Raw genomic sequence first — 72,089 nt, forward strand, 5'->3', positions numbered from 1 at the left:
TATTAACTCTGTTCTTGTTCTGTTTTACGGTTTCCTCTTGATCACTTAATTTAACATGTTTGAATTCGTGTTTATCTCTTGTTCAGGGTAAGAATTACGTTTATTTTAGAGAGAGCCTGCAGTATTGATTTCATGCAAAGGCTGTTGCCTGCAGCCATAGAAGTAATGTTCTTGGAATTTTTCAATGTTCATTAGATGATACTAATGCTCAAATGAGCCTCTACAATAAAGTTTAATAGTAATGCTTCATTAGATGATACGTGTATAATTAATCTGTAAATGATTGAACGGAATCTCAAATAAATTAATTATGCATTATAAGGAAAATCAGATTCTCTATGATCAATTAATCATAGGCGCACTAAACAGAAAAATAGACTTTTACCAGTAATGTTGATGCAAGTATAACATAGATATCTAATATATTTTACACATAACTAGTGGGGATTATATATGTAAAGGCGACTTCAAGATATGTGTAAAGTGTGTAACCGAACATGACTAAAAATTTTGAACGGTCCCTAAATTTTGAAAGACTTACATATAATCCATTCACTTTTTATGTCTCCACCGGGACTTCTAAAGGCGGGATATATTGATCTAATGATCTACATTCAACGTCAGACCCATGTGTGTATTATACAGGCCTAACTAAACCAACCAAGTAATACAATTACTCTCAAATCAACTATTTTACCTCCAATCATAAAGTTAAGTCCATTTTCATTTAGAATTCCCTCGTTTCAAAAATTCAATATCAAAAGATTTTGATATAGATATCTCTAATTAGTCTCTTTTTTTCAAAGGACAACTCAAACAACTCATTTAACCATAATTATACTTAACCAATCATAGTTCTAACATATAGTCACATGATAGCTTGTGATAGGGAAAGAAGCCCAGAAACTTATATCTTTCAAGACATAATAGCTTGTCACATCAGAAGGCAAGTTCTAAGAACTCAAGAAAGGGAGCTTGTGAGAGACGTTTGATGATTAATGCTTCTACACGTCATGATTATGAAATATAAAAACGTCACCACAATGTGTAGTAGAGGATTGAAGTGCATCTCTATGTATGAACCGAATATATAACCCCTGATAAATCTATTAGATAGGGTGCAATATATGCAAATATCTTTTAATCATCATTTTCTTTATACATATTAAAAAAACAAATGCAATAGTATAATATATTAATATACTAACATTTTTTTGAATAACTATATATTGGATTTGAATGGATCTCTAACCCATTTTTTATATTTTCATTCATTCACATGTTTATTTATTATAAAATATCTATCATTTTATATATTATTATCATTTTATTAGAGGAATAATGATTCTTTTTACCAATATATCGAATATTTCCGTTATAGTATTATTTTATACTTAATATTCACTAGATGATATTTTCGTATAGCATTTTTTTTTAACGCAAATACACACACATTAAATAGTTTATGATAGCACATGAACTCATAACCACAACGTTGATGAGTTAGCTCGATACCGCTAGGTCATAATATTGGTGCATTAATGATACGCATATCCGCAAGATTGTGCGGATGCCCATCCGAAGCCCTAAAACCGCACACAAAGGCATATGTCACGGGTATAGTCGTACCTTGTGCGCCTATACCATCTGATGCGAGTTTCATATACTTGCATAAGGATCCAGTACATTCTAGAAGAATGTACGGTATAATCAATTCGGATTCTTTTCCTTAAATAACGAAAGTTAGTTGGGACAAGATCACATTTAATTAGGGAAGAGATTCTACCAAAACCCTAATTCGTGAGCCTATAAATACATAGCTCATGAACCCTAATAGAGATATTCATTCGGTAACTCATACGTAAATATATATATATATATATATATATATATATATATATATATATATATATATATATATATATATATTTTCACAACATACAAATCTCCATCGTACGAATAAAGCTTCTTACGATCTTAAAGACTTCCAGGTATGTCTCGAACTATAAAATCTTCATGTCTTTGGGCCACTCAACCTCGTATGCTAGGTTGTTGGTGGACTCTCAAATCGGCCACCCTGTCGGAATCGAAACGATACCGATATGGGTTATCCACGACTAAGTGTCGGAGGGTCGAATATTGTTAGTCCTTAAACCCTTTTATGCACTCAAGCGTAGGTTCACCTTGACCCCGTGAAAATATGTTTGATCATTTGGCGCCATCCGTGGGACCGGTTATATGAAACAAAGAAGATTGGAATTTATGTTGTATATGATTTATTGTACGTATCTTTTTTCCATAAAACTTTTTTGTTTAACTAATCGGTCACTTTCAGGTTTTTAATTGTTAGCAAGAATGGGTGGAGGAAATAAGAGTGCAAAGAACCAAGGGCGATCGGACTCTCCAGTAAGTCCAGGGTTTCAAACACCTACGGCGACTGTTACGAACACACCGTCGACGCCACCAGCACCAACCAAGGGCACATCAAAGCCCCCATCGACACCAAGTATTAAAACAGGGCCGGTTACATCAGAAAATGTCCCGAATGAATCATCTAAGGGATTGTGGCACACTCCCGATGGAAGTTTACTGGAAACAGGAACTAGCTTTAAACCATTCGAGGATCTGTCACCAAAAATTCTGAGCTTAAGTTCTCCAAGTGAAACGGTTCCACCAAGCTTTAAAGTTAAAACTACCTGTGTGGGTAAAATACCAATTATCACCTCGGTTGAACCCGAAACATCGATTGAAAGGGTCACTACCGAGAAAGCTCAGGAAAGAATCAGGCAGATGGGTCTGAGAAATCCAGATGGTTCATACATCATGCTGACACCACAACAAGGGTCAACGGTGTGTGCGTCTTCGCAACCAATCCATACTGTTGCAAGCAATCAATATAGCGGGGCGCACTATGCCGCAGCCCAGTCAAATAGCTTCATATCTCAATTACAGCAAGTCGCGCCACCACACTTGGCAACCGCTTTTAATGAGCCAGCGCGGGTACAAGAATTTATGAGCAATTGGTTCACAGTGATGCAAGGGCAAAAAGCAAAGCAAAGCCTTGATTTAGCTCCCACAACAGAAAAGTTTGTGCCACACATCGCCAATCATCCCTTCACAGTCGCACCGGTGTTGCCTCTAACACTCGGAAGTTATGATGGGTTATCAGATCCGGATGACTTTTTACAAAAATTTTAAGGAACTGCAAGAACACACAGCTGGGGTGATGCAGTAGCATGCCATATTCTACCAATAGTGCTGCAAGGAGTAGCAAGGGAATGGTTCAATAATTTGCCAGCCCAAAGCATTACAGATTTTGCGGATTTGCGCTCAAGATTTTTATTAAACTTTCACAATTTGCGCGCACGCAAAAGAACACATGTCGAATGTCACGATATAAAGCAGAAATCGAAAGAGAGCTTGGGAGAAATAATAGGCAGATATACCAAGGAGGTGGCTAAAATACAAGACTTGCCAGAAAGCCAGAAGGTGTCCGACTTTATACATTGTATAGATACCGACAGACACCTGTCTTTATGGCAACGGTTAAGGAGAAGAGTGCCAGAAACTTTCGCGAAAGCCGTAAAATAAACGCATGATTACATGCGGGCACAAGAAGATATAAAGCAGAATCGCGGAAATATCTCTTCAAATATGGACATCGACGATGATTATTATCGAGTGCAGGGAAGAGGTTCAGAGTCTGGCAAACGTTATGGTGGTAATGGCCAACCTAGGAGTGGTAACTATCATAATGATAAGTATCGCAAATATAACAACAATAAAGGGGTTGGAAGTCAGAGGTTCAAAAGCAGCCACACTGAAAATGTTGCGTCAATAAAAGACCTCACAAAACACCAAAAGAAATTTTGGCTACAGAGGCAATGTACAAAAGCTTCGACCCCCCAGTACCTTTGTCAAAGTATGGAAACAGAGACAAAAGCAAATTTTGTGATTTTCACGATGATTACGGTCATGAGACCAATGAATGTCGGCACATAATTGAAAGGGTAGTTGCTGAACTCAAAAGAGGAAGATTGCAACACTTGAAGAAAAGTGCAAGAGCACGAGCCGATAAGCCAAATGGAGAAAAAGAATATCCGTAGCAAAAGAAGAATGAGGGAAAGGAAACGGATACAACCATAAACATGGTAACCAGCGGACGGGCAAATCAGAGGCGCAAGTTAGAGGTATTTTACCTCCAATCATAAAGTTAAGTCCATTTTCATTTAGAATTCCCTCGTTTCAAAAATTCAATATCAAAAGATTTTGATATAGAGATCTCTAATTAGTCTCTTTTTTTCAAAGGACAACTCAAACAACTCATCATTTAACCATAATTATACTTAACCAATCATAGTTCTAACATATAGTCACATGATAGCTAGAGCTAGTGATAGGGAAAGAAGCCCAGAAACTTATATCTTTCAAGACATAATAGCTTGTCACATCAGAAGGCAAGTTCTAAGAACTCAAGAAAGGGAGCTTGTAAGAGACGTTTGATGATTAATTAATGCTTCTACACGTCATGATTATGAAATATAAAAACGTCACCACAATGTGTAGTAGAGGATTGAAGTGCATCTCTATGTATGAACCGAATATATAACCCATGATAAATCTATTAGATAGGGTGCAATATATGCAAATATCTTTTAATCATCATTTTCTTTATACATATTAAAAAACAAATGCAATAGTATAATATACACTTTAACATTTTTATGAATAACTATATATTGGATTTGAATGGATCTCTAACCCATTTTTTATATTTTCATTCATTCACATGTTTATTATAAAATATCTATCATTTTATATATTATTATCATTTTATTAGAGGAATAATGATTCTTTTTACCAATATATCGAATATTTCCGTTATAGTATTATTTTATACTTAATATTCACTAGATGATATTTTCGTATAGCATTTTTTTAACGCAAATACACACATTAAATAGTTTATGATAGCACTTGAACTCATAACCACAAGGTTGATGAGTTAGCTCGATACCGCTAGGTCATAAGCCCTTGATTTAAGTATAGCAATAGAATTAATCAACAAAATAGGTGAAAAGAGTTGCATTTGTTCTTCCCTCAAAAACTTGAAAATTTGGTTTATAAACGAGTTTTCATGGTCAGACGACTACCTGGTAAAGGGAAAAATTTTCTCCGATGTGCACTGTCTAATTGACTTATCTCGTAACCGTTTTCAACCCTTGGCCACCCCAAGATATGTTCGTGTGAGTTTTGAACCTGATAACTATTGTGAACCAAATCAGCACATATATTTGCCCTTAGGTCTTCCAACTTGTTAAGTTAATTGGGTTGCAGAGTTCAGAACTTTCAGTCAATCAAAAGTTGCGTGTTTTTGAAGTTGGTGCACTTTATACATGTATGTTATGTTCTATGAATATTTGTGTCTGGACAGACCAATATAGTGCATCATTTTAGTAACTATCTGACCCAACAGAATATAATCATGTTATGTGGTAAAAATCCACATAAACTATTGCTTTCTCTTGTGTGAAAAGAATGAGCAAAAACGTGATTCCACACTCAAACAAAAGAATAAACATCCATTAACAGTTGAACAATATATATTTAACTTAAAAAGAGTAAAGAGGAATATTATTAACACTGATCAGTTGCATATACCATTTTGTATATAAAGGCGTATGGTCTCCGGTAACATGCACCATAACCAATACGACAACACAAAAGAAAGTAGTTCCTTTTCTCTCAATCACTATATTAAAAAATGTCGTATTACTCAAAAAGCAAAACCGAGCTTTCGATGATTGGGGCAGAAGCATTTGCACTCCTTGATGATAACTTTACAAGTAGGCCAACCGCTCCACCACGTAGACCTCCGCCTCAGATATTTCCATATCAGTATCGAGCCCAACAGACTTATGTTTTTCAACAAATACCAGCCGAAAGGAATGAAACAGTGATAAATTGCTATGAAGCGGTTCACAAGTACGGAGGGAGTCTAGTTGTGGAATATCCTAAAAGGAAGCCTGCTCGTAAGGGCTTCTTTTTTTAACGATTTTAGGTAGCTAGAAATATACGCTTATATATCTTATGTTTTCGATGTTTGTGTTTGTAACTTGGAAACCATCTCTTGCCAAAAACTGGTTTTATGTGGGTGTGCCAAGACTATCCGACTCAATTTCCGTGTGATAAGTCTACTTAGTGGTTATTTTTGCTTCGTTAAACTTATTTCACGCTTTGTTTTCGTGCATCAGTTAGTTGGTTATAAGTCATAACTAAGGCAACATCCGGAATAAAAAGACATAATGAATAGTGTAGAGCATTATGTACAAAAAGATATCAGTTAGGTTCTAAATATACAGAGTGTTGAGTTCATTTTCCTATCACATACGCTATGCGGTTGAAATTATTTTGGGTCGAAAGCGTTGAAACGGAAACTTTTAAACATTTTCCGTCACTTGGGTGCAACCGCATAGGCGAAATGTGCAAGATACTTAAATCTGAAGCACTTGATCATTACAAATAATTATTTTTAACTGAATCAAAACGGATTAGGTTAAGCTGGGTTAGCCAACGTGCCTTTCAACCTGTTTGATCCATTTGACTTTTTGACTACTCATCAGGCAAGGCACAACCTTTTACATGTCTCTTCAAGTTCTTTTCTACCTTTTTTTTTCTTTCTAAAGGCAATATGCCAATAAACTCATTCACACTAACCCTTATATCTAACGTCTTTTTCTCTCTCTCTGACTTGCTTCACCCCAAAAAAGCAAACAACCTCCTCATACATTTGAACACATTTTGCTCTTAGATCCGATCGAATTGGAAGTCGAAATCGTCATCATTATACTCGCAGCAATTTTCCGAACCTGAGAGTACAACTTTCGCCGACAAACCTCTCTCCACGCGCCGCCACGCGCTGCCTGTCAGGTCGCCGGAATAGTACTCCGGTCACTTTTTTTTTTTTTTTTTTTTTTTTTTTTTTTTTTTTCAGGTTTTTTTTGCAGGGAATATTACCGAGCTTGGAGCAAAAGTCCTTGCGAACCAGAAACCTCGCTAATTTGCTATCTGCTCTGCTACCTCTGTGCCGCCGGTAGCCGCCGGTTGCCGGAACTCCCTTGTTCTTACAAGGCCGTGTTTGTTTTCTCTGACCCTTAACTTTTCTGTTCTACTACCTTTTTTGCACCTAACGGTGCTGTTTACACTTCTATTTGATTCTTCATTACATATAACTACTTATTATTTTTAGTTACAATTTTTTCTCATATACCTACTGTTTTTTTTTTTTTTTTTTTTTTTTTTTTTTTTTTTTTTTATAATTTATAATATAGATTCCTTTAAAAAAATTTTGAGACCCCACTTACCCTGTATTTGTTTTTAACGGGTTAAGGGTACTACTTACCTTTGTTTGTAACTAGCTGCTTCGTTTGGTTAGAAGGTTAGTGTTAAATAGCTTTGATTTTCAACCTGTAGGAATCCTGTTATTCCTGTTACTACTTATTACGGTATTTGTTTTTTTTTTTTTTTTTTTTTTGCACTCTTGCTATCGTTAGCGTTTTTGCTAGTTGTTTCTACTTTGTCTTTAGCAACTCTTTTCTACTTAGTGCGCTGTTTATAGGGTAAGATTAACTCGTCACATACGCATGGTTACTTGAGGTCATGTCCTATTAGTTTAGGGGCGGGTAGGTCTAGAGGGAGTAGAGATACTCGCGTTAGGATTAGAGTAGGTAGTTGGAATGTAGGAACTTTGTCTAGCAAAGCCCGTGAACTTGTAAATACGCTACGTAAGAGTAAAGTGGACATATTGTGTGTTCAAGAGACCAGATGGAGGGGTGAAGAGGCGGTTGACGTGGACGACTACAGGTTGTGGTTCTCGGGTTCTAGAGTAGCTAGAAACGGGGTAGGGATCCTTATAGGACCCCGTTATAAGGATAATATTGTGGGTGTGGATAGGTGTAGCGATAGGATTATGTCGGTTAGGGTAGTTATCCAGGAGGAGACTTACATGGTCATTTGCGCTTACGCACCCCATGCTGGTTTAGGAGATGATGAAAAAGTTCGCTTTTGGGAAGCGTTAGATGAAGTTGTGAGGAGTTGCCCCGCCGACCATCGATTGGTTATTGGGGGAGACCTTAATGGTCATATAGGAACGATCTCGGACGGATATACGGGTGTCCATGGGGGCTTTGGGTACGGAGTTCGGAATGAAGAAGGACGATCTATTCTCGAATTCGCTGTTGCCCACGAACTGGTTGTTGCAAACTCCTTCTTTAGGAAGACGGAAGCACAACTAGCTACTTTCCACAGTGGGGGACATAGTACCCAGATTGACTATTTGCTGCTTCGCAAAGGGGACCTTAGAGCTTGCAGAGACTGTAGAGCCCTGACTACCTGGACTTGTTCCACCCAACACAGATTATTGGTCATGGACTTGGTTCTGCAGAGGCGGGTTACTAAAAGAGTGAGACCCGTCCAACCTAGGATCCTTTGGAAGAATCTGATTGAAGGGAAAGCCGAAACTTTTAAAACTTCAGTGTTGGAAAGAGTAGAGGCAGGAATGGATACCGTTACTCAAGTGGACGCAGATCAGATGTGGAATAGGATGGCATCTGCTATTAGGGATGTTGCCAAGGAAACCTTAGGTGTGGCAGTAGGGACATCGAGAGGACATAAGTCTAATAGAGAATCATGGTGGATTAGTGATGAGGTTCAAACCAAAGTCGCACTTAAGCAACAGAGGTTTAAGGAGCTCATTACATGCCGGGACGGGACACGTGAAGATAGAACTAGGGCAGAAGAGAGGTATAAAGAAGCCAACAGAGAAGCTAAGAAGGCCGTTGCCCGTGCAAAAGATAAAGCGTATGAAGACTTGTATAGGAAACTAGACTCCAAAGAAGGAGCAAATGATATTTACAGGATTGCAAAAGCTAGGGAGCGTAGGAGGAGGGATATAGATAACATCAAGTTTATCAAGGATGAAGCCGGTCAAACCTTAGTGAAGGAAGAAGAAATTAGGAAAAGATGGGAAGGGTATTTCTCAACTCTTTTCGTGGGTGAAGGACCTGGGCGTCAAGAAGTTCCGCAGGACTTGGGAATAGGACAATTCCGGAACAACAGTTTCTGTAGGAGAATCAGGAAGGAAGAAGTAAGTTCGGCACTACGAAAGATGGGTAGAAACAAAGCTGTAGGACCAGACCAGATCCCAATAGAGGCGTGGCGGTGCCTGGGCGAGGATGGTGTCAGGTGGTTGACGTGTCTTTTCAATAAGACGCTTAGAAGTTATAAAATGCCTACGGAATGGAGACTCAGCGAGATTATCCCTATTTACAAAAATAAAGGGGATGCCCAAATCTGCGGTAATTATAGAGGCATAAAATTACTTAGTCATACTATGAAGCTTTGGGAGAGAGTGATTGAGACTAGACTTCGACGCGAGACTACGGTTTCAGAAAACCAATTTGGTTTCATGCCAGGGCGCTCTTCGATGGAGGCAATTCATATTTTAAGAAGCGTTATGGAGAAGTATAGGGAGAAACAAAAGGGCCTAGAGATGGTCTTCTTAGACTTAGAAAAGGCCTATGATAGCGTACCGCGAAAGCTGATTTGGAAGACACTTAATGTTAGGGGTATCCCAAGTAGATATATTAGAGCTATTATGGATATGTATGATGGGGCGAAGTCCTGTGTCAGGACGCCTGTGGGAAACACAGAGTATTTCCCGATAGAAGTAGGCTTGCACCAGGGATCGGCCCTTAGTCCTTTCCTTTTCGCTTTGATTCTCGACGAGCTGTCTCGAGGAATACAAGAGAACATCCCTTGGTGTCTGATTTTTGCCGATGATATCGTGCTTGTATCAGAATCAAATGAGGAGCTTAACAGAAGACTAGAACAATGGAGGGAGGCCTTAGAACAAAATGGGTTACGGATCAGCAGACAAAAGACAGAATATCTTAGGTGCGAATTCAGTAGGACTGAGGATGAACTAAATGGTGGAGGGATTATCAACATTGGGGACCAGATCTTGCACCCACAAGAGTCGTTTAGATATCTAGGTTCGGTCCTCCACAAATCGGGGAGGATAGACGAAGACGTGACTCATCGTATTAAGGTAGGTTGGTTGAAGTGGAGAGCGGCGAAAGGGGTCTTGTGCGACAAGAAGATCCCACTCAAATTAAAAGGGAAATTCTTTAAAGTAGCTATTAGACCTGCCATGTTGTACGGATCAGAATGTTGGCCAATGACGAAGGCCCAAGAGAGAAGGATGGAAGTAGCAGAAATGAGGATGCTTAGGTGGACGTGTGGTAAAACCATGTTAGATAGGATCCCAAATGGTGTGTTTAGGGAAAACCTTGGAGTCTGTAGCATCATCGACAAGCTAAGGGAAGAACGGCTTCGATGGTTTGGGCATGTGATGAGGCGACCTCGTATTGCCCCGGTAAGGAGAGTCGAGGCACTCACGGTCGATGGCGTAAGGAGAAGGGGTAGACCTACACGTAGGTGGATGGATAGACTTAGGCTCGACATGAGGGAGCTTTCGCTGACTGAGGACATGACTTCTGATAGGGGTGCGTGGAGGGCTAGAATTAGAATAGTCGAGTAGGGTTACGTCCTATTATGTTATTTTTATTTTTAATAGTATTTCTCATTAGGTTTCTTACTTTTTTTTTTTTTTTTTTTTTTTTTTTTTTTTTTTTTTTTTTGCTTTTTATTACTTTTTTTATTATTATTACTACTATATTTATTATTATTATTATCTCTATATTATTATTGTTAGTTTTTATTATTATTATTATTTTTATTATTATTATTTTTATTATTACTATTATTTTTATTATTATTATTATTATTATTATTATTATTATTATTATTATTATTATTATTACTATTACTATTAGTATTATTTTTATTATTGTTACTACTACTATAATACTCTTGGTATTACTAGTACTGGTACTATTACGACTACTACTATTACTTTTATTATTATTATTTTTATTATTATTATTATTATTATTATTATTATTATTATTATTATTATTATTATTATTATTATTACTATTATTGTATTATGGGTGTGTTAATATTAATTATTAATATTATTTGTGGTATTAATATTATTACTATTGCTTTTAACTATTTTTTACTAACACTAGTACTAGTATTAGTATTTTTATTTTTTAGCCGCTTAGAGCCTAAATTGATTTTCAGGGAGACTTTTAAACCCATGAAATTTTGATTCTATCATTTTCATGGCGTCTCAATATATATATATATATTTTTTTTTTTTTTTTTTTTTATTATTTTATTTTACTATTTTTATAAATAAATAAAAAAAAGGCCGGAGGTCCACTCGGAAGCAATCTCTTTATCCGCCGAATAAAGAGAGGGATGACTTTCTCTACTTTTCTGGGTGGAGAAATGACTTGTTTTTATTCTCGGATAAGGGAAGGATTGTCTACATCTCACCTCCCCCATACACCACTCAAGTGGTATTGGGTACTGTTGTTGCTGTTGTTGTACACTAACCCTTATATTTACATTATATATATGTGATCCTAACGCATGTTAGGATTTTAGTTAATGGGAGAACCGAGACTTGCAATAAAGATGAGAAAAATGATTAACGATCCTTAATTAGAGATTTTAATATAATCAAATAACTACTCCGTATTTATCAAATTATTCAATTTTACATTTGGATTTGCAGGTTTTCTGACATTTACTCATTGTATAATAACAATAATTATTATCTCCTCCATCATAGCAGCAATATAGTGTTTCCTTTTTACTATCGTAGCTTCTTGTTACTTTTCCGGTATCATGAATACCACTCATTCGGGTACCTATATACACCAACAAAAATAGTTATTTAGAAAAAATTTATCAGCATATCTCAATTAATTAAAAAAATAAGAAAAAACACAATATTTATTAGTATCACGTATAGGTGAAATTAATACTATAAATTGTCCTCTTAATAGTGAAATATACGATTAAGCGATTTAGTTTGCGAAAATCTTGGACTGATAGATGATTTTATGTCCACTTAAAGGAGAATATGACCGGTGCGATTAAAAACGCGCAACTTGGGTGCCATTTATACAACTTTTATGTATGGTGTAAAATATGCAGAGTTTAAAAGAAATTACCTTTAGCTGTACAAATTAAAAGTAGTAAAAGAAAAGCAACCATATGAAGGTTCTTCATGTCAACGTCTTTGTAATAAATATGAAAAATACTACAACTTTTTATATAAGAAAATAATATTATAAGACTCCATGAACTTTGTGTGAAAAAAAAACAAGAAAAGTATGTTGCATGAACTTAGTTTGCGTCCTTTGCTTGTTGTAGTAATGTAGTTAAACACTAAAACATTATCATTAAAGGTGCGTATTAAATTGTTTTAACTACAGTAATTCATATCGCTAGGAGGCAATGCCCGTGCGTTGCACGACTTGTCTCAAATTTCACTATTTTAAAATTCGTGTTCCGAATGGTTATAGTCATGACGGGAGTTGGTTGAAAACATATTAACCTTGAAGTGAAAGTTGATGTTGGTCCATTATGCAAGTGGTCAAGTAAAATTTTGTGCATATGCTTTGTTTGCTACTATGAAAATCTGCACATTCGGAACATATGTACTAACCATGAAACTATATATAAACAAAAGTTTATTAAAGGTGGTTAAATGGGTTAACAAATAATGCCAAAATACATTATAAGACTTGCATATTGTAGTACGATTCATAATATTAAAACATATAGTACATTTACAACTTACCATTAAATTTTTGAAGGTCTCTCTTTATGACTTCATGTGACAATAAGTAGATACATAATAATTGGAGTATATAAAAAAACTTCTAAATATAAACATGAACTGTTACGTATTATTACTGTGACGACCCGGAAATTTCCGACCAAATTTAAACTTAATCTTATTATGATTCCGACACGATAAGCAAAATCTGAAGGGTTAAGTCTCAAAAAGTTTGAACTGTTTCAAATATTCAATTGACATTTCTACTGCTCTCTACGATTCACGAACAATTAATTGTAAATAGATATGTGTGTATGTATATATAAATAATAATTTGAAATATAATTTGAAGTATTATATGTTGTTGTTATTAAAAATTAATAAAATAAAAATAGGATATTATAATGATTATTATTTAAAAGGTATATATATATATATATATATATATATATATATATATATATATATATATATATATATATATATATATATATATATATATAAAGTATATTAAAAATAAATATTAAATGACTGTAATACTCGTTTGATGTTTCGATTGATATTAAGCAAGTTAAATTCAAACTTATGTGATTATAAAATAAATGATGGATAGCTGATTTAAGATGATGATGATTTAAATGTTAAGAGAAATGATAACAGATTCGTATATATTAAGTAACTAAAAACGCGGGTGATTACAAGAATGGAACCAGCGGATCAGTGGTTAGGCATGTTATTGGGTTAGCGGGAGGTCGCGGGTTCAAACCCGGACTTGGGCATTTTTTATAAGGCCACTCCTTTGAGGTAGTTATTACTAATACTCTTATTATTATTATTTCATTATTATTATTATTGTTATTAATATTATTATTATTTATTATTGATTGTTATTAAGTAATTAATATTATTAGAAATAAGATTATTAGTATTATTATTATAAGTATTATTATTATTAATAACATTATTATTATCATTATAAAGAAATTACAACTTTTTAATTACTATTATTATTATTATTATTATTATTATTATTATTATTATTATTATTATTATTATTATTATTATTTTTAAAATGGGTATTATTATTATTATAACTACTGATATTATTATTATAAAGATATTACGACTTTGTATTTATTAGTATTAGTTTAACCAAATAAATATTACCTACATAAAAATATATCTAATACATATAACCTAACTCTATCATTATTTTTATAATAAGTAAGATATATAAAATAAATATAAGTAAGTTATTAATGGAATACATAAATCTTTTAAATAACAAGTATATCACTAATAATATATAAATTCATTCGATTACGAGTATATGTGTTAATGAATATATAAATGATATAGGTTCGTGAATCCGAGGCCAACCCTGCAATGTTCAGTATCGTCGTATGCATATTTTTACTACAAAATATCGTATCGTGAGTTTTATTTGCTCCATTTTTAAATGCTTTTGCAATATATATTTTTGGGACAGAGAATACATGCGCTGCTTTTATAAATATTTTACGAAATAGACACAAGTAATCGAAACTACATTCTATGGTTGAATTATTAAATCGAATATCACCCCTTTTAGCTTGGTAACCTAAGAATTAGGCAGACGAGAGGTTCTGTTCCTAATTGACGCGAATCCTAAAGATAGATCTATTGGGCCTAACAACCCCCATTCAGGTTATGGATGGCTTTAGTACTTCGAGATTATATTATGCAGACGAGAGGTTCTGTTTGGGGATATTCTATGCATTAAAGTTAATGTCGGTTACCAGGTGTTCAATTCATATGAATGATTTTATCTTTATGCAGACGAGAGGTTCTGTTTATAAATATGAAAATCTTGTGGTCTATTAAAATTATAAAAATGATCGATTATGATAAATTAATGAACTCACCAACCTTTTGGTTGACACTTTAAAGCATGTTTATTCTCAGGTTTGAAAGAAATCTTCCGCTGTGTATTTGCTCAATTTAAAGATATTACTTGGAGTCATTCATGGCATATTTCAAAAGACGTTGCATTCAAGTCATTGAGTTCAATAAAGATTATGATTAAGTAAATGACAGATTAGATCATTTATAGTTGGATATTATGAAATGGTATGCATGCCTGTCAACTTTCGATGTAATGAAAGTTTGTCTTTTAAAACTAATGCAATGTTTGTAAAATGTATCATATAGAGGTCAAATACCTCGCAATGTAATCATATGTTATTGTATTCGTTATTATGGATTAGCACGGGTCTTTACATGTGGTATCAGAGCGGTGGTCTTAGCGAACCAGGTCTTGCATTAGCGTGTCTAACTGATAGTTGTTTAGATGCATTATTGAGTCTGGACTTCGACCGTATCTGCATGTCAAAAGTTTTGCTTATCATTTTTTGTCGGAAATTATCTGCTTATCATTCTTAGTCTAGACACGTTTTACTACATTGACTGCATGAATAGTGTATAGACAAAATTCATATCTTAGCGTATCTGATAATTCATATCTTAGCGCATCTGTTACTGTAGACTTGCCTGACATATGCCGTAAATTCCTCCGTAGTCTATGAAATCTTTAGTACTATATATAACGAAATTGGCACTGTTTAATTTATCTAAAATCGTAATTAAGTCCATGAGGAGTAGTTTGAAAAGTTACACTTAAATTGATTTTCGATTTTTTTAGGTGGATAATTGCAATAAATGTAATGACATCTAATATGGATTCTTGCCTCCTGGTTTGATGTTGGGTCATGTGGCCAGTAGGTCCCAAGTTTTAAACTAGGCTGTACACTTTTTTCTTTCTTTTCTGAACTATAGCAATTGAGCCCAGCGTAGCGAGCTGGCCCAATTACTTGTGTATATAATTTGGAGAGGCAGATCATAATTTCAAGTCAAGTGCTCAATGTTTTATAAACATCCAACACACTGGCGATTCTAGAGGCAATATTCAATGGGGTCCTGAAAATTCTTTTCAGTACTAATTATATTTGAATACTATTTAAGTGGTCATTTACCTTTAAAAAACTACAAATTTGGAAAATACATAGAGTCCGAGTAGTTAAATATAGTCATGTCTTATACATCTTAAAAGAATAATTATAAATTTAAAAAATATACGGGGTCATACAGTTAAATTTGGTGGTGTCATGTACAATTTAAAAGGTATTTTCTACTAAAAAATTTCAAACTAGTGGTGTCCTGTGACCCCACGGATCATAACCTACAATCGCCACTGCATCGACATTAAATATCGCAAGTTGTACGGAGTAATAAATAATATGATCACGCACTCTGGACGTCAGTTAACCAACTAACTTTGACACTTCTAACGAAAATGCATCATTTAGGTACAACTACAAAGCGAAGTTTGCAGAATCCTTAAATCTGAGGCGGTTGATCATTAAAATTTGGAGAGGCAAAGCTGTGTAATAAACATTTAAGATACTTGAATTATGTTTGAAACAAATTAAACCCAATTTAACTATAAATTAATAAAATAAAAAAAAACTTTAACTTAACATAAATAGAAGCATATATAACCATTTATGTTTTAAAAGTAAAATTTTACAACAAATAAAAAAACATATTTATTAATGAATACTTAACTTTGTTAACAAAAATAGTTACACTAACATCTTTTGGCTACCAAGGAAGAACTTTGTTAACAAAAATAGTTACACTAACATCTTTTGGCTACCAAGGAAGAACAAGGTAAAACATTAAGATCAACTCATAACCAGTGAGGCATTTTATAGTATTTAGCTTTCTTTTTAGCAAGTAGAGGTGACAAAATGGCAAGTTGGGTACACAACTTATTAGAAACTAACTTCATAGTTCATACACAACTTATTATGGTCGACAACGTACCCTAGGTTCCCTTACAAAAAATTTCAAGTCGAAGTTATAATAACTTGTACCGAACAATCAGATTGATAAAGACTGAGACACATTGTCAAACAACATTGCGACTCTGGATTTCTCGAAGTTGGTCTTCTTTTCATGTTCGAGCAACCTGAGAGCAAGCGTTATTACATCTAACTTTTCATGTAGCTGTAGAAGCTCAACCTGCCATGGGGGTACAAAGGACTTGTTGCGCAACACCTCTTCAAATTTTGTCCTATCAAAGTTAAGCTGATACTCCTGGATATGTAAATGGTTTTAAATTATCATACATATAAGAAAGAGTAAAGATTTGGCTACAAGTATAACTCCGTATACTTGTGTGTGTATATATATATATATATATATATATATATATATATATATATATATATATATATATATATATATATATATATATATATATATTGGTAGGATCAAGGGGGAAGTAACCAATCGGGGGAAGCGGGGGGAAGCAAATTTTTTTTTTTTCGTTTTTTGAAAAAACTTTGTTCACGAACATTACATATTGGATGAAAATATGAACATTTAATAAAGACACTTTGTGATAAATGTTTTTATTTTGGCGGGAAAACGCTCGAAGAAGTCATATATAACAATTATCGTATTTTTCGAGCGTATGTTGAGGTTTTAGATATTAGGGTTTAGATATTAGGGTTTAGAAATTTAGGGTTTAGGGTTTAGATTTAGGATTTAGATTGAGTTTTTAACACGAACGGTTTAGAGTTTAGGGTTTAGTGTTTTGAGTTTATGGAATAAATCCAAAACACCAAACCCTAAACCCAAAACCCAAAACCATAAACTCTAAATCGGGCTAAATTTTACTTCACAAAACATGAAGAAAAAAAACGTTCACATTCTTCACGAACAATATTATCTTGAATGTTTTGGATTTAAACCCTATAAACCCTAATATCTAAACCCTATAAACCCTAATATCTAAACCCCAATAGCTAAAACTTCAACATATGCTCGAAAAACACGATAATTGTTATATATTAATTCTTCGAGCGTTTTCCCACCAAACTAAAAACATTTATCACAAAGTGTCTCTACTAAATGTTCATATTTTCATCCAATCTATAATGTTCGTGAACAAAGTTTTTTCAAAAAACGGAAAAAAAAAATTTGCTTCCTCCCGCTTGGTTACTTCCCTCTTGATCCTACCACTATATATATATATATATATGATCAAGCATATTTCCGCCTAGGATAGAAACACGCTTGAGTGTAATAGAGAAGAGTTTTATTAGTTCAGCGGTGTTAACCTCCGGTCCGGTTACCGTGATAACCCTAGCCGAGATGATGATCTCGGGAGGGTGGCTAAGGGCTGACCGCCGGCCGATGGACGGCGCTCCGATTGGCGGCGAAGGGAAAAACCCTACCAAGGGTGGTAGGTAAAAACCCTAGTGAGAATGTGTCCCCGTTGGGTACCCTAATTGCTTAGACTACCCCTCTATTTATAAGAGGGAATTAGGGTTTAGGAGGAAGACTTGACCGCGGCCCATGGACCAAGCCCAATTACTTGGCCCGATGGGCTCCGCACATCATCAATATATATATATATATATATATATATATATATATATATATATATATATATATATATATATATATATATATATATATATATATATATATATATATATATATATATATATATAGAGAGAGAGAGAGAGAGATTTAATCAAGAGGGGAGTACTTTTTTGGGAGAAGTAATTTTTTTTCGTTTTTTTCTGAAATTTTTTTTTCTCAAGCATCAAGATCACATGAAAATATGAACATTTAAAAAAGACACTTTGTGATGAATTTTATTATTTTGGCGGGAAAACGCTCGAAGAGAAAAATGAAAACATGCATCATGTGTAATATTATGCTTCTGAGGTTTTTTGGGTTTAAAAGTTAGGGTTTAGTATTTAGGGTTTAGTAATTAGGGGGTTAAAAATTAGGGTTTAGCTATTAGGTTTTCGAAATTAGGGTTTAGGGTTTAGAACTTGGGGTTTAGATTGAATTTTTAACACGAGTGGTTTAGAGTTTAGGGACTAAACCCTAAACTTTAAATGGGACTAAATTTTGAAAAAAATTTAAAATAAATGAAAGAAAACAACGTTCCAAAAATATTATTAGGAATAACATTACTCATGATGAATGTTATCAATTATTTTGTCAATCGTTTTCCCGCCTAAATAATACAGTAACAATCATCACAAAGTATCTTTTTTAAATGTTCATATTTTCACATAAACTTGATGTATGAAAAAAAAATTCGAAAAAGACGAAAAAAATTTACTTCTCCCTAAAAAAGTGCTTCCCTCTTGATTATATATATATATATATATATATATATATATATATATATATATATATATATATATGGGCACGATCCGTAGCTAAGCTTAAAATGAGTACAAACTGGATAAGCAAATATGGAACACAAAATATCATAAAATTTCAATTTAGCTTAAAATGCATAGAATGGTAAAAAGGTCATTTTAATAATTATAATTAATAAAAATTAATTGTACAAAAATTAACATATTATCAACCACCTTCATCACCACCACCACTACCAACCGCCACCCCCACCCATCACCAACCACCACCACCCACCACCACCACCCACCCACCACCCACCAACCACCCACCACCAACCACCACCAACCCCCACCAACCACCGACCACCCACCACCACCAACCAACACCACCACCACCACCTCCACCAACCACCACCACCCACCACCACCAATCACCACCACCAACCACCACCACCCACCACCACCACCACCACCAACCAACACCACCACCCACCACCACCATCTACCACCACCTACCACCACCAACCCCCACCAACCACCAACCACCCACCACCACCAACCAACACCACCACCACCACCTCCACCAACCACCACCACCCACCACCACCAATCACCACCACCAACCACCACCACCCCCACCACCACCCACCACCAACCACCACCACCACTCACCACCACCACCACCACCACCACCAACCAACACCACCACCCACCACCACCATCTACCACCACCTACCACCACTAACCCCCACCAACCACCAACCACCCACCACTACCACCAACCAACACCACCACCTACCACCACCAACCCCCACCAACCACCTACCACCACCACCACCCACCACCACCACCCACTACACTCACCACCCACCACCCACCACCACCACCACCACCACCCACCACCACCAACCACCACCACCTACCACCACCAACCACCACAACGACCCACCACCACAACGACCACCCCCCACTACCACCACCACCCACCACCCCCCACCACCACCCACCACCACCAACCACCACGCACCACCACCAACCACCACCTCAACCAACCACCACCACTGACCACCAACCACCACCACCAACACCACCACCACCCACCACCATCTACCACCACCACCACCCACCACCAACCCCCACCAACCACCAACTACCCACCACCAACACCAACCAACACCACCACCACCCACCACCACCTACCACCACTAACCCCCACCAACCACCCACCACCACCAACCAACACCAACACCACCACCACCCACCACCATCTACCACCACCACCACCACCCACCACCACCACCCCCACCACCTACCACCTACCACCATCAACTACCACCACCACCACCCAGCACCACCACTCACTACCCACCACCACCCACCGCCACCACCCACCACCAACCACCACCACCACCTACCACCACCACCACCACCAACCAACACCACCACCACCCACCACCATCTACCACCACCACCACCACCACCCACCACCACCCACCACCACCAACCCCCACCAACGACCAACTACCCACCACCACCACCAACCAACACCACCACCACCCACCACCACCCACCACCACCTACCACCACCAACCCCCACCAACCACCCACCACCATCACCAACCAACACCACCACCACCCACCATCATCTACCACCACCACCCACCACTACCACCACCACCAACCACACCACCCACCACCACCACCAACCACCACCACCACCCACCACCAACCACACCACCACCCCCACCTCCACCACCTGCCACCATCAACCACCACCACCACCCACCACCACCACCCACCACCGACCACCACCAACCCCCACCAACCACCACCACCAACCACCCACCACCAACCACCACCAATAATACCAACCACCACCACCAACCACCACCACCCACCCACCACCATCAACCACCACCACCACCCCTTCACCTCCAACCACCACCACCAGCAACCACCACCATCACTAACCAGCACCATTAATCAACACCACCAACCACCTCCAATCACCATCACGACCACCACCCACCACCACCAACCACGTACCACCACCAACCACCACCACCCACCACCACCAACCATCACAACCACCACCGCCACCCACTAACCACCACAACTAACCACCACCACCAACCACCCCAACCACCACCAATCATCATATCGAAAAATATTTATCATTCGTCAAAAAACAATTATAATCAAACAATTATCATTCATCGAAAAATATTTATCATTCATCAAACATTTATCATTCATCGAAAAACGTTTATCATTCATCGAAAAACATTTATCATTCATCAAAAAATAATTATCATTCATTGAAAAATAATTATCATTCATCGAAAAACATTTAACATTCATCGGAAAACAATTATCATTCATCAAATAGTTATCATTTCATCAGACAATTATCATTCATCAAACATTTATCATTTATTAGAAAAAATTATCCAAGTACCACCGCCACCACCATCACCCACCACCCACCATCACTAACCACCACCATCAATCAACACCACCAACCACCGCCACCCACCACCACGACCACCACCTACCACCACCCAGCACTAACCACCACCAACCATCACAACCACCACCACCAACCACCACCGACCACCACCCACCACCACCCACCACAACCAACCACCACTACCAACCATCAGAAAAACGTTTATCATTCATCGAAAAACATTTATCAATCACCAAAAAACAATTATTATCGGACAATTATCATTAATCGAAAAATATTTATCACTCATCAAACATTTATCATTCATCGAAAAACTTTTATCATTCATCGAATAGCATATATCATTCATCAAAAAATATTTATCATTCATCGAAAAATATGTATCATTCATCGAAAAAAATTATCATTCATCGAAAAAAAATTATAATTCATAGAAAACATTTAACATTCATCGAAAAACAATTATCATTCATCAAATAGTTATCATTTTTTAAAAATCGGTTTTCATTCATAAGAAAACAATAACCATTAATCACAAAATGATTATCTTGCATTAAAATATTTTATATCATCAAACATTTTAATAGAGTTACAAAAGTAGAGGAATTTCAAATAGTTGATATAATATGATTAGTTTTATATAGAAGAATAGGGCATTCCGAGAATCGAACTCGGGACCTCCCGCACCGAAAGCGAGAATCATACCACTAGACCAAATGCCCAATTATCAAACAATTACCATTCATCTAATTGTTGTCATTCATATAAAAAACACTTATCTTTTATCAGAATACGGTTATCATTCATCATAATGCTATCATTCATCAAAAATTTCTCATTTATCAAAAAACAGTATCATTCATCAAGTATTTATCATTCATCAAAATAACTGATAATTGATAATAATACCAAATGAATGATAAAAGTAGTTGATGAATATAAATGATGAATGATAAAAGAACGTGATAAATGATAAAAAGTACCTGATGAATGATAAAAGTATCAGATGAATGATAAAAATACCCAGTGAATGATAAAGATAGCTGATGAATGATAAGTGAAGAATGACAAAATAACGTGATGAATGATAAAAATGAAGATGAATGATAAAAATGTGGTGATGAATGATAAAAATGAGGTAATGAATGATAAAAAAAGAAGGTGATGAATGATAAAAATTAGTTGATGAATGATAAAAAGGAGGTCAATGATAAAAAAAAATTTAATGAATGATTAAAAAAGATTTAATGAACGATAAAAAAAGATATAATGAATGATAAAAGATTTACAAAAAAATTAGGTGAAGAATGATAATAAAAAAAAACAAGATCAATGACAAAAAAGGAGGTGATGAATGACAAAAAAGGAGGTGATGAATGATAAAAAAGAAGGTGATGAATATTCCAATTTTATCATTCAGGGGACTTTGAGGTGACTCTGGAGGTGATGAATGATAGCTGCTGGAATATTGAGGTGACTTTGACTTATCTTGACCTGGTTTGACTAAAGCTAGAGTACCATCGTTCTTTTTTTCATTGGATAAAGGTAAAACATCCATTGTACGGTCTTTATTATTACTGTAAGAAAATAGAGCAAAAATAACGATGAGATTGATTACAGTAATATTACGTAGTAATATTATTTATTATTCTCAATTAATATAATGATTTCACCTTCCAAGATCATGGGCCTGAATTAGATTTTTGGGTGGTGCTGCTAATGCCTGAGTAAAAAAATGAGTGAGAAATTCGAAATAATGTTTTGTGCATAATTTTTGGTCAAAAAAGTTAATATACCTGTTGACTTCCAACTGAAGAAGCCTTCTCAGTCAATCTCTCAAAAAGCTTCTCATTTTCTTCATGCAACCTCTGTAAATTTTTACAACCCAAATAAATAGTAAGTTGGTCAAACACGGTCAAACTTGGTCAAACGTGGCCAAAACTCAGGGTTACTTGAAAAATCGGTCAAAACTCCGGATTATTCGAAAAATCAGTCAACATTGGATAAACTAGGTCAAAACTCAGTCAAGATCAGTCAAAGACAATCTTGGGTGTTCCCGTAACTACAAAAGTAGCATACCTCGATTAGTGCATCACATTTCAGGAGTTATTCTTCAAGTTTCTTGGTGACAGCTGCAGACGCTATTCCTTCTACTGCCGAATCGGTGCTGATTTGGGACTTATTCTCACTGAACTGAACAGCTGCATTTAGCTGTGCCTCGATGCTTTTCATTTTTTCCTGCAACATATCATGTGATTGCAAAAGGTTTCACAAACGTATCCACTATGCTTAAATACATAAGTTGAACAGCAAAAACATATAAACTTTTATAATTGTAGTAATATTGATCAGTGGACTCCTTTATCATACTCAAGGCTTAGCTCCTAAGTCTTTTTTTAACACTAAATCAACAACTATCATACTTTGACTTATCAAAGTATTATCAATTTTATAAATCAAAGTCAAGATAAATTCTTGCAAGGTATTATACCAATCAGTCCAGCAGCTATCGCGAGCCTTATCAATATTCCAGGACTCATTTTCTGGTTCCTTCTCTTCAAAGTGTCCTAATACAAGGCCAAATACATACATTGAAACATTTATAGCTATAAAAAGTGATATCATCATAATAAATCCTTTGTGAAGTATATTTAAAAGTACTTTCATATCCAAGTTTGCAACTAATCTAAAAAGTACTTTCATATCCAAGTTGTTTCAATTGAAAGATATCTAATACGAATTAAAGCAAACACTGTGATACTTCAAATAATCAAATGAGAGCATTGATACTATCAAACATTACTACCACAGTCCACTAATCTTAAAGATGCATCCGGTATATTTTCAGAAGTTTCACCAACTCAAAGATATAACAGTTATAAAACGGAATCATCAACAACCAATCAAGTAAAAAAGAACACATTTCCCTCTTTATAACATGACGTGTTGTGATTCGGAACTCATACTTTATATCATCTCAGCTGAGGTGATCATTTACCGTTAGCTGTTATTATATTTAACAAATCAATGACACTCGTAACCTGTACCAAATCCTCCATTTATAAGTTACAAGTAGTAACATTTATATGATTAACCTTTTAGTCGTCTCGAACTTCAATCCATAACCCCTAAGTGTCATTGCACACGAAAAGATGCTTCTTATTTCTAAGTTAAATCCACACATCAACAATCAAACAGGTTTCATCCTAAATTCTAATTCGAACAACCATTTTTAACTCATCAATGTTCATCATAAATATCACAATCAGTCCAATACAGTTAACAATATAGAACCAGCCTATATATGTATAGATTAGATATAGATAAAAAAAAAACCTGAATAATATATTGAGCAGCAGCAGCTCGGTTATTAAGAGTCGCCAATTGCAAGGCGTAATAACCTAAGTTATCGGGTTGAGAAACAGAGCAACCTTCTGATTCAACCAATCGCTGAAGCTTTTCTAAATCACCATATGCTGCTGCACTGTATACATCATCTCTCAAACTAGCTTCATCTACTGCTCCGTCTATCGTTCCGTTACCGTTACCGTTATCATTACCTGTGGCAGCATCACGATCGATAGATTCTTCAACGACCTCGATCTCTGATGACATAGTCAGATGAATTATACAGTTTTTGACTTGAATTTAGGTTTAATTGAAGAACATGATAGAGATCACAAATAAGAACCGGATCGATTTCAAGTGATGATGCTGTAACCGTAACAGAATTAATACCTTCTATAACAGTAGGGATGAGAGAGATGCTCATCGCAGTCGTGACACCAGTAGGTGCGGCGGTTCATGGCAGTGGCGGTGGCAGTGGCGGTGACGGTGTTTACGGTGGCTGTGGTGGTGGTGGTTGAAGTCATTATTTTAGAAGAAAATACGTAAAGTGTGAATTTTTGGGATTGGGTGTATTTTTTATTGCTGCTGAAAAAAGTCACAGGAAATTAAATTATGAAAATGACCAAAATGCCCCTCCGTGTTTTTTAGTATCAAATTGGAATTTCTAAAATGTGAGGCCCATATTTACTTATACAGTTTGTACCCCATTTAGTGCTTATCCCTAAATTGATCCACTATATATATATATATATATATATATATATATATATATATATATATATATATATATATATATATATATATATATATATATATGCAGGTTCAAACGAGAACCAAAAAAAGGGCGAGAACCTTTTGATCTCATAGTTTTTATGCATTAAAATGCAACAAATTACATGAAAATGTTAATTAATGTTTATATCATTACAAACATATGTTTATTACCACAAATTATATGTTAAATTGTTAATTATATAAAGTATTCACATGTTACACAAACAAATATGCACATGTGAATGGGAAACTATATATTTGATTATATAAGTAAAAAAATATAAGTTTTTTCAAACTATTTTATGTTTATTCTTACTCTACATCAACATTTATGGATGATTCAATATACACGCATGTGAAAATGTTCGTAAATTAAAAGTATATTTTGGAGGGAAGGGGGAAGCGGTAACATGGTGAATATAACTCCGTATATCAAAATCAATGCAAATGTAAAAATAAAAAAGTGAAATTGAATGAAATGTTGATCAAAATTCAAAACGATGCTTTGAATGTTAACCTACCTAAATGAATTCTTCTTTTTTTCCAAAAGGCAAATGCACACACCTAACACAATTTTTTACACGAATATATATATAATGTTCACACCATGACTTGAACCCATGATTGGGGCACCTCGATACCGCCAGACCAGTTGCCTTTTGATAATTCCCCCTTGATCCCTATAAATAAATATATAAGAAAGTAAATGGTACCTGATGTCGCAATCTGGGATCTCTAACACATTGTAAACACTGTTCTTCTACCCGTTCTCGCTCAACCTGTGAAGACAAAATTATTGTATTAATTACATAACGAAGTAATATATTCTCTCTCTCTCTCTCTATATATATATATATATATGGGAGAGATCAAGGGATAAGCATTAATTTGGGGATAAGGGATAAGTGATTTTGTTTTTTTTATATATTTAGTTCTACAGCTCCAATTTAACAAAATAAAAATTTCTGGAAATAGTATTCATTGTGTAGATTCAAAAAAAAAGTTTTTTTTTTTTTGAAAGCAACTTATCCTACATCTGATGTATGTTTAACCTGTTTTGAGGTTTTTTTTTTTTTTTTAACTTAGCCAGATTAAGAGTTTAGGGTTTAGAGGTTAGGGTTTAGGGTTTAGTTTTAGTGTTTTGGGTTTAGTCCCTAAACCCAAAACCCTAAACCTTAACCCCTAAACTCTAAACCGCTGGTATTAAAAAACTCATTTTAAACCCTAAATATAAACCCTAAACCCTAATTTCTAAACCCTAAACACTGTTTTTCATTAATCAAAAGTCATTTTTTCTCAATTTTTTTGTTATCATGCATCTGGTGTATGAACAACTGTTAACATACACCAGATGTATATTAACAAGCCATTAAAAAAATATTTTTTTCCTGAATCTACACAATGAAAATTGATACAAGAATTTTTCTTTTTAATCAAAGCAGTAGAAGTGTAGAACTAAAGATATGAAAATCACAAAATCACTTATCCCCTTATCCCAACACCCCCCTTAGCGCTTTATATATATATATATATATATATATATATATATATATAATGAAGTCATTTCTGTTTCTATATTCTAAGAATCCCATAGAATATTTTAGACCCTTTAATCAACTGTCCTCCAGATTAAGCGCTTTGGCTTGGTACCTATTACGGAGTAATATATAATATAAAGATCCTTCAATTCACACTAACTTCATTAATCTGTTCTGCCATTTTATTTGTGCTTTCAGCAAGCAGGCGATGCAAATGTAATTAATCCCCTAATGAATATTACTACGTAATATTTACTAAGTATTCATTTTAATTTAGTTTTTATAATTTGTAACCTCCCTCGTAGACATTAGAAATATCCAATTTTCAATCACATACCAACTTTAATACATTAAGTATCACATAAGAGATGCTTGCTTTTCATATAAAAACAATTATTAGTCAAACAATTAGGGAACAGTAGGTGGTCATGAGACGGGTCTAAGTGTTTCAGGTGATAATTCGTAACTTTTAAGAAATGGGAAGAAATGACCTTCTGGAACTAATTTTTAAAAATAAAAAAGTTTAAGTAAATCAAGGTTAGCTGGCGTAAAAGGGATGAATTTGTATCCAATCAAGAATTCGGTGGGCATCAAATAACAAATTCAACATCGGGGTGTTCAATGTGTCAAGCTTAGGATTATTTATTTTTTTTTTTTTTTTGAAAAATTCAAAAAAACAAATTCACTTTGAGAAAAAAAAATCGAAATAACGAATCAAATGCAAAATCTCAAATTCGGTTAAACCCAATTACACAATTTAGTATATACGGAAAACAAACCTAATTCAAATGGTCAATAGCAAGGATTTCTTACAATGGCTGCTCAAGGGTAAGTTTATTTTTAATATTTAAATAATAAAATATACACTATGTGATTCAAATCAAGAATAATTTATAGACCTATTCGTTAATCGATTTAGGTACAATGCTTATTCAACACTAAATAGACAATTCTCGATTCCAGTTATTCAAACTCAACTTAGTTCGAATAACGGGATTATTCGAATACTAACAACCCATAATGAAAATGATACAAACAGACAAAAGAAACTATCTTTCATACCGATCACCCATAAAGCATTTAAGATAATGAGACATATATATGGTGATAGAAGCTAGCATAACATACCTTCAACGATACAATTTGAGCTGTAATCACAATGTTTCGTTTGGAAAACTCAATCAAATCGTTAACTGTTTGCACATGCCTTTCTTCAAAAGTGTGCCATGTGTATGCACATATAATAATACGTAAATGACAATCATAAAATAAATATTTGTGTGTGCAAACTATAATTAAACTGAAGAAAGTGAGTTTTACCTGAGTCCGCAATCTTGGTTCGCTATCCCTAATCAACTCATTAAGCGATCGCGTCCTCGGTTGTCTTCTCGGTCGTCGCACATACTGTGAAGACATGGTTATTGCATTATTTACTTTTTTATTCATAAATATTAATTGGCTTAAAGAAATGAGTGAAGATGCCAAATTTACTAAAATAAGTAGCTAAAAAAAACGTCTTTGAGTGGAGTGAAGAAAGCGTGTGATACCTGGCGCAAATTTGGATCTCCATTTGATCCCACTCCCAGCATTCTTTTCTGTCGTCGGTCACCCTGTGAAGACGTTATTATGGCATGGGTTAATGTTCTATGCATACATAAGGATCCAGAGAGAACTTTTTTTTGGAGTGAACCTAGAGAACCACTGCCGGTCTTATATACTGTGTAAAAGACAAAAAATTTAATTTTTCATTTTTTAAAATTAAATGAAAAATTTATATAATGTGTATATAATGTGTCGGACTATGCCTACGTTGTCAGTATGTTGCCACGGCTACATGTCACGGCTACATGTCAGGATGTGCCTACGTGTCGGTCCGCCGAGCCACACAAACTGACACGTGACACGTGACACTGACTGTGCCACGTTATATACATGTGTGTGTGTGTGTGTGTGTGTATATATATGTATATATATATATATATACATATATATATATATATATATATATATATATATATATATATATATATATTGGGTGAGGATCCAGAGAGAACCAAGGGTAGGAGAGAACCCAGATAACTCACAGACTAAACTCAATCTGTGTGCAGATTGAGCCCAAGTGGAGATCGAGGTCATTATGTGTGCAGATTGAGGTTAATATGTGGGTCCTATGGGGGCTCTCCCACCATTAGTTTTCTCTGGATCCATTCACATACAATATATATATATATATATATATATATATATATATATATATATATATATATATATATATATATATATATTAGAATCCTCATACTAGATAGCTATAGAACTAATATATCATTGGGTTCCTATAATTGTAAAAAAGTTTAAACTTTTGAAAATGACCTTTGACTTGTTTTTTAACCAATCATGTATTAGTTCTATACCGAACATTGGTTTGTTTTTTATTAATTACTCCGTAAAAAATAAAAGTAAGGATACCAGATGTGAAGATGGGTTGGCATAGCTGCTACGTAAACTCGGTTGCTTAAATCCCATGAAATCAACAGTCAACAAGCACCTAAAGACATCAACCCACATTTTGTGAGCAATTGCTATAATTATTGCATTCAAGTGTACATATTTGACATGGTTCTATTTAAATTTACTTATATAATGATATCCTTCGTATTGTCTACTTTAGAATATGACTTCAAAACATTGGATCAGTAACAGTGAGCTATACGCACATATCAAAGTTCTTTATTGTATAATATTCATGAAAATCATACTAATCGTATATATCATAATCACCATGAAGTAAGGGAGATAAGCTCTTAGTATATTAGATACCGAGTGACTCAAAAAATTTGATACATGCTTACCCCTTAGCCTCAACAAGGAAAACATTATCCATTTACCCGTTTGACTCAAACTAACATATTGAGGTGCACAAATTTTTCAAGGGAAAAATTAGTATACATAATTAGGGGCATACTATGATACTAAAGTAATTATATAATAATAAGGGGCACTTAAGTAATTATATACAAAAAGGTCCATATGTATAGTTGGGTAACAGAGATCAATACATAAAGGTCGCGATCCTCGAAACACAAAATAAAAGAATCGTATATTAAATGAGTGTTTAAAAGAAAGCAAGATGGATTATAAGATTGTTAAAGATGATCAGTGATTCTTTAATTCCTAACTTTCTTCTATTTAGTAGTGGTGTGTGTAATTTGTCTATCAAACGCCTTACGTTAACACCCACTTGTATATTGGATGTGACTGGCAATTGAGACCCATACTCTAAAATCTGGACCCTTTTGACCCATTTGACCAGTGACCCGTTACCCAAACCAAACAAAACTGACCCATTTGACCCCGTTTAAAAATTTGACCCGTTTGACCCATGACCCATTTCAACCCATAACCATTTTGACCCGTTACCCAAACCTACCCGGCCTGACCCGTTTGCCAGGTATATTGACAAACATGTTTTATGTTTGCTCCCAACAACAAATAAATAAAACAGAAGAAATAAACAGAGAAACATAAAACCATAAATAACAAAGAAAGAGCAAATGATGTACATTCTGCACTTGTTTCTAGTCTAATCTAAACAGAGACTGATTACAAAAAGTAAATGCAATACAATTAAAAACACATCCCTTTCACAACGATCATTTATAAAGTATGGAAAATTTATAAAGTACAGAAAGGAAACTGTTATTTACTTATTTTATAATAAAAAACATTGCAATACATAAAGTAGATCTCAGTTTGATTTTTTAATCCTTATTATTAAGAAGGTTAACAAAAGTAATTTTTATGCAAAGAATTTTCAAAGGTATTGTTTAGCTTTTCTAGGATTTAAGATATAGCATAGACGATAGATCTCGAGCGTTTCAAATATTATATTTCCTTCTGATCACAAACAGACATCACTAAAAGTGCATGTTCTTCTAAAAATCTGAATCATTCGAGATCTATTGTTTAACGTAACGATTAAGGTAAAGATATAAACTAACACATTAAAGAAACAAGATTTAACATTTATACAAGATTTTAATAGGCCGCAAAGAAGATCTTGCAATCAAATAACCGTAAACAAAAAGTCAGAAGAGATTTGCATTGGGGTCGAAGTTAAGCAAAAACGACACATATAATAATACAAAAAGCAGTCTAAATGTCTTAATCAGCACCATTAACACCCCACATTGCGATCAAGCAAACATAAATTGTTTAAAAAAACAAACATCTATGCATCTATATATATAAAATACAAAGAACTGTAGAATTGATTGGCACAAAAGATATAGATTACCTTAAGAACCTTTGTTCTAAAAAACCGCTGCACACAACAAAACCTAATAAGAACATCAAACTAAATATGTTTACATATATTTAACCCTAAAATCATGTATGTTGGGCCGACGAATCAATGCCGCGAGTTATTCTTATGTGGGCTATATTGAGAAAGTGGATCCAAATAGAGACTTAAGACATGCCCAACAATTAATACAATTTAGTCTACAAAATGTTTCTATTCTAGTAAAACAACTACAAAATAATTTCCCTTTATCTAAAGGAGTTGCATAAAAAAAAAACATCCAATTAAAAGTCCAACCACGGTATCCAAAAACTATTTTAATTAAAATATTATAATTGTATCTTAATTCGGAAATCTTACCTCCCATTAGAAGGATAGTCCACTCTTTGACTTATGAGCATTAAGCAAGCCATCTCTTAACTACAACATTACCATATGGGCATATATCATGTCAGTTATCGAATTCCAGTATAAGGCATCGAATACAACATTTATATGATAAATTCAAATATCAAGTGTAGTATCTATCTTATCAGTTTAATATTTAATATGTGGGCCTTCGGCACACAATATTAATCTTATTTTTTTATGGGGAAAGCCCATTACACTAGCTTGCCAATGGGGCTCTTCATGTGTCGCCTTCTTGTTGCACTACTGCCTTAGCCCAGCGCACCCTTCCAAATGTAAAAATCATCCTAAGAAGGTCTATTGGTTAGGGCCGTTATATCCTCACAAGAGGTCTCAGGTTCAAACCTCACAAGCTGCATAATTTGGGATGGTCGAGAAAATTGGACAGAAACGGTCACGCGATAACCCGGTTAGCCAACAAGTCCTTATCCTTTGACCCATATATGCAAAGCATGTAAGTCAATGATTATAGTTGTTTCTTATGTCAAAGACTCAAAGAGAATTGCCAAGACGCTTAGATATATCAATCCTTTCAAGTTTCAACTATTTCTAATATTTAGTTTTCTAAAATCTAAGACTAGTATATTCGTGGTTATATGTTTGAACTCGTCATATTTATTATTACAATATCTGATTCAAGTAAACATAACAGATTAGTCATTTATTAACGTACACATGGAATACTTTACTATGGAACATACAATGAGTCATACCTGAAAAATGTGTTTACAAATATAGGAAAAAATCAGGATTCCAATATATGATTCTTGAATAGACACTTAATGGAAACAAGATCAAAACAAAAAACAAAAATCTTTAATTACATAACTTTATAAAGCATCCATCAAAAACAAATCAAGAATTTGTGGGGAAACCTTATCATAAACTTAAAAAAAAAAGAAAAAAAAAAACACCCTTATGATACATCTTTTTCGATCTTAACACATAAACCCTAAGAAGGGGGAATCCTTTAACCTCGTGCCCATAAAAGATCAGTGACTGAATGTGTCAAGAAAATAACTACAAAAATCAAGAACATAAAGTAGTGAAGATAATAAATTTGGTAAAACAAGAATCGTATACTAATTAATAAATTAATTATTAATTAGTATATCATCTAGTACATTATGAAAATACACATTTAGATATCTTTATCTATCTATTCTATCTTCTATTTAAGGATTACATGTCATGAATTTGACTTAGTATAATTAATACATTAATAATTATATGATGACATACAAATCCTATAGATCGATTATAGTGGTTTCTTATGTCAAAATACTGAAAGAGGACTACCAATGCACTCAAAAAATATCATTCGTTTCAAGTTTCAACATAATTCTAATAATCACTTTTCTAATTCTTCAACTAAAATAATTCCCCTTAAAGATCTTAATATATGCTTATCAATTTTCCTTAATTTCACACCATGGTTCAAATGGTCATGTAAACTAAACAAAGTAATCATTTATCAACATTACACATTGAATACTTCACTATGGCACTAGTTGACAAATTAAGGATTTCAATATATGATTCTTGTAGACGCTGAATGGAAACAAGATAAAAAAAAAAAAAACAAAAGTCATAAATTACATATCTTTATAATTTTATAAAGCATCAATCAAAAACAAAAATCATGAATTATGCAAATTTGCGGCGAATACATACCATAAATTTGAATGCCATTGTGAGTTGTGATGCATCTTTTTCAATCTTTACACATAAACCCTAAAAAGGGGAATCCTTTGACCTCATGTTCATGGAAGATGTCAATGACTGAAAAATGTGTAAAAAAACAAGATAAAATAAAAAAACACTACATAGTACATAGTAGATCAAAAACATAAAGTATTAAAGATAATAATGTTGGGAAAGACAACATATTGTCAACAACAAATCGTATACTAATTGAAGGGATGATGAACTCACCATAAATTTCCAAAAGGGTTTGTGACATTTTTGGTGAAGACCCGTACCCAGATGTGAAACTCGAAACCCTAAGCCCGGGCCTTAGGGCTGGATATGTGGTAGTTTAAAATTTTTATGCGGGTTCGATGACGTATAAAACGCGATTACCCTGTATACTAAAAATGAACATGAATCCATATACCTGATTCGTTTAATTTTAAATAATACTCCGTGAAGAAACTCGTTTTACCCGGCCTGTATACTAAAAATGAACATGAATCCATATACCTGATTCGTTTAATTTTAAATAATACTCCGTGAAGAAACTCGTTTACCTGATCGTTAGTAAGTAAATGAGTACACATCGGGTAAGAGTCCGAGTTAGGGACGAGGTTTCATAATCGGGTTCGATGTCAGGATTACCTAGACCCGGCCAGATGTCATCCATACGGCAATCTTCTCTCTTGTCATAGCACACACAACTTACGTGAATAACTTCGTCGTTTGCCCTTTAGCTCTTTAAGGACTTTTAAACCTTTAGCCCAAACCTTTTCTTACAAACAATCGTAAATCAAAATTTAAATGAGATCTGAGGATGCGGTGAATATTATTATTGATACATATATAATATATTGCCTACTTGTTTTATTAAATCCTACAACCGACTTGAACAACATGATAATAACAATTAGTTGAAGGCATTTGCTAAGTGGTACAACTTCTATGTTGATACTGGGCCCACGTCCTTGAAATAATAGGTGAGGGTTCAAATCTTGAGAGGGAGTTTTTCTCAAGGATTATGTTAGGGTAATACGGTGCATGCTTTAAGTCTCTCAGTTTAATCCAAAGCACACCCGGTACTCAATGCGGCGATGGTGTATGAATGAAAGCATTCGATGTCGATTTATAAACCTACAAAAAAATTAACCACATTGAAGGTCAATCGTTGAATACGGCACTCAATCGTTGAATACGGTACTCAATGCAGCGGTACAAATGAAAGCATTCGATGTCGATATCGCTGTTCAAAAAAAAAAAATTGAAGGTCAACAGAAAGATAACTTCATAAAACAAAAACTCACTTATAAAACAAAAAAGTTGTAGTAGCTAGTATTCAACGATTTATAAACCTACGTAAAAATTAACCACAAAATACATATCAATGTTAAAGGTTAAAATCATAAATAGGCTATATACTTTCATTTGTGTTCCAATGTAGGTTATATACTCACAACGATTTCACAATTCGATGAAGAACATGAGCGGTTTTCATGAAGAACACCAAAATTGTGTTTTGTTGACATGAGTACACTTTTTGAATGTATATAGCCTACATGGGTATTTTTGGAGTATATATAGCCTATATTTAAACAAAAATGAAAGTATATATATAGCATATATATATATGGAAGAACAAGTTGCAGGTTTTTTTTCCATATCATATTTAAAAGGGGAAAAAAATCCACATAATCATTTTAACCGGTTTAGCCGGTAGCAAGTCATTTTTGTTGACATGAATACACTTTTTGAAAGTTAATAGCCTACATTGGTATTTTTCTGAGTATATAGCCTACATTGGAACAAAAATGAATATACATAGCCTATGTATAGCTTTAACCCTTTATTTAATTATAAATTTGTACATGTATGTTTGTTCAATTTTTATAATATATTTTTCTTTACTTTCTTTTCAAAGAATACATATAACATATCTTATAATAATTTTTTTCTATCTTTATTCTCTCTTTTTTCCACCCCATTCTTTTTCACCGGAAAAAAACTTGAGAACACAGTGTAATGTATTCCAAATGACCACCAAGGAAGAGCGAAACAAAAAGAGATGCTAGTGAAGTAGTTGTGAACCACCAAGAAGACCAACAAAACAATGAAAACCATTCAGGATAACGGAACACTAAAAACACGTCCTACTACCTCTACCAAACCTTAATATACATCTAACACGAGCAAAAACAGTCCTGTCACCTAATCCAACCGAACCAACCCCAAATAACCTCACTTGACTTACCCCAAGCAAATGCCAACCCAATCTTTAACATTGTACGTTTTTTTTTTTTTTTTGCACATTCCAATAGAGTAAAAAAAAAATATTATTAAAATACAGTACATATTTGTTGTCTTATTCCCAAAACTTGCAGGTTTCACCATTTTTCGTTTAGTTCTTTTATTGAATGATGAAAAACTTGTTGGCCATATCTTAGATTCGTCCTCAAACTTCCTACCCACAATGCAACCGGGTGATCACGTTTGCTTTGAGGTGAAAGCCCGTTTATCGATGACATGATGGTGGAAACGCACAAAATGCCCTTTTATAGTGCAATTTCAACGAGGCAATTAACTAAAGTTTTGTAATATTATGTATTTATTGTTTTGCATATTCATTGTCAAGCATATTTTGTCACATAAGGCCACGGATAACGCAGTGGCATCAGCCGCTTTGCCATCCACATGGCACCACAAACGACACCACAAACGCCGGGAATGGGCATTTGTGGGCTTTTGTGGTGCGGCGTTTGTCGGCCGATCACGGGGGGAGGGAGGGGCGGTTTGGGGAGGTGTCGAGCTGTGATTGGTGGATGAATTCTAGCCGTTGGAGACTAGCCGTTGTGCTTTTTTTTTTCTTTTTTTTTTCTCCTATAAATACATACACATTTAACCTTAATTTTTCATTATTCATTTCACACTTTTCTCATACTTTATGTTAGAGTATTAGTATTGCTCTAGCCCAATTGTATTGTGGGCTCGGTCCATTAGGGTTTTATCAATTAGGGTTTTGCTATGTAACTATAAATACGCATAAACAATAAAGTAATCCTCACGGGGTTTTCTATTATGTAACATGGTATCAAGAGCTTAGGGTCTGATTCCGAGACCTATTCGGTCACCTCCAGCCGTTGTCTCTATACCGCCCCGTTAAGTATATCCCTATCTAAAATAATTCATCGCAAATTCTTGTTCTTGTTCTTTTCTTTCTTCTTTATATTATATCTTCAAATTATAATTCGTAGTAGATTAAATCCGTAGCCGTCACAAACTTTCGTGTAATCATCGGCAAATGCAACCAAGTTTCTTTTCTTACGTCACCATCTATTTGTTTTTTTTTTTCTTCTCTTACTACGTAGTTAAGGATGGCTTGCCGCCACCTCAATTGCCAGCCGTGTAACTTATTTTTTTCATAAATCACAAACCATATCTTCTTTAATGTTTTACTAGCTGTCCATCACCTTACATCTACTCCATATTATTTTTGTTTCTGTTATTTTTTATTCAAAAAGAAAAAAAAAATCTGCATTTACCTTTCAATGCTCCGATGACAGTAAATAAAAAAAATAAATAATTTCAGAATGCTGCCTATGTGTTTTCATCCTTTCTTTCTTATTTTTTAGCGTGAGGATTAATTTATTGCTTATGCGTATTTATAGTTACATTGCAAAACCATAATTGATAAAACCCTAATGGACCGAGCCCACAATACAATTGGGCTAGACCAATACTAATACTCTAACACTTTATACATATCAATCCAATTTATATCAACAAAAAATGGAGTTTTTAAACGCGAGTTTAGATTTGTTATTCGATAGCACCTCGTCCGACGAAGAGGAAGAAAACCCACCTAGAAGAACTCGGGTGCAACGAAACTCACGACGTTTATTAATAGAGATCGTGAATAAGCGTGTATTAATTTGTCGAACGACTATTTTTCTCAAACTCCGGCGTATCCACACGACAGTTTCAAGAGATGATTTGGGATGCGAAATCATTTATTTCTCCGTATCAAAGACGGTATTCTCAATCACTCTTATGGTCGAGAATATTTGCGGAAGCTGATGTGCGAAACGTGGTATATGAATTGTTGCATGGAAAAGTACCGGTTTTAAAGATTACACACACTAACGGGCATTGTACCCGATCATGTAGTAGTATAGATAATGGTAAAATCCGTGTATCGTTTCAAGGACAGTTATACGTGCAAGTTAAGATTGTATAAACTAAATTGGGATTTAACTAGATAAAATGAAATAAAACAAATACAAGATATTGGGTTGTCCTTTAACGATGGGCAAATCAATAAAGGGATAAGTTTAAAAGACAATATTTTTGGTATTTTATATTTATAAAAGTAAAAAGATAGTTTTGATATCAAATTAAGGAAATATGCTCATCTAGACTTTTTACCATCAATGTTGAATGTTATTTAGGATTTAGATCGGATTGATTGGTTATGCACGAGAACTAATTAATTGGTTTACCAAGAGTAGTCTTGCGCAAACACTCAAACGGGATTACACGATGCAAGTGATGTTCTTGTCATCTAAGACCTCCTATTTGTAATCAATTAATTCAACTAGTTTGAAGACTTGAAGAGTGATCAAGTCAATGGTGTGTTGTACATGATCCACTCCTATATCAACTAATGGTTTCACTTAGTTCATTCCCTTGGTCCGGTTAAATGCTCAATTCACCCAACCCAAGTAATTAACTAAATGATATAATAAGATCCTTATAAACGTCACTAGATAAGGTAAATCACTAACACATGTTAATTAATGGAACTAGGTAGTTTAAAGTGTGTATAATAGATTATAAGAAATTGGTCATTCTCCTAGACAATTACACATACTAATGAAGCTATTCCAAAGTATCTACAAGAGTCGTTCTTACATTCTCATGTAAATTAACCATTTGAACTCAACTTATCCCTTTTGGTAAAAGACGGATAAACACATGTCACTAGGTGTAAATCAATATACTAACTTAATAAGATGGTGTTTCTTAATCAAATGAATATATCAACTAGTTGAATCGAAAGGATTAAACTTAACAAGAATGGTTCTTGTATTCAAACATCAAACTATCGTGCATAATAACAATCAATCAATAGTAAACATTCAACATTTCGGTTATTTATCTAGATGAACATAAAATGGACTAGCCAACAATCATGCTTGAAAACTTAAACAAAATAGTAACAAAGATAGAATTCATTGTAATACAAGATTGACCTTTTAGGAGTAATCTTGGATGAAGCTCTTGAATGATCCTTGATTCCGGATTGAAATGATGGATTAGGTGATCCTGGATTACTCCAAGGATCACCTTGAATCGTAACCTTAGCCTATGAAATGACTGTGAACTGGTGTCCATAGAATGAAGCTGGAATGGGGCTTAAAAAGGGAGAAAAGTTGCTGGAAAGTAGGGTGCGCCAAGCGCACAAAAGAGAGTCCGCGGCGCGCACTGTTCACCTACCCCATTTTCCCTTTACAGCTCGAGTTGCACGTTCAGATTTGCTTTACACGTCATTATGCGCGGAGGAAGTACGCTGAGCGCACTGAGTGAGCTGAGCGCACACCTGTGGCGCACTCCTTGGCGCACTCTTATTTCGTCTCTGGAGATTCTCTGATCAAAATTTGGCTTTGTGAGCGGCGCTCACCCTTAATAGTGCGCGGCGCGCACCTTACTTTTGTGGGTTTCTGGTCTTGTTTTCGATCCCTGAACAGTATCGTACATAATCTTCCATATTTCTTCAAGTACACAATGATTCTAGACTATATTACAATAATATGAAATACAAACGGAAATACTATGTTTATGTTAACACCTATTTCCTTATGAGGTAAGGCTTAGTATGTCAACAAAAGACTATAAGTGATCTAGCTTTTAGGAGGGCGGAGTGTTGCCGATTGATTTTTACCCTCGGGAAATAATCCCTGCAGACCCGGTTCACAAGTGTAAGAACTTGTAGGGTGGCTTAATCAATCTGTTGTCCGTAGAGCGTAAGAGTGCTAGCCGGATGACTTCTAGTGAGAGAAAGTAGAGAGAGAAAGAGAAGTGAAGTCTCAGCTCTCAAAGTTGTCAGAATATCTGAACTTGTGTAAAATGACGACCCAAGGGGTCTATTTATAGTGTCAGATCTACCAGATTTGTTTGGGGACACGTGTCGAATGATGATACGTTCTGTTACATGTGCTCCGAAATTTATGCTAAATGCGGCGCTCTCCGGCCAGGGCTTATGCGCTAAGCGGCCTTCAGGGCTTACGCATGACGGAGCAGCCTGTACAGCGGAGAACGCTGGACGGACAATCTCCACAGAACTGTTGTTTCCAGCCTTCCTGATGCTACTTTTATGCAACCGTTATGCCTTTTATGCGTGTATACGATAGGATACACCATTAAGTCCCCCAGTTTAAGGACTTAAGCATTTGAAAAATGATTAAGTTGTTAAACTTTTGATAACGCATGCCAAACCAGCCTGTTCATTGCCCACTTGCATCGGGGAAAACATTTTAGGCATTAAATGCAGACGAATTTTACTGACACTGTTATGATTGTCTTCTTACGGCTAAGATCATCCACGCGCCTCCAGCTGTAAAAAGTGTTACCTCGTACCCTTCGTTTAAACTCGCCCATACACGTGTCTCAATCATGACCATAAAAATTGCACCGATGAACCCTTATAAAAACCGTCATAACCCTGTTACCATCAATTTTTTACCTTTGCCAAGATCCAAAAAGCATATTTCTCCCAAATCTTCATCGCCTTCTTCAATGTTCAACTTTTTAAGGTTTACCGTCTTCCAAGGTCAGTACACTTCATCTTACTGCTATTTTCTTCTTGTTGATATCTGTTACTGTATTATTATGGCTTCTTCATGGAGTACTGGCCAAGAACACGCCAAGCCTTCTTCATCAAATACTGCTGACATTCCAGAAGTTAGCACGATGGCTTCATCATTGACTAGTGAATATTTAGATGGATTAAAGATTGCCTTTCGGCATCTCAATCAATACAACCCTGTTCTTCCCACTATCGGACAAACTGCTGACAATCCTCCTGAGGGAAAAATTACTTTATACGCTTTACAAATTACCCACGGCAACCTCCGTGTTCCCCTTACTAACTTTCTTCTTCGCCTTCTTAGATATTACGGGGCCTGTCTTAGTCAGATACATCCCCATGGTCTTCAAAAAATCATCCTTTTTGAAATGTACTGCAATGCTATTAATATAAAGCCTCAAATTAATGTTTTTATCTCTTTGTTTAGAATCCGCACGATTAGCGATTGCTGGCTTACTATTGATAGTAAGAAAAATAATCATTTTGTTGGTCTAAATAGAGTTTCAAACTTGAAGGACTGGAAAAGTCCATTTTTCTTTGTTGATGAAACTGTTATTCCGGAAGAATACTCCGTTGTCCGGGAGTGGGGTGCTATTGATGCTGGCATAGGAAAGGGTGTTAAAATTTCTCCCGCAGAACAGCGGATAGTAAATAGCTTGAAAGGACTCCGTATTCCACCCAGATCATACGAAAGGTATGAGGGAATCCTTGTGCTGTGCAAAGTGAGCCAAGAATGGCCAAGCAATTCTGTGCCAGTACTTCGTGAGAAAAAACAGGGTAGGATGTGATATGATCATCCTATTATATATATATATAGATTTTTGTCTACTGTTTGTCATATGTACTTATATTGCTATTAATGTGTAATCTTTGCAGGCAACTCCGTGATGCAGGTCTGCTCTGCTCTTTTATCCCCTGATCTTGATGATGATGTGGAGGTCACTGCTCGTGACAAAACTGTTGAAGAGCTTGAAGCGGAGAGAGTTGCAGCTGAAGCTAAAGCTGCTGCTGATGCTGAAAAGGGGAAAGAAATTGCTGTGAGCAGCTCTGACAGCGAATCCGGGTCTGATCATACAGACACTGAGCGGACAATGGATGACACCACCACCGCCGATCAGCAAACATCGGCATCAATTGACATCACGGGTGAAACCAACCCTACTCCTCCTCCAACCCAAAAGACAAGAAAGAAGAGCATAGGCTCTAAAAGGGTGAAGAGTACTGAGGAGGGCAAAAAGCAAAAACGTAGGAGAAGTATGTCCATTCTGCTCTCTTTTGAAAATGCACATGTTTTTGCTTATAACTGTTATGTTTGTTCATAATACTAATTTGTTTTTGTTAGTAATTTTAGCAGAGTCGGATGATAGCCAAGGGAAGGCTATGGAGGGCGGTGACCGGAGGCCAGAGAGGAATCTTGAAAGTGAAAGAGAGAAGGGCCTGAAAATGCCTGACCCAAACTTTGCCCCCTTCGATGAATCTGAATTTCATGAAGATAGGCCTGAAGGCAACTCTGCTTATGATTCTCCTCTTCCTAATATCACTAATCCTGCTGTCACCTCCTCCAATGTTCAAGAGCCAACTCTTCCTGCTCATGTGAGGGCTTTGCAAGCCATCATTGCAAACCCCGCCACTAAAGATAAAGAATTTGCAACTCTTATTCAGGTATGAACGATAAGGCTCTCTGCATATATATGCTTGTAATTTATTGATGTGAGCTATTTGAAATAACTCATAAAATTTTACTGATGTACAGGGTTGTGTTATCCCCGAGCCGAAACCCCAATTCTCTGCTCTCCGTTCTCATCAACTCAGGGAATCAACTATGGCAGCTCATGTACTGCTAACCAACCACCTGGACTCTGTGCTGCAACTGCAGGAACATCAAGAGTCTATTCTTGCCTTTGCTCCTAAAGACATAGCTGAAAGTGCAAATGCTCGTAAAAGAGCTGCTGATGCTGAGCGTGCCTTAAATGATGCGCAGAAAATAATAAAGGCTAAAGAAGTTGAGTTAAAAAGTGCTCAAGATGTTGCTGCTGTTCTGCAAGGGGAAAAGGATGCTGAGCAGGTGAAAGTGGGTGAGCTGGAGAAACAGCTGAGTGAAGAGAGAGAGAAGTCTGCTGAGCTACTCCGGAGGGCGGAGAAAGGCGAGAGCAATTTTGCTGAGCTTAAGAAAGGTGTGCCAGGTCTAATAGCTAAGGTGCTTGGATCCAGTCTTGTAGGGAATCCCTACAATGATTATGTTGATGCTGCTTGCGCCCATGCTATTGCTGATGTGACCGGCAAGCTGTTCAAACGCCTTGCTCCCAACCAAACGCCTTCTGCTGCCATTGCCAAACTTATGCCTCCTGGTACTCAAGAAAAAGTTGATGAGGCCAAGAACAAATTGATAAATCTGAAGATAAATGTTTATGATGAAGTATGCAGCAAAGAAGACTCTTCTGCTCAAGATGTACTTGGCGTGCAGTTTAATTGATCTTTGTAAAAATTTCAAACAATGTTTTGTAATAAACTTCTTACTGACTTTAACATTATATATATATATATATATATATATATATATATATATATATATATATATATATATATATATATATATATATAATATATATACTGACTTTATTGTGATGACTATGTGTGCTTATATACTTGTTGCAAATATTTTTATGCTTAACGCTTTAAAACCAATCAATTATGCACCTGAGCATAAAATTTCTATACACAATTGTACAGTGTATAATTTGAGCAAATCATTTTGAAAAGTGCATAAGGTAACTCATATGTAAATGCCTTGCAGTATCAAGAATACGATGTCTGATTACGCCTTCCATCATAAAATTAATGAGGAAGAATTATGAAGTGTTTTAGAAGAATGACTATAAATCAATAAACTCTCCGTCTTACGCCTTCCGTCATAAAGTATATGAGGAAGAATTGCTAATTATTTTGCCTTCATACATAAAATATATAACTTCGTTCTGTGAAGTAATTTTTTATAATGTTTGTCATGACAAGTATCTGAGTTTTGTATCATGCCTCGGTGCGTTCTAGTAAAACTTAAACGTTTTCTAGCCGATCCCTTGTGCCTTTACTGGCCGGCACAAAAGCTTCAGCCATCGGAGGTATTTAAAAATGCGATCCTTCTGTGGGCAGGTTATAAATGTAATGTTTTACATTTGTCACGGGCAGCACTTTGTTTAAGAAAAATATAAAATTATTGTTCAGTACTGTGCAATACATAAACGATTGATAACGACTTTTAGGTGGATCAAGCCTAATTAGTACGTCATGAATGTTTAATGTATGCAATTGCTAATGTATGCACTGCAAAATAACCACAATGGTTCACAGTAAGTTTGATAAACGCTGCTTCATCTTATAATTCGAAATGTGTTCTTCAAATGCCAAACAGGCATGAGTACAACGATTGTAAAAGACGGTTTCCATTGAAATGCTAAATGAAACTGCTCTTTATTGAAAAGATAAACACTGTTCTTGATAACTTGTTGACAAATTGCTTCTTCATATGCCGAGCGCCCAGCGCTGTCCGGTCTTCACTCTTGCTTACGGGATGAAAAACTCCTGAACTTCTTCCTCGCTGAATAACCTATCACGCCTTCTCTGATTCATTCTGCCTTCTGGCCCATTTGCAAATGTTGATTTTTCCCTTGTTGGCAGCACATACTGTGAATGTATGGCTGCGAAACCATTTGGAGTGGGGAATCTGACCTCTGCATGGGCCGTCGATGTTATTGCTCCAAACTTAGCCAAAGCTGTTCTTCCAAAAAGGACATTAAAACGAGAATTGCCATCTATGATTGTGAAATCAATTGTTTCCGTTCTCAACAATGGGAATGTGCCCATAACAACTTCCAAACGAATCTGCCCCATGGCATTTATCGGTGCTCCTGTTAGTCCAGAAACTTTCAACCTCGTTTGCCTAGCTCTGCTCTGCACATGCCTTGGAAAAGTTCTCAAACAATGCCAGTAGATGATGTCAGCTTCACTTCCTGTATCTGTGTAGATACAATTGACAAACTTATTTGCTATCTCTGCTGAAATGATCACTGGATGGACGGACAACGCCCAATTCTGAATTGGTTGAAAGATAATTGGGGCATATCTCCAGCTGTCCAAATTGCTGTTTGATGATTCACCTTCTTCATAATGACCATCATTAATCCAAACCATCCTGATTACAACTTCTGGAGTTGTCTCACGCTCTGTGATCCGTTCTCCGTACTGCGGTTGGTTCCGATTATCTCTTCCGCCATGCTGCTCTCTTCTGTTCTCTCCACGGCGTCCTCTGCTACCATCATTCCTTTGCCACGCAAATTTCCTGCGAGGATCATTCCTCCTGTACTGTTTGCCAGGCAACAAATGATTCAATTCTCCTGCCTTGATTTTCGCTATGATTTCCCTCATCAAAGATTTGCAATTGTCCGTATCATGGCCCCATGCCTCATGGAAATCGCACCACAACTCACTCTTTGGACCCTCCCTTTCTTCCATAGGTGCTGGAGCATTGAAAGTGGTTCGAATTGGTTCAGTGAAGAGGATCTCTTTCGGAGTTTTGGTAAGCGCCATAATCAACGGGTGCCTTTCTATTGGCTTTCTGTTGTGGTGAAAATCATTAGGGTGATTGTTTCCTCTCCATCCTCCATTTGAATTGTCATTCCTTCTCTGATTTCTGTCAAAATACCGTCCTCCGTTGTGCGACTTGCTACTACTGCCAGTATCAAACTTGTTCAACCCACACTCACCAGCTCGAACATGCCTCTGTGCAACCTCCAAAGCTTGATGCAATGTTTTTGGCAAGTCATACCGTAATGCATGAACAAGTGCACTAAACCGTCGTTGGTCCAAACAGAAAATGAAACCAGATACAAGCTGTGATTCTGGACAATCAGGAATCTTCTGTGCTTCAAGTGTATAACGCTTCATAAAATTGCTCAAAGATTCGTTATGATGCATTGTGATCTCGTGTGCATCAAGATGTGTCAGAGTACAGCTCCGTAGATTTTGGTATTGCATCACAAATTTTGCTCTCAAATCAAGAAAACTGGTAATACTCCTTGGCGACAAGCTAGCAAACCATTCGCGTGCCATTTTCTGCAATACCATAGGAAACATATGGCACGCAGTTTCATCCTCCCAATGCTGCAACCTCATAACACCTTCAAACATAGTCAGAAAATCTTCCGGATCCGTTGTGCCATCATAAACTCCAATTGCTGGTATAGCAAGATTTCTGGGCAATGGATAATTAGCAATTCGATCAATGAAACACTGCGTTGATTCTGCCATCGCTGGTGGCTTGGTGGCTTGTTCTCCAGTAATGAGGGCAAAAAAGTTGTCCACAGCCACAGCACGGACGGCGGGCTGCGCTAAGCGTTGCTTGTATTTTGCTGGAGCTGTCTGCTTAAGAATGTCATTTAAAAGCAACACTGCCTGCTTTTCTGACATGAACTCATCTTTGTCAATTTCATCATCAGAGTCATTACTATCACAACTCAGGTCATTATCATCCCCAGAATCATCAATAAGACTGCCCAGCTTGTCAAATAGCCTGGATAACTTGTACTTTGATATAGATTGCCTTTTCATTATCTGCTTGTCTTTGCCATCCGCCATCCGCCGAAAAGGTATAAATGACGGACATCGCCGTGGCTGCATCAATGGTCGTCGCTCTGGATTAGTAACAAAATTTGGAAGTCTTTCTGCACTTTTAGCTGTCACTTCTTCGATTACTGGCCTTTTCTCCGAATTAGTTGCCAAATGTTTAAGCCTCTCTGTAGTTTCAGCAACTGTTTCTTCAATCGTACCATCTAGTGGTGAAATAGGTACATCTTCAACAGTGACCATGTCATCAGTTGATGGATGATTGACTGCTTCAAGTACAAATGGAACTTCAGCTGCTTTCGTTCCTTTTCCGTTTCGTGTGTTCTTTGCATTAGTGGATGGCGCCATTGTTAACACCTATTTCCTTATGAGGTAAGGCTTAGTATGTCAACAAGAGACTAGAAGTGATCTAGCTTTTAGGAGGGCGGAGTGTTGCCGATTGATTTTTACCCTCGGGAAATAATCCCTGCAGACCCGGTTCACAAGTGTAAGAACTTGTGGGGTGGCTTAATCAATCTGTTGTCCGTAGAGCGTAAGAGTGCTAGCCGGATGACTTCTAGTGAGAGAAAGTAGAGAGAGAAAGAGAAGTGAAGTCTCAGCTCTCAAAGTTGTCAGAATATCTGAACTTGTGTAAAATGACGACCCAATGGGTCTATTTATAGTGTCAGATCTACCAGATTTGTTTGGGGACACGTGTCGAATGATGATACGTTCTGTTACATGTGCTCCGAAATTTATGCTAAATGCGGCGCTCTCCGGCCAGGGCTTATGCGCTAAGCGGCCTTCAGGGCTTACGCATGACGGAGCAGCCTGTACAGCGGAGAACGCTGGACAGACAATCTCCACAGAACTGTTGTTTCCAGCCTTCCTGATGCTACTTTTATGCAACCGTTATGCCTTTTATGCGTGTATACGATAGGATACACCATTAGTTTACATACGAAATAAACAACAATAGGACTCGATATTGCGACTAAAGATATGTCTAAATTAAGCAATATCAGAAGCCGATGGCAACTGACGTTGCTCGGTTGTATTCGGCGCACGAGGAGAAACATGATTTTAAAGGAATGTTGGGTAGTATTGAGTGTATGCATTGGGCTTGGAAAAATTGTCCCGTTGCATGGAAAGGTCAATATACTAGAGGTGACCACGGTCACCCTACGATCATGCTTGAAGCGGTTGCTTCATATGATATGTGGATATGGCATTCGTTTTTTGGGATGGATGGTTCAAACGACGACATAAATGTGTTGAATCATTCTCCGTTGTTTGATTCACTCAAAAATGATAGAGCTGCACCGTCTCCGTTTGAAGTAAACGGACACGTCTATCCCTTTGGTTACTACTTGACGGAAGGGATATATCCTGATTGGACAACCTTAAGAAAGGGATATTCAACTCCTATTGATGAGCCACGAGTCAAATTTACTAGATTTCAAGCGAGTGCTCGAAAGGACGTAGAGCGTACATTTGGTGTTTTACAAGGTAAGTTTGCAATTTTAAAAACTCCGGCACGAGTTATGAGCGTTAACAAGATGAGAAGGATAATGTACAGTTGCATTGTTATGCACAACATGATACAAGAAGATAAAGGTTTTGCCTTGAGTACTTGGGAACAAGAATGGTTAGATAAACTCGAAAACAGGCCCCGTCGTAATATTAGGAGAAGAGTCAAAGATCGTAAATCACGAGAAAAGGAAATTCGTGATCGAAACGTACACGATCAACTACGTGAAGATTTAACAGCTCATATTTGGAACCTCCGACCAAACTTTCGTTCTACAAACTAGTCTTTTATTTTTTTTAATTCATGTATCGTTTTTATTTAATGCAACGTTTTTTTTATGTAACTTTTTTTCTTAATGTAACGTTTTTTTATTAATGTAACTATTTTTATATATATGTAGTGTTATATTTTTATCTTATTTAATAAATAAAAACTAATTAAAATAACCAAACAAAAACAAAATGTCACGTTATTGTATCCTTTGACAAAAGCCCCCCATAACAACCCACCCCTTTCTCTGCCATGGTCCAGTCATCGACTTGCCCCAAAAAGTACACCTCATCCACTCTACGTCACAATCACCATTATCCGTGGTCTAACGTACAACCTTCTCACAACTCTCTCTCATAATCTTCACTAGTATAGGCCTCCATCTCATATCTCGTAACCTTATTATATCATACTAGCTTATAACCCGCGCATTCGAGGGTATTTTATCATACATAATTTTAAAAAATATATTCTTAATAAGTTATTTATATTAATGATATAACTAAGAGTAGTGCAATATATGTTTTTAATAAATCCACATAATAATTGAAATTCAAACTCATGACATCACATATACCTGCGTACAAAAGATCTACCAAAAATCTTTGAAGATACCAATTATCATCATCATCGTCTTAGAAAGTTGGTTGAGCCGAAAGCATCAAAATGAGCAGATTATTGAAGCAACACTTTATGCTTTAAAGTTTGGAGCATGTTTCGGATATTCAGAGACTTCACGGCATTGGCTCATCATTGAACTCCTCCCTGAAGACATCATTTAGATTTAGATCTTTGCAAAAGATTAATCATTTTGACACACTACAAACCTGCTCATTTTGCCACTAATTATTCAAATCTAATTGAGACGACAGTTCTCATGAGAACTCATAATCTAGTTCATCAAAATATTAGCAAAGCTGAACCAAGTTGAACATTTTGATTATTGTCACCTGAACTCAAACAAATATGGCTCATGATCTACAGCCCAATGAGCCTACTTATACAAGATACCAGGCAATATACATTAACATTTTCTGAATTGAATTTAATCTTACTTGAATTAGTTGATACAATTATGTACAAGCTTGTATAAGTTTAGTCACTGGCCTATACATATAAAGCCTTTATGAACCAAACTAAATATCATGATCAAGCTCCCAAGGCCGGGAAACTAAAAGCGAACCCAAGGCTACCATGTTTAGGGTTTAAATCAACTGAAAGACACACCTTACCCCCCATTTTCATTATTTACAATGATCGATAAAATTAATTTGGCCTACAAAATTCCTTTGATTTCTAAAAGTTTGTCTTCAAGCAAGGCCATTACATCCAGTTTACTTATAAATAAGCCACATCTTGTATTTTCGGCACAACAATCTACCCAAAAAGACAAGAACTAATGTAGCACCCCAATGCTCATTGAAGTAGATAATGTACCTTTTCTTTTATATACCACCAGATTGACTCGACTATTTTGTTGCACAATTTGTAAGCCAAGTGTACCAAGCTTCTTCCTCACACACTTTTGGGACTCGACCTCTCAAAACAAATACAAATATATTGGTTAATTATTGTTGATTAAAACCTTGATATACATATATCATTATTTAGTTAACATTCACTAAAACATACAGTTTAACTATATGATCTATTGATACCTCTCCAACATCTCCAACTTCTTGACACGTTTTTGCTGGTGGCTTTGAATAAAAATCCACAGCTGCTTCCAACAACGTTTGAACTTGAATATCACCAAGAACAGGAATAACAATCAACAGTTGTTTCCAAGTAAGTTTGAACTTGGATTTAGCAAGAACAGATGATAATATCTCTCCCTCTTGACTTAACATCTTAATCATGTAAAAATGAACATACAAGTTTACAATTTTATACTACATGTTAACACGCACACGCACATGGAGATATATTGATATATAATAAAAATGTAACTTACTCAGCCTCGAAACGATTAGTAGCTGGTATATCTTCATTTATATATAATCAACAACCCCACAATTGATTACTTACTTGGGGTAACCCTAATATGACATAGATGGTAAAAATCAAAGAGACATGCAGAGTATACATTTTAATAAACAGTAAAAGTCTATAATCGCTTACCATGCCATTCGCGCAATTTATAGTTGTGTAACAGTAGGACAATGGAGTCGAGACTATCCGTCCGTGAAGACACGTAATCAAATAGTCTAATTGCATGGTGTGCCCATAAGTCACACCTAAATGCACAAGAAAACTACAGACCAAGTCATTGAAATAGTTGTTTGAAAAGTGTATAATAATTATGGAATATTTGTCATAACAGATGATTGTAGTATTGGTCTTATCAGAATCAATATTGTATTAGTGGTCAAGATATGCATATTTACCTGTTATCCTGCATGGTAAACTCCACGGATTGTTATCATAACGTTTCTCACGTTTAATACGCATAGGCTTCATGTCCAACAAAGAGCGAAAAACATCTGCTATATAAAAAAGAATACAATCCATTAGACCCAAACACAAGTGCGCCAACAAATGGTTTACGTTTGTTGTACTGATATAAAATAAAAAAATATTGAAAATATACGATAACATTTAAATTTATCAAACATAAACAAATCATACCTCGAGTGGCATGTGGAAGATCAATTATTACTCCATTGGCGGCAAGAACCGTATATAACATGACTCATTGTTACGAAATTGATTCACGCATGAAACTCTATAATAACAGTTTTCATATTAAAAAAAATATTATCCATAAACTATATATAATGTGACAAAATTTGAAAAATAATTAAAAGTAGAAATTAAGTACAGTTATGTGTATTAATCTAGCAATAGACAATGGATAGCCATGGCTGCAATCAGTTGATTGCCCCGCCAAGATACGAACTCATTTTTTTTCTCATTGCTCCACCCAACTCCCACATTTGCTCATCATAGCCTATCTTTTTTAGTTCCCTTACCATGAATCACATTCACGCTTATTTGGGAGTTGCAAGTTACCATGGCTGCAAATCACTGATTGCCGCACCAGGAAATAACCCATTTCTTCTCATTGCAAGATCTAGCTAAGAAACAACAATCTTCATAGCTTCTTTTTAATAACTTTCCCACGTGAAGTTCAAAATCATTAGAAAGTCATATATTGTATTGCTAACACATAATTAATAAACACGATGTATAACCTTTTAAACCAACACGTTGCCCAGCAACTACATATAACCACTTAACAGAGTATTAAGTAAAACGACAATATCTCGAGCCCAAAAATATAACCCAAAACAACATTTCATGCATGTAATGTTATATATTATTAGCTCAGACCTGACGATTTAAAGCCAAAAAACAACAATCCAACCTTTCACTAATATATAGAATATTAATAATTAATCGTTTAAAAGTTAATTTAGCTCAGGCCTGGAAACAAATCAGGATAAAAGAGGATTCAAAACCCAGCATGGCTGTGAATACTAACAGTTGCAATGATTACATGCCGTCTCAGTTAAGGCTCAGAACCTGGTATTCACAATTCATGATAAAACAGGTCACAAGACCCTTTATGGATGCAAACAGTAAAAGCTGCATCAATTACATGTCCTCTTAGTGTTGCCACGCCAAGGTATAGGTCGGACCAGACTTGTTCTCTACAAAATAACAATCATCACAGCCACCATGAATATAAACATCAATGTCACCTGCAATACCAACAACATACCACAGAACAGTCACCAAGAATACAAAAAATAATATTAACGTAAAATACACTTTATTTAAGTAACAGACATTTAGAAGTACAGGGGACAAAAATTGAATTGCCCTCAAAAGCACATCCAATACTACACTACATCAAACAATATAAGACCTTTACTCAAATAAAAAGCACTAATTGACACCGAATTGAAAAAACTAAAGCAGATCGGTAGCCTCCAACAAAAAAAATCATGTTCTTTTGGTACTTTGACAAAAACACAATGATGATAACTATAGAGAATTTAACAACATACAAAGGACATTTCTAATAGTATAGATGTTAGTTCGTTAATTCAATCAAGATTTATGAAAACAAAACTATTCACAAATTTTTACATCAGAACAACCTCTTCTGGGCAACATTAACATAGAAAAACTCCACAAATATAAACGAATGCATATAATTAGGGTTAACAAAAAACAAACATCTAATTTGGATCAACAAAATTGAAAAAATTATTTACAAATTTTAAGCATATAAAAAACTAACAGGAAAAATACCAACAACTAATGCCGACGGTATAGATAACGGGATAATTTATGGCATGAAACCCTAATATTCGCCCCATCGATTCAAACAACCGAAGGAAGAAGTACACCTTCAACACGATTTAAACATGAAAGGAGTGAAAGAATCACAAGAATGTTAAATAAAACGTTCAAAATCAACGGAGTCTTACCCTATTTCCTCTTTCTGATGGAAGAAAGACGAAACTCAAAATCCTAACGGCAACCACCATCGCCTCTTTCCTTCGAATCCATCACCCAGATTGCAGGGAAAAAAAAACCAACATACTGAAAACCCTAATTGTAGAATGCAATCGTCCACGCAAAACGGTGTGATTAGGCTAAGCTTATTTGCCGGTATAATATCAAAAAGGGGGCGTAACCGTTCCATTATTTCGTAAAGGGTAACTGGCGTAATTTATTTTTTAATTATTATTTAGTAAAATTTAAATTTATTAAGGGCAACCGTGTAATTTGGAAGCCCAACTGCTACTTGAAAACGTAAATGACGTTATCTATAATTTAGAGGGTCTCGATCAAAATTAGATTTCTCATCTAAAGGTTGGCCTTTTGCCAGGTGTCTTTTTTTCAAAAAAGTTGACAACATTTTTTTTTTCTTATTAGAGATAAAAGAGATATCATAGCCTTATTTTGGATTTGCTTACTTAAAGTAAAAAAAACCTTGACACGCTTACTCGACACCGTAATATTTGTTTTCATAACAACATCTAGTCTTTGACTCACCAGAATGACATTTTCTTTTGGTCTCACTGATCCCAATTTTACTAGTGCACATATAGAAAAAAATTTGTTATCATTAATAACATTCATAGTCAAAATTGTTGTTTTAATGATTGAGACCAATGTCATTATTGCCATTATCTTAAGTTCATAACCGATTATGAAATAACGGGCATACGCCATCTTGTGCGCGCACACATATCCTTAAATTTATGTAGCGACGACGAGACAAATGATTTATACAGTGGCAATTCTAGTTCTAGAATTATAAAGCAATGGTCCCGATTTTTTTCAGTACTAAATATATTTGAATACTATTTTAGTAGTAGTTTACTTTCAGAACTACAATTTAAAAGAAAAACTATAAATTTGAAAAATATATGTGATCATGTAGTTAAATTTAGTAGTGTCATATACAATATAAATGATATTTTTCTACAAAATATTTTCAAACTACTGTGTCCAGTCATCTCACGGGCTTGTTACTAAACTCTCCACTGGATTTATAGATGCTTAGATCATATGTAGTGCAACCTCCGCACCCGAGCATGCATAACTACAATGCCAAAATGTCCTAGTGTTTAGGAGCAATTGTTGGTCATGAACCAAGAAGGCAACAACTAAACTTTTGCAAAATAAATCGAGAAGACATGTCTAATCACTCCTACTGCAAAATAAATCCCTTTGTAGCTACGAAGGTTACCCACGATAACTCTGGGCTCTTCACAAACAAAGTTGGTGGTCGCCACAGGATTAGTCGCTTCGCAAAGCAGATTGGAAACCCAAGTATACAAAAACAAAAACTATCAAGGAGCTATAAAATTACTAATTTATATATATTGTTATGATATGGTCACACACATTTCATAGGTAAAGCCAGAATTTTATCGTTGGTGGCACAAAATAATACCGAAATTTAACGAGTCACATAAATTTGATAAATGAAATGATTCGATGACAAAATAAAAATCAAGTTAACTTACGTAACAAATGAATCCGTAAGGTGTTGGCGCATTGGTGATGACCTGACTTTTCATAAGGGAGGTTAGGGTTTGAGTCGTCTATGCTGCAAAAATATTTTACTTGTGGTTATCCACCCGTTTCATGGGCCTCGGAAGTTTCGGACGTCTACGTGTTTGAGCCTCAATCGAGGGGATTTTACCACACGCGATATCCATATGGATTCGTCATTGGGATCCTGTTAGGTTTTTTAGGACCCAAACAATATGAGTAATTCTTGAAAATTACTCCACCAACAAAGATAAACAAAGACTTTAAAGAACACAATATTTAACGTGGTTATATGTAATCAAGGGTTGATTTCTTTAATCCACGGACCAAACTAAAAAGATTTTATTGATAAAATTTGTGCTTAGGGTTACATATTACAATAGGTTTATTTATAGTGCAAATCAAAATAAGGAAACAATCTCCTCAGCTTGTTAGCAATGCCAAGCTTCACATTTCGCAAAATAGCCCTCGCATTCCAGGAGTAGCAACCAAACGCGACACCAAAGGAACAAAACGCGACAACCATCAGACCTCGATCTCTGCCATCTTTCCCACATTTCAAGCGATCTTTCGAGTCAATCCTCAAGTTTTGCGAGAGCAAGCTCGCGTTTTGCGAGCTTCTTCTCTTTCTCTAATTTTTTTTATCTTCTTGGCATCCAACAATCTCCCACTCAAAGGAACACATAAACAAAACCCAAATTTTCATCAACCCAACACTTCAACAAACTAACTAAGAACGTTAAACCATCATTTACCGCCAATATCCATTTGGGACACGCACACTCAACACATACTTCGGATGAGTAGACTTTCGATACAAGTTCTTTAACACTTCTTGTTAGAATCGAACCATCAACTCTCTATTCGATCGTCTCCTCTCATCAATTCAAGAGAAGCCCGGTTTAGGTTATGCAAAACCTCAACTTCTCCATCGTCAACACCTTAGTAAACATATTCGCAAGATTCTTCGTACTAAGGACTTTTGCCAAAACTAAAGTACCATAATTTATGAGTTCTCGAATAAAATGATACCTTAGATTAATGTGTTTCGTACGACTATGAAACACCGGATTTCTCCTAAGATGAACCGCGCTTTGATTGTCATAATATAAGATACCATAGTCTTGATTCACCCCAAATTCACCCAAGAAGTTCTTCAACCAAATTAACTGTAAGCTTGTGCATTTCGTTGAATAATAATGTGGGCAATGTGCCCAATATATACAAGCCGATGCCTATCAATTCATATCTATCCTATATATAAACCGATCCTGCATATCTTTTATATACATAGCTATTTGACTTGCTAGACAAGAGATATTCTAAATAAAGAAGATATACAATGGGAATATATCGGCTAATACAGCCCCTCAGTTTGAGCGGGAGGGTGAGCGAACGTTCAAACTGTTTCCGAATTCTTCAAATAGAACTCGAGGTAAGCCCTTGGTGAAAATATCCGCAACCTGAAAGTGTGACAACCCGGAAATTTCCAACCAAATTTTAACTTTAATCTTTATATGTTTCCGACACGATAAGCAATATTTGTTAAGTTAAATTTCAAGAATTTTAAACTATGTTCATACATTCATTCAACCTCGACCAAGTTCCAACGATTCACGAACCATTAAACGAATATGATTATATATGTATATGTGTATGTATATTATAACTTGAAACGTAAACAAAATATTAGATTAAATACTTTATATGATTGTATCTGTTTCAAAATGTTTATCAATGGAATTAGAAGATAAGATCAAATGATTGAATTATCAGATATATTGAATTATGATTACAAGTCTCTGTTGAAAGGCCCACGTTGATTTGAGAAATCTTTCCATTTTAACAATATTCGGAAAATGGTAAAGTGATTTATAAATAAGAACAAATTGTCAATCATTGAGAACTAGACAAAGAATAGTGGAAGATTGAATCTCATAAAGACTCGATTGATCTATTTAGTTTCAAACGTACAAAAACGTTTTCAGTTTAAAAAGAACTTTATTATTAAAACGTATATAACTTTTATAAATATCTAGAACCACTTTTGACAACTCATTACTTAACTAGTATGATAAAGATAATGATATTTATATTTTATTTTATTAAATATGTATAACGATTTAAATTAATATTATATATATTTATACGCGTATTATACGTACATAGTTTTATACTTTTACTATACTTAAACTTTACATTTACTTTATTTTTACTTTACTTTAACTTTAATAATTCACTTTAATAATTCATACTTTAATAATTTACTTTAATAATTCTCACTTTAATAATTCACTTTAATAATTCATACTTTAATAATTCACTTTAATAATTCATACTTTAATAATTTACTTTAATAATTCAAAAATCTATTATAAATAGAATTCAATAGGTTTCATTATTTCATAGAAATTTGAAAATATTTTTCTCTAAACTCTCTCAATCGATTTACATATATATATTTACTCCGTATTATTTCAATATATTATTAGTATACATAAAATATTACGACGGAGTGCTGTCCGAGTGATTTCGAAATTGTTTTTCGAGTGGGATAGGATTAAGGAAATTATGGGTTATAGCTATGGAGGTGATTGAGTATGGCTCATGGGTATGCTCGTGAGGTCAATATAGTGTTTATCATTTCCGTTGCGTCTACGTATGTGACGACCCGAAAATTTCTGACTAAATTTAAACTTTAATCTTTATATTATTCCGACACGATAAGAAAAGTTTGTTAAGTTAAATCTCAAGAATTTTAAACTGTGTTCATACATTCATTATAATCTCGACCAAATTCCGACGATTCATGAACCGTTATATATAAATAGATATGTATATGTATATGTATATATATATATATATATATATATATATATATATATATATATATATTATAACTGGAGAATATTAATAAAGTATTAAACGTATAATACTTTACACGAACGTATTTGTTTCAATATGATTTTTGACGAAATTAAAAAAAAAAATATATTAAATGATTGAATTATCAGAAACATTGAATTATGATTACAAGTATCTGTTGAGAGGTCCACTATGATTTGAGAAAATCTATTCCTCTTAACGATATTCAGAATAATTTGTAAAGCTATTTATAAACAAAAACAAAAAGTGTCATTTACAAAAGTTAGACAAAAGTTAGTGGAGAATTGGTTTCCATAATATTCTATTAATCTATTTTCAAACGTACAAAGACGTTTTCAGTTTAAAAAAGAACTTTATTATTAAAACGTATATAACTTTTATAAATATCTAGAATCACTTTTGACAACTCATTACTTAACCAGTATAATAAATATAACGATATTTATATTTTATTTCATTAAATATATATAACGATTTAAATTAATATTATATATATTTATAGGCGTATTATACATACATAGTTTTTATACTTTTACTATACTTTAACTTTACCTTTACTTTACTTTTACTTTACTTTAACTTTAATAATTCACTTTAATAATTCATACTTTAATAATTCACTTTAATAATTCATACTTTAATAATTCATAATTTAATAATTTACTTTAATAATTCATACTTTAATAATTCACTTTAATAATTCATACTTTAATAATTCACTTTAATAATTCATACTTTAATAATTCACTTTAATAATTCAAAAATCTATTATAAATAGAATTCAATAGGTTTCATTATTTCATAGAAACTTGAAAATATATTTCTCTAAACTCTCTCAATCGATTTATATATATATATATATATATATATATATATATATATATATATATATAATTGCTCTGTATTATTTCAAGATATTATTAGTATATATAAAATATTACGACGGAGTGCTGTCCGAGTGATTTCAAAATAGTTTTTTTGAATGAGTCGAAGCTAAGAAAATTATGGGTTATAGCTATGGAGGTGATGGGTATGGTTCATGGGTATGCTCGTGAGGTCAATCTAGTGTTTATCATCTCCGTTACGTCTACGTACTTTCCTGCAATATTGAATCTCAAAATTGATACGTTCGTGAATCCGAGGCCAACCTTGCACTTGTTAAATGACGTTATATGTATTTTTACTACGAAATACAGTATTGTGAGTTTCATTACTCCCTTTTTAATATATATTTTTGGGCTGAGAATACATGCGCTGTTTTATAAATGTTTTACGAAATAGGCACAAGTACTAAAACTAATTCTATGTGGGTTTAAACCAGAAATATACCCTTAGCTTGGTAACATTAAACTACTTGTCTATGTACGGTAGGCGCGAATCCTAAAGATAGATCTATTGGGCCTGACAAACCCCATCCTGACTATGGGATGCTTTAGTACTTCGAGGTTATTTTAAACACACCTGATCTGGTGTACTTCAGAGGGTAAAACATGAATGTTAAGGCTTGTTACCGGGTGCCTACAACTTATAGAATACTTTTATACACTTGCGAGTATACATATATTTATAAACGGAAATCTTGTGGTCTATTAATATATTAAAATGATTGTTATGATAAACCTATGAACTCACCAACCTTTTGGTTGACACTTTAAAGCATGTTTATTCTCAGGTATTAAAGAAATCTTCCGCTGTGCATTAGCTCATTTTAAGGATATTACTTGGAGTCATTCATGGCATATTTTGAAAGACGTTGCATTCGAGTCATTGAGTTCATCAAGATTATTATTAAGCCAATTATAGTTGGATGTATTATGAAATGGTGTGCATGCCGTCAACTTTCGTTGTAAAGAAAGTTTGTCTTTTAAAAACGAATGCAATGTTTGTAAAATGTATCATATAGAGGTCAAATACCTCGCGATGTAATCAACTATTGTGAATCGTTTATAATGTATATGAATGGGTCCTTTCAACGTACCTCTCCTGCAATATTGAATCTCAATATTGATACGTGAGTACTCATAATTTAACTTTTACATACTAATAGTGTATCATTGACTAGTGCTCGAGTATTTAGGATTATGCATGCTTGTACTTTTGATATTGCCCTTAGACGGGTTATGTTGAATCTTGAATTAGTTACACTTGCGGTTGAGATAAGGTATAAGATATGCATGTCCTTGGAAAGCTAGCGAAAAATTAAGAACTTTTCCTTTAGATATCGAATGGTTTCGATGAACGGATTAGAAGTTATAATCAATTGAATTTTCGATATTTTTATTAAAAATGATTATTATTTTCGTCATTTTTATCATCGTTCTAGTTTTATCTTATTATTATCATTATTATTATCTTTATCAATAAAAGGGATTTATCATTAAAAATTATTATTTTTTTTTATTATTACTATCGTTGTTATCGTTAAAGTTATAATTAGTATTATTATTATTATCCAATTATTATTATTATTATTATTATTATTATTATTATTATTATTATTATTATTATTATTATTATTATTATTATTATTATTATTATTATTATTATTGGTATTATTATTATTATTATCATTATTAATATATATCATTATTTAAAAATGGTTATTGTTATTGTTATTATTATTATTACTATATTATCATTAAGATAATTATTAGTATTATCGTTAATAATGTTATAGTAACTATCATTATTAATATTAGTGTAATTAAAACAAATATTTGTAACACCTAATTATTTTGATTACTATTATTATCATTATTATGAACACGATATAAAAGACGATTAAAAGCTATTAAACGAAACGATTAGGAAATAATGGGTAAGAGTATCATGATGAAATTAAAATATTATAAGATATTGATTTAGATAAAATTATCATTCTTATTATTTGTATCATTACTATTATTATTAAAAGTATAGTTAGTATTAAAACTATCATTTTAACAAAAATTATCATTTTAATAGAAATGTCATTGTTACTATAAAATATCACTATTATTATTATTATTTTAAATAGAATTATTATTTTAAAGATAATATTAAAAATTATCGTAAATATTAAAGTTATCATAATTAGAATTATCGTTTTATCATAATGTCATCTTAGTAATTATAAATATTGATATTTTTATAATAATAATTATTATTACAAAATAATACAACTTTTACTTACTATCATTATAGATATTATTTTATCAAATAAATATGTGATACAAACATATTTTACTACGTGTAATAATTTACTTTAATAATACCTATCATATTATTTTTATAATATTAAATGAACCCTATAAATTTTATTACTTAATATATATAAAAGTATATTTTATTATATAAATTTAATATAAAATTTTATTTATTAATAAATAAATTATATTATTTACTCTAATAAATCTTTTAAAAATATTTAAAAATATAAAATGACGATATTTAAACTATATATTAATCATGCATAGATTTTTGGAAATTATTTTGAGTCAAATTTACTTTTGTTGACTTTTGCATATTAGTCTCGAGCATTAGGATTGTGGTACACTATGACTTGACCTAATTTGTTAGACAAATATTGACCAACACATAAATATATATAATTAATTTAGGTTCGTGAATCCGAGGCCAACCTTGCACTTGTTCAATGACGTTATATGTATTTTTACTACGAAATACAGTATGGTGAGTTTCATTTGCCTTTTTACCCGTTATATTTTTGGGACTGAGAATACATGCGCTTTTATAAATGTTTGACGAAATAGACACAAGTAATTGAAACTACATTCTATGGTTGAATTATCGAAATCGAATATGCCCCTTTTTATTAAAGTCTGGTAATCTAAGAATTAGGGAACAGACACCCTAATTGACGCGAATCCTAAAGATAGATCTATTGGGCCTAACAAACCCCATCCAAAGTACCGGATGCTTTAGTACTTTGAAATTTATATCATGTCCGAAGGAGGATCCCAGAATGTTAGGGGATATTCTTATATGTATCTAGTTAATGTCGGTTACCAGGTGTTCACCATATGAATGATTATTTTTGTCTCTATGCATGGGACGTATATTTATGAGATCTGGAAATGAAATTCTTGTGGTCTATTAAAATGATGGAAATAAATGATTATGATAAACAAATGAACTCACCAATCTTTTGGTTGACACTTTAAAGCATGTTTATTCTCAGGTGTTAAAGAAATCTTCCACTGTGCATTTGCTCATTTTAAAGATATTACTTGGAGTCTTTCATAGCATATTTTGAAGAACGTTGCATTCGAGTCATTGATTTCATCAAAGATTATTATTAAATCAATTTATAGTTGGATAGTGGATATTATGAAATGGTATGCATGCCTGTCAATTTTCGATGTAAAAAAAGATTGTCTTTTAAAAACGAATGCAATATTTGTTAAATGTATCATATAGAGGTCAAATACCTCGCAATGTAATCAACTATTGTGAATCGTTTATAATGTATATGAACGGGTCCTTTCAGTTGGTATCAGAGCTGTGGTCTTAGCGAACCAGGTCTGCATTAGTGTGTCTAACTGATAAGTCGATAGGATGCATTAGTGAGTCTGGACTTCGACCGTGTCTGCATGTCAAAAGTTTTGCTTATCATTTTGTGTCGAAAATTAACTACTTATCATCCTCAGAAAATTACCTGCTTATCATTTTTAGTCTAAGACACGTCTTGCTGCATTGATTGCATGAATAGTGTATAGACAAAAATTCATATCTTAACATATCTGCTAAATCATATCTTATCGTATCTGTTACTTTAAACTTTGCCTGACATATCCCGCAAAGTCCTCCGTAATCTACGAAATCTTTTGATCTATATATATATATGTATGTATGTATGTATGTATATATATATATATATATATATATATATATATATATATATATATATATATATATATATATATATATATATATATTCTATGTAATTAGAATACCATCCGTTAGCCAAAATCATTTCATATCGGAAAAAAAAATCCTTTATCCAATCGTACGAAATGGAACTCGTCATCAGTTCAAGTCACTCAGATTCTGAAATGGAATCCCATTCAAGCTCCAAAAGCAGTGTGACCGAAATAGATCAACCAATCAGTCATCACCTATTCTGGATGAATTGGGGATGGGTTCGTAGCCTCCTCAATCATTGGAGACAAGAAGAAGGTGATCCCTTCCATCCACCACATTGCCCTCTTGACGAAGAACCTAAAGCACTTACCGGCGAACCTGTCCGAAATACCATGTTCTCGCTCATTTACAGAGTATCTCGTCACGATTATATATTACATCAAATTTTAGATTTTATTTATCCGCTCGTCCGAACCGACAGTCACCCCGGTGTAATAGCAGAAGTCAACGAGCTTCGCGCTCGGGTAGTGGCTTTGGAGAATATGGTGCAGAGATTACAAACACCAGCAGCAGCATCAGCAGCATAACTAGTACCACCATCATCAACGCCAACAGTACCATTACCACCTTCAACCACAACCGCGTCGTAAACCTCAACTTCATAATCTGTCCCACGAGCATCAACGTCATACGCACCATAGATACTAAGGAGTACCAACAACAATAACTGACGAAGTATTAATTCATAACTTCATTGGAGAAACATTCCGTGGCGATTATGTAATGTCTAAAGTCTTAGAGATTATTTAATCTAGCCCTAACCATAAATCAGTTAAGCGAACCAAAATGACAGAAGGAAGAGTAGAAACCCTGAAAAAAATGGTGTGTGATTAACAAGCTAAACTTGCTTTACCAACAGCATCAACAGTACCATCAGCGTTACCAGCATCATCAGTACAGTCAACATCCGAATCAACAACACCGATAACATCACAAACTCCGTCAGTTCAAGAATCACTGTGGACATCATTACGAATCAATAACGTGTATATTGTATCAACGAGTTATGAAGAATTAACTCATTTCCTCTGAAGAAATTATATGTATATATATATATACATATATATATATATATATACATATATATATATACATATATATATATATATATATATATATATATATATATATATATATATATATATATATATATATATATATATATATATATATATATATATATATATATATATATATATATATATATATATATATTGAAATAAATCTTTCCGTGCTAAGCTATTGTGTGTGAATCTTAACTACTCGGTTAATTCATATTACAAATATGCAATAATGTACGTCCTTCGACCGCAACTTAACCAGCGTTAACTACAATTTATGTCGCAATTCAACAAATTCCAATTCATAATAAATCAAGTATATATTTGATTTTACACTTTCATCATCGATGTACCCGAAACTTTTCAGATAACATCATTCGTACTTTGCAAAATTCACAAGAATTCCACGAACCGAACATCATACATCAACAAATAACGAAGTATTGATTCATAATTTCAATGTCATTAAAGAAATACTGCGTAAAAGTTATGTACTTTTCAAAGCCTTTAGGGATTATTCAATTCTAGTTTCAACCGTAAATCAAATGAGTTTAATTTAACATTAACTCATTAAATCTATGTTACATCTGAAGAAAATATACATATATATATTTTCATAAAACTGTAATAAAATTCTTTTGTACAAAATATTAATTGTGAATTTTTTTTAACGGGTAGGTAATACCCGAGAGATATATAAATTCACAAATAATATGTTACATTCTTCGAATCTGATTCAGCAAATCATCCATTATACTCCATACTTTCACAACAATATACATTCTTTTATAGAAATCAAAACAACCATACTCATTCAAAATTTAATTACATATTCTGATTTTGAAACCTCAAAATTCAACTCGAGATATGACCAAAATCATCACTCTTAGATCCTTACATCTTTCACAAGCTATATTTTGACTTCAAACCTGTGTTAGAACATCAAATGTATGTTAACGATTACAATCTGTGTTCAAACCCTTCGAAAATTTCCGAAGACACTTCGAATGATGAGCAATCGAGATGATGATCCAACCATATGTTACCCACAGTTATGTACCCGAAAAACTCTTGAAACCAAAGTAAAAGTTTAAACAACATATCCGCGTCAGATTCTTTGGCATTTATTAGCAAAAATAACTTTGCGACTCCTATTCAAAGTAGCCAGTTTTGTCACAGCTCCAGCAAGTCAACTTCGACTTTTCAGTCAGACTAACCTTATTATAACCTTGAGATATACACCATCGTTACCAAGGAACCTTTTACATTCCACCACATTATTAGCAGATGTACCAACAACTTCATTACCCTTTGACTTTAGTCTCTCCAAAAAGTCATTATAATTATTTATTGAAACCCCATCATTTACTCATTCGCATCTTGTAATGAGAATTGCCATACGAATCATTGGAATTAGCAATCAGTATTTTGAAATCTCGCAGCATGTCTACGCCAACAGTTATATGTGTATATATAACGTCTATCTTCTGGACTTAATTTGAATGTGAAGTTTCTGAAAAACACTCCGAACTACGAATTGGTTCTCCGAAAATGGAAAAAATACTGATGAAGCAGCAAAAACTATAAACGACTTTAAACGGTAAAATCTGGATGATAATGATGAAGTGTGCTGGTAAAGTGCAGAAAAAGAGAAGTTTTGAAACTGGAAAACGGATTGAGCAAAGTAGGTAGGAGGCTGTGGACAAATTACAAAGACTGAACCTGACTTCAAAGGATCCAAATGATTCAGTACCTGCTGAAGTCATTAACGAATACCTTGCTCCTGACTCTAAACCCCTGCGGATAATATTCTTCATCATCCTCTGATATTAGAAATTCTAAAATATCATCATATCTTTCATTATAAATATCCTCCATATTTCTGAAGATATTTTCTTAATTTTTCTTATTTGAAATCATTTACCTCTTCGCGCTATCTGTATTACATCATAAAAGAAACTATTTTAGTTTCTAAATTCTGAAACATTCAAGTTTAAAATAGGAATATTTTGAAGTAGTGTTGGGAACTGAAGCATGAATTAGTATAATATAATGACACTTGATCAACGTGATTATATTACAGTAAGTCATGCTGAGTTTCTAAATGGAACGTGATGATTCACAGATCATAACATCATCATGTGCCATGTTATACGACTCTTGTATTCTATTTAACCTCTAAAATATCAAGAAAATATTTCTTGATGATTCGACCTTTTCCAAGGTATTCTAGTAATTTGACAAGTCAAGATCGTGCCATCACAATTTCCTTCCTAGAACATTAGCAATGTTCATTCCGAAATTCATATCTGTGAACTCTGGACCATTACAAGCGGTGCTTAATCGCAAGAAGAAGAAACGAAAGGACAAAACTCTGAAATAGAAATTGGGGTATAAATTGCAGCAAATAAAAGAGAGCATTAACTGTGAATGATAATGATTATAGAAGACAGAAGCAGAGACTTTGAAATATAAGGGAACATATAAAGCCTAACGATAAACCAGAAATTATAAACCATATATATTGATGCATATAGCAATATAAAGACACGGGAGAACTAGAAACACTATAAACCTAAGAGTATAGTAGAAGTAAATAGATTCTTTTGGCGGTAGATGAAAAAGAAGAATGACCGATATGAAAGTTAGAAGTATATCGAGAATCAGAACTGGATGGAGCATATTGATGAATACTTTAAAATATGAGTTGAGGGGGAAAGAATAGAAGGTGATGAAACATGACTAGGAACTTAGAAATCAACAGATTTAACTCACACAATGGCGGAATAAGTGAATCAAACCCTCTAGTGAATAGGTTAAGTTTTTTTTTTTTGATTAATTTAGTCAAACCACAACTAAATCAAGTGTGATTAGATCAACACCTAGAGCTATTATTCAACACCTGGGTGATTTGGACTGAGAGAGAATCGGAGGAGCTCACTAGATCTGAGTGTATGTAACAAATGAGAGGCTTAACCTAAAATGAAGAACATAAGACTTTATATACCCCTGCTGTTGACTCACCCATACGATTCATTCATCACACGTACGAGTTGGCTTCATCAGCCGTACGGGTGATCACTCGCTCGTGTCTTCTCATTTAGGTTGTAATTGTGACTTAGCTCAGCATCAACCGTGCGTATGAGCCTTTCAGTCGTACTAGTGAGGCTTCACTCGTACGTCTGACTAAGTCTAACATAGTCAAACATCTAAATCTCGTTCCCGCAGTTCCTATAACCACATACAAACACGGATAGGATAATAACGAGCAATCATGGTGGCCTATAAACTGTTGTACCTGCAATGGACGTGGGTAGATGTCTAGAGACTTGCATAAAATGCATCAACAGAAGATGTGAGTTGTAAGGAAATGAAGGAGGTGAATTTATAAGAAAATCTCCGACAGAATAATTAAAATGGACGATCGCATTTAAAGCAGATCCTAATTCCCTTGATTACCGGAGAGTCAAATCTTATTAAGAAGATTTTCTTCAAATCCCTTGAAATATGGGAATCAATCATATCTACGTCAAATGATAAGATGAATCTACACTTACTCATTTCACTCTTCTATGTTAGCTTCATTCGTACTCTTCATATAAATGGATTGTTTATCCAAATTATTCGCTGATGATAAAACTCTAATTTTCAGCCCGTATGCATCATGAAAGCATACTTATTATCATTCACGACCTTTCCACTTAAATTTCGGGACGAAATTTCTTTAACGGGTAGGTACTGTGACAACCCGGAAATTTCCAACCAAATTTTAACTTTAATCTTTATATGTTTCTGACACGATAAGCAATATTTGTTAAGTTAAATTTCAAGAATTTTAAACTATGTTCATACATTCATTCAACCTCGACCAAGTTCCAACGATTCACGAACCATTAAACGAATATGATTATATATATATATATATATATATATATATATATATATATATATATATGTGTATATATATTATAACTTGAAACGTAAACAAAATATTAGATTAAATACTTTATATGATTGTATCTGTTTCAAAATGTTTATCAATGGAATTAGAAGATAAGATCAAATGATTGAATTATCAGATATATTAAATTATGATTACAAGTCTCTGTTGAAAGGCCCACGTTGATTTGAGAAATCTTTCCATTTTAACAATATTCGGAAAATGGTAAAGTGATTTATAAATAAGAACAAATTGTCAATCATTGAGAACTAGACAAAGGATAGTGGAAGATTGAATCTCATAAAGACTCGATTGATCTATTTAGTTTCAAACGTACAAAAACGTTTTCAGTTTAAAAAGAACTTTATTATTAAAACGTATATAACTTTTATAAATATCTAGAACCACTTTTGACAACTCATTACTTAACTAGTATGATAAAGATAACGATATTTATATTTTATTTTATTAAATATGTATAACGATTTAAATTAATATTATATATATTTATACGCGTATTATACGTACATAGTTTTATACTTTTACTATACTTAAACTTTACATTTACTTTATTTTTACTTTACTTTAACTTTAATAATTCACTTTAATAATTCATACTTTAATAATTTACTTTAATAATTCTCACTTTAATAATTCACTTTAATAATTCATACTTTAATAATTCACTTTAATAATTCATACTTTAATAATTCACTTTAATAATTCAAAAATCTATTATAAATAGAATTCAATAGGTTTCATTATTTCATAGAAATTTGAAAATATTTTTCTCTAAACTCTCTCAATCGATTTACATATATATATTTACTCCGTATTATTTCAAGATATTATTAGTATACATAAAATATTATGACGGAGTGCTGTCCGAATGATTTCGAAATTGTTTTTCGAGTGGGATAGGATTAAGGAAATTATGGGTTATAGCTATGGAGGTGATTGAGTATGGCTCATGGGTATGCTCGTGAGGTCAATATAGTGTTTATCATTTCCGTTGCGTCTACGTACCTTTCCTGCAATATTGAATCTCAATATTGATACGTGAGTACTCATAATTTAACTTTTACATACTAATAGTGTATCCCTGACTAGTGCTCGAGTATTTAGGATTATGCATGCTTGTGCTTTTGATATTGCCCTTAGACAGGTTAGGTTGAATCATGAATTAGTTACACTTGCGGTTGAGATAAGGTATAAGATATGCATGTCCTTGGAAAGCTAGCGAAAAATTAAGAACTTTTCGTTTAGATATCGAATGGTTTCGATGAACGGATTAGAAGTTATAATCAATTGAATTTTTGATATTTTTATTAAAAATGATTATTATTATCGTCGTTTTTATCATCGTTCTAGTTTTATCTTATTATTATCATTATTATTATCTTTATCAATAAAAGGGATTTATATTAAAAATTGTTATTTTTTTTATTATTACTATCGTTGTTATCGTTAAAGTTATAATTAGTATTATTATTATTATCCAATTATTATTATTATTATTATTATTATTATTATTATTATTATTATTATTATTATTATTATTATTATTATTATTATTATTATTATTATTATTGGTATTATTATTATTATTATTATCATTATTAATATATATCATTATTTAAAAATGGTTATTGTTATTGTTATTATTATTATTACTATATTATCATTAAGATAATTATTAACAAGGTTGCAAAAGACGTGAGACGGGGTCGAGACGGTCGGGTCCTAAAAAGGTCGAGACGTTCAAGACGGGGTCGAGACGGGGGTCGAGACGGACGTTGACTAAAGTTGACTTTTAAATATAAAGTATAAAAATGCATATATGTACACATATTTTAAAGCTAAAAACTTCAATTGATTAATTTGTACCCATAATTGCTATCATCGTTAATTTAATACAAAAAATTCAAACTAAAATACGATATATTTCACCGATTTTATCGATTTTCTGGTTTTTCTGAATTTTGATCGACTTTGACCTGATTTTTTCAACTTTGACCCGAATTTTGACCGTTGACTGTCATATTAGACGGTTTTCTTCGAGACGGGACGGGCTAGTCACCAAACCGTCAAGACGGGTGTCGCAACGGCTCGAGACGGGGTGTTTTGCAACAGAGATTATTAGTATTATCGTTAATAATGTTATAGTAACTATCATTATTAATATTAGTGTAATTAAAACAAATATTTGTAACACCTAATTATTTTGATTACTATTATTATCATTATTATGAACACGATATAAAAGATGATTAAAAGCTATTAAACGAAACGATTAGGAAATAATGGGTAAGAGTATCATGATGAAATTAAAATATTATAAGATATTGATTTAGATAAAATTATCATTCTTATTATTTTTATCATTACTATTATTATTAAAAGTATAGTTAGTATTAAAACTATCATTTTAACAAAAATTATCATTTTAATAGAAATGTCATTGTTACTATAAAATATCACTATTATTATTATTATTTTAAATAGAATTATTATTTTAAAGATAATATTAAAAATTATCGTAAATATTAAAGTTATCATAATTAGAATTATCGTTTTATCATAATATCATCTTTGTAATTATAAATATTGATATTTTTATAATAATAATTATTATTACAAAATAATACAACTTTTACTTACTATCATTATAGATATTATTTTATTAAATAAATATGTGATACAAACATATTTTACTACGTGTAATAATTTACTTTAATAATACCTATCATATTATTTTTATAATATTAAATGAACCCTATAAATTTTATTACTTAATATATATAAAAGTATATTTTATTATATAAATTTAATATAAAATTTTATTTATTAATAAATAAATTATATTATTTACTCTAATAAATCTTTTAAAAATATTTAAAAATATAAAACGACGATATTTAAACTATATATTAATCATGCATAGATTTTTGGAAATTATTTAAGTCTGGTAATCTAAGAATTAGGGAACAGACACCCTAATTGACGCGAATCCTAAAGATAGATCTATTGGGCCTAACAAACCCTATCCAAAGTACCGGATGCTTTAGTACTTCGAAATTTATATCATGTCCGAAGGAGGATCCCGGAATGATAGGGGATATTCTTATATGTATCTAGTTAATGTCGGTTACCAGGTGTTCACCATATGAATGATTATTTTTGTCTCTATGCATGGGACGTATATTTATGAGATCTGGAAATGAAATTCTTGTGGTCTATTAAAATGATGGAAATAAATGATTATGATAAACTAATGAACTCTCCAACCTTTTGGTTGACACTTTAAAGCATGTTTATTCTCAGGTGTTAAAGAAATCTTCCGCTGTGCATTTGCTCATTTTAAAGATATTACTTGGAGTCTTTCATAGCATATTTCGAAGAACGTTGCATTCGAGTCATTGATTTCATCAAAGATTATTATTAAATCAATTTATAGTTGGATAGTGGATATTATGAAATGGTATGCATGCCTGTCAATTTTTGATGTAAAAAAAGATTGTCTTTTAAAAACGAATGCAATATTTGTTAAATGTATCATATAGAGGTCAAATACCTCACAATGTAATCAACTATTGTGAATCGTTTATAATGTATATGAACGGGTCCTTTTAGAAAGCGTGTAGGAACATGAAGAACGCGTACTTGTCCTCGTGCAACTTTCTCTCTAACAAAATGTCTATCCATCTCGATATGTTTGGTTCGCTGATGTTGGACTGGATTTCCGGAGAGAAAGATGGCACTAACATTGTCACAAAAAAACAATTGTAGCTTTTGAAAGGGGACACCGAAGCTCTAAAAGAATATTTCGAAGCCAACATGATTCAGAAACAACATTAGCGATACCGCGATATTCTGCTTCAGCACTAGATCGAGAAACTGTAGGTTGGCGTTTAGCAGACCAAGAGACCAAATTGCCACCGAAGAAAATGCAATATCCGGACGTAGAACGACGTGTGTCGGGACATCCACCCCAATCGGCATCGATATATGAAACCAAGGAAGATAGAGAACTCTTCGTCAACTGTAAACCATGAGATTTAGTGCCGTGAATATAGCGTATAATACGACGTAACGCTTGCATGTGACACTCCTTGGGATCATGCATGTTCAAGCAAATTTTTTGAACCGCATAAGATATATCCGGGCGGGTGAAAGTCAAGTATTGAAGCGCGCCCGCGAGACTTCAGAATTCAGTTGGATCAGAGTATGAGGGACCATTTATTGCACTTATTTTACCATTTGTGTCGACGGGTGTCTTAACAGATCGACAACCTGTCATGCCTGCTCGATGAATAATGTCCTCTACATATGTTTCTTGACTGAGAAATAAACCATTTACATTTCTAGTAACCGAGATACCTAGAAAATAGCTAAGTGGTCCCAAGTCCTTCATAGAAATTTCATGCACAAAGTGGGACATTAAATTAGTACGTAGCTGATTCGAAGATGTAACCAGGATGATATCGTCGACATAAAGTAGCAAGTAAGCGGTGTCATGACCATGCTTGTAAATAAATAAAGAATGATCGGAGCGACTATGAGTGAACCCTATGGATGAAGCAAAGGTGGCGAAGCGTTGGTACCATGTGCGAGGCGCTTGTTTTAACCCATACAAAGAACGTTTTAACAAACAAACGTGGTCTGGCTTAGTGGGATCTCAAAAACCATACGGTTGATACATATAAACTGTTTCGTTGAGAGAGCCATGTAAGAAAGCATTTTTCACATCAAGTTGATTAATGTTCCATGATTTTGATAGCGCAATAGTTAGCACAAGACGAATAGTAGCCGGCTTAACAACCGGACTAAAGGTTTCATGACAATCAACACCAACAGTTTGTGATCGCCCATCACCAACCAACCGGGCTTTATAGCTTTCAAGTGAAAAATCAGACTTCATTTTGTGCCTAAAAATCCACATATTACGAATAATATGCATGTTAGAGGTCCGCGGGACAAGTACCCAAGTATTATTATCCATTAAGGCTTTGTATTCATCGGTCATGGCCATATTCCAATTTGGATCAGAAAGGGCATCGTTAGGTGAGCGAGGAATATGAGTTATTGATGTGAGAGAGGAAAGGTTAAAGGGTACCTTTGGTTTATGTATACCGGTCATGCTACGAGTTGTGATGGTACGAACAGGTGGTGCTACGAGAGGAACATGTGGTGGTGTTGGAGATTTATTAGTAGAGGATTCATGTGGCTCTTGTGAGGTAGACGATATAGTATTAGGAGAAGATATGGGAGATTGAGGTGGTGACGAAAGTGTTGGAGAATTCAATTGTTCAGATTGGTCACGAGAAGTGGACATATCAAGTGGTGGCCCAATAGGAGAAACGGGCTGTTGAGGGGAATTTGGGCCGAAAGTAATAGAAGGAGAAGTGGGTTGCGGATTATTTTGAGAGTGACTAGTTGGGCCGAATGTTGGGCTTGTGTTTGATGAAGTATTAGCTGCTAGGTGTTGGTCAGTATAGAAG

At 34.1% G+C, this 72,089-nt stretch overlaps 3 protein-coding genes and 2 non-coding genes across 6 annotated transcripts; 3 read left to right on the forward strand and 2 right to left on the reverse strand.

Annotated features, from left to right (window-relative positions):
• The first annotated feature begins 5,764 nt into the window (after positions 1 to 5,764).
• LOC139860307 (uncharacterized) lies at positions 5,765 to 9,756 on the forward strand. Its single transcript, XM_071849072.1, has 5 exons — positions 5,765 to 6,032; positions 6,995 to 7,136; positions 7,439 to 7,505; positions 7,619 to 9,145; positions 9,691 to 9,756. Exons 1-5 carry the CDS (start codon positions 5,765 to 5,767, stop codon positions 9,754 to 9,756), a joined length of 2,070 nt encoding a protein of 689 aa, XP_071705173.1.
• A 6,873-nt stretch (positions 9,757 to 16,629) lies between these two features.
• LOC139858721 (uncharacterized) lies at positions 16,630 to 32,282 on the reverse strand. 2 transcript variants are annotated; one of them, XM_071847557.1, is made up of 8 exons: positions 31,763 to 32,282; positions 31,397 to 31,423; positions 29,569 to 29,647; positions 28,650 to 28,712; positions 28,423 to 28,506; positions 28,231 to 28,323; positions 26,278 to 26,343; positions 16,630 to 16,897 (listed from the first exon to the last, which is right to left on the reverse strand). In XM_071847557.1, exons 1-8 carry the CDS (start codon positions 31,813 to 31,815, stop codon positions 16,682 to 16,684), a joined length of 681 nt encoding a protein of 226 aa, XP_071703658.1. In that variant the 5' UTR covers positions 31,816 to 32,282; the 3' UTR covers positions 16,630 to 16,681. The 2 variants fall into 2 exon arrangements, with proteins under 2 accessions (XP_071703658.1, XP_071703659.1); XM_071847558.1 differs by lacking the exon at positions 31,397 to 31,423.
• Positions 22,093 to 22,164, reverse strand: TRNAR-UCG (transfer RNA arginine (anticodon UCG)). Its single transcript has one exon. It is a non-coding gene; the product is annotated as a tRNA-Arg (tRNA).
• LOC139860796 (U2 spliceosomal RNA) lies at positions 31,889 to 32,080 on the forward strand. The gene has a single exon (XR_011763413.1). It is a non-coding gene; the product is annotated as a U2 spliceosomal RNA (small nuclear RNA).
• A 14,708-nt stretch (positions 32,283 to 46,990) lies between the features above and the next one.
• LOC139860308 (uncharacterized) lies at positions 46,991 to 47,773 on the forward strand. The gene has a single exon (XM_071849073.1). The coding sequence runs from the start codon at positions 46,991 to 46,993 to the stop codon at positions 47,771 to 47,773; it is 783 nt and encodes a 260-aa protein (XP_071705174.1).
• Positions 47,774 to 72,089: the final 24,316 nt, after the last annotated feature.

Source organism: Rutidosis leptorrhynchoides, chromosome 7, assembly GCF_046630445.1.
Source record: "Rutidosis leptorrhynchoides isolate AG116_Rl617_1_P2 chromosome 7, CSIRO_AGI_Rlap_v1, whole genome shotgun sequence".
NCBI classification, from domain to species: Eukaryota; Viridiplantae; Streptophyta; class Magnoliopsida; order Asterales; family Asteraceae; genus Rutidosis; species Rutidosis leptorrhynchoides.

Excerpts from the sequence above, each read along its gene's own strand:
- LOC139858721 (XM_071847557.1), bottom strand. The coding sequence starts at position 31,815 with ATGGCTTGCTTAATGCTCATAAGTCAAAGAGTGGACTATCCTTCTAAT. Across the intron at positions 28,324-28,422 it reads AACCAAGATTGCGGACTCAG|ACTTTTGAAGAAAGGCATGT; the intron begins GTAAAACTCACT and ends TACACATGGCAC. Across the intron at positions 16,898-26,277 it reads ATCCCAGATTGCGACATCAG|GAGTATCAGCTTAACTTTGA; the intron begins GTACCATTTACT and ends TTACATATCCAG.
- LOC139860308 (XM_071849073.1), top strand. The coding sequence starts at position 46,991 with ATGGCAACTGACGTTGCTCGGTTGTATTCGGCGCACGAGGAGAAACAT.
- LOC139860307 (XM_071849072.1), top strand. The coding sequence starts at position 5,765 with ATGTCGTATTACTCAAAAAGCAAAACCGAGCTTTCGATGATTGGGGCA. Across the intron at positions 6,033-6,994 it reads TCCTAAAAGGAAGCCTGCTC|GTTTTTTTTGCAGGGAATAT; the intron begins GTAAGGGCTTCT and ends TTTTTTTTTCAG. Across the intron at positions 9,146-9,690 it reads GGAGAATCAGGAAGGAAGAA|GACGCCTGTGGGAAACACAG; the intron begins GTAAGTTCGGCA and ends GTCCTGTGTCAG.